This window comes from Hypanus sabinus, chromosome 13 (assembly GCF_030144855.1).
Source record: "Hypanus sabinus isolate sHypSab1 chromosome 13, sHypSab1.hap1, whole genome shotgun sequence".
NCBI lineage: Eukaryota > Metazoa > Chordata > Chondrichthyes > Myliobatiformes > Dasyatidae > Hypanus > Hypanus sabinus.
This window is the reverse complement of record NC_082718.1, coordinates 896,246-968,334: the sequence shown is the minus strand read 5'-3', so window position 1 is coordinate 968,334 and position 72,089 is coordinate 896,246. Positions and strand designations below refer to the sequence as shown.

The following is a 72,089-nucleotide window of genomic DNA, read 5'->3' as shown; positions in this document are numbered from 1 at the left end:
GTCAGACCCCACTTGGAGTACTGTGCTCAGTTCTGGTCACCTCACTAAAGGAAGGATGTGGAAACTATAGAAATGGTGCAGAGGATACTTAACAAGGATGTTGCCTGGATTGGGGACTGTGCCCTATGAGAATAGGTTGAGTGAACTTGGCCTTTTCTCCTTGGAGCGGCAGAGGATGAGAGGTGACCTGATAGAGGTGTATAAGATGATGAGAGGCATTGATCGTGTGGATAGCCAGAGGTTTTTTCCCCAGGGCTGAAATGGCTAACACGAGAGGGCAGTTTTAAGGTGCTTGGAAGTAGGTACAGAGGAGATGCCAGGGGTAAGTTTTTTTAATGCAGAGAGTGGTGAGTGCGTGGAATGAGCTGCTGGCGATGGTGGTGAAGGCGGATACGATAGGGTCTTCTAGGAGACTCCTGGATAGGCATGTGGCGCTTAGAAAAAGAGGGCTAGGGTAACATCAGTTTTCTAAGTTTCTAAGTTTCTGAGAGATTACCAGGATGCTACCTGGATTAGAGGGCATATGCTATGAGAAGAGGTTGGACAAACCTGGGTTGCTTTCTCTGGAGCAGCAGAGGCTGAGTGGAGGTCTCAAAGAAGTATATTACATTATGAGGAGTATTGATAAAGTATGTAGCTGATACCTTTTTGCCCAGGGTTGAAGTGTCTAATACAAGAGGGCATGCACTTAAGATGAAAGGAAGTAAAGTCAAAGGGGATATGCAGGGCTTCAGGCTGAGTCAGTTGTGAAGGCGGCAAATGCAATTCATTTCGAGAGGTATAGAATATAAGAGCAGAGATGTGATATTGAGGCTCTATAAGGTGCTCATGAGACCAGACTTGGAGTATTGTGTGCAGTTTTGGGCTCCTTATTTTAGAAAGAATATACTGACATTAGAGAGGGTTCAGAGAAGATTCACAAGAACGATTCCAGGAATAACAGGGTTATCGTATGAGGAACATTTGGCAGCTCTTGGGCTGTATTCCCTGGAGTTCAGGAGAATTAGGGGGATCTCATAGAAACATTCTAAATATTGAAAGGCCTGAACATATGAGATATGGCAAAGTTATTTCCCATGGTAGGGGATTCTAGGACAAGAGGGCATGACTTCAGGATTGAAGGATGTCCTTTTAGAACTGAGATGCAGAGAAGTTACTTTAGTCGGAGGGTGGTAAATCTGTGGAATTTGTTGCCACAAGTAACTGTTCAGACCAAATAATTGAGTATATTTAAGACAGAGATGGATAGGTTCTTGATTAGCCAGATTGCAAAAGGGTAAGGGGTGAAGGCAGGGGAGAGGGGATGACTGGAAGAATTGGATTAGCCTGTGATTGAATCACGGAGCAGACTCAATGGGCCGCTTGGCCTACTTCTGCTCCTATATCTTATGGTTTTATGGCTCATTTTGTTTTTATACAGAGTTGTGGGTGTTTGGAATTCAGTAGAGGCATTTACAATGGAGATATTCATGAAGGTTCTTAGATAGGCACATGAGTATTCAAGTTCAGAGTAAATTCATTATTAAAATACATGTTCTGCATGTCACCATATACAACTCTGAGTTTGAGTTTCTTGTGGGCACTCACAGTAACAAATCCAAAGTAATAATGGGTAAGTAAGTAATTGATATCAAAAACATGAGATGAAGAGTCCTTGAAAGCGAGAGCATAGGTTATGGGAACAGGTCAGTATTGGGGTGAGTGACCTTAGCCCCTCTGGTTCAAGAAACTGATGATTGAGGGGTAATCAATGGAGGAATATGGACATTGTGTAGGCAGAAGGTATGAGTTTAGTTAGGCATTTAATTACTAGTTTAATTAGTTAGGCACAAGAGGGTCTGTCCCTATGCAGTATTGTTCCATGCCCAAGTACTCAATCTCTGTACATGCTGCTGTTTCTCACTAAGGTACCCCAAATCCCCTAACCCAATTCCAAATCTGTGTGTGGACAACTTCAACCCTTATGTAGCCTTGCAACCTTACTACTAAATGAATATCCGCAATCTTTGTATCTCAAAGCATTCACTGTTAACCACCAACATGCAATCCTTACCAGTTATGTCCACACACCTTTACCTTTCCATATGCCAAGATCCTTGCACCTCCATTCCTTTGCCTCCCCACCCCATAAACACTAGTCACCTATGCTCATACAATTCCACACATGTTGTTCCTACATTTCCAATATTGTACACAACCCCCAAAGCTCTATACACTGTCTTATTCCAACTCAGCTGTAGTTTCTGGTTCCATGTTCACTCTCAATCATCCCAAGCACTGCCCTGCATCAAAGCAATCCATCAAGAATCCCCACCATTTCACGCTCCCTTTTCTCTTCTGCCATCAGGAAGGAGCCTCAGGATCCACATCACCAGGTGTAGGAAGTTATTATTCCTCAACCATCAGGCTCTTGAACCAGAGGGGACAACTTCATTCAATTTCACTCCTCCGTCACTGAAATGTTCCTACAACCTATGGACTCAATTTCAAAGGCCCCTCATCTCATGCTCTTGATATTTCTTGCTTATTTATTTAGTTAGTTAGTTATATTTTTCTTTTTGCATTTGCACTTTGGTTGTTTGTCAGTCTTGGGTGCATTTTTTCACTTGTTCTATTGTGCTTCTTTGTACTTACTGTGAATGCCCATGAGACAATGAATCTCAGGGGTGTATATGGCGACATATATGTATTTTGGTAAATTGAACTTTGATTTGTCAGCCTCCCTTCCAAAATGGTAAACACATTTTTATTCTATCAGCATTATTCCAGCCCACCAGGACATGACCCTTTTGAAAATTCTGTTCACTTGAACAAAAGTACAGAAACAAATGTCTTTTGTCTGAGCTAAGTCAATGAAATCCTCTTTTGATTTTACAGCTCTAATTGTTCACCAGGATGTAACCATTATTGTAAGTAGAGACCAGAGCTGTAGACCGCTGCTACTATTCCGACTAAACTGATTTCTCTCTGTAGTTTTCTTGTATTTGTGATGTTAGATTAATGGAAGTGATAATGTTTCCATTTGAACCTTAAGGTGAATTCTTATTTGCCTGCTCTTCAGTGCTTGACGGTGCAGTGCCTGAGAAACATTCTGCCTGCACCACTGGGGTAGAAATTGAAATACAGAGCAACACAGTACATGAAATGGGAAGCAAGAGAACTATATTTGAATTAGCAAAAAGTCAATCAGAAACCTATTAGGCTTTTTGGAATAACCTGGCAGGAAGGGATTGGGAGAGAGGTGAGAGAAAGATACTGCAGATATTTATATTGTAGCTGAGTTGCACTGAGATCTCAACACTAGAGGGAAAGAATCTGAAAATTAACTTTTTATCATCTTTTTATACATGTGAGAGATGGAGGTCTCTAACCTCTCATTAAAAGAAACCCTCATGCAAGACATAGCCACAATGATGAACTGCAGACTGAACATAACTGTGAATTAAGTAAAAGCCGCACATCAATCTTTGGTCCATTAAAAATGCTGAATATTAACACCATCAAATGGTCATGCCCACAATTGATATTTTAACACTTTGATCCTCTTCCTGGGCTAATTGGCAAGTTCACAACTTGTAAAGCAGTAAGTTAGATAGACCTGTGTTCAGTCAGTTATCTCAATTAGGAGGAATTCTATGGATTTCTTTACTATCCTAAAAACAAAGAGCATAAAGTCAACAAAGGTTCCTGCTCCCAGTTTAATGTCTCCAGTTTCATGTCTCTCGTAAATTGAGGACAGTTCTGGACTAATGTGATACCTCAATCCGTGGTATAATCGACTGTTACTTATTTTCCAGACTTGTACATAGAATCATAGAATCGCATGCATAGAAATGAGCCATTTTCCATACCAACCATAGTACCTCCTGAGGCATATCTTACTTTCCAATACAATAGGGCAGTTTCCCTCAAAGCCTTTCATTTCCGAGTACCTGCCCAAACACCTTTGCTGTTATTGTATCTGTCTCTACAATCTCCTCTGACAGCTTGTTCTGGATAACCACCATCCTCTATGTGAAAAGCTTAGCTATTATATCACCTTTAAATGTCTCCCGTCTCACTTTAAATCTGTCTCCCCTTTTTCCAGACACGACTGCACTGGGAAAATGAATCTATCTGATCTATACTCCTCATAATTTTGTGGATTACTGTAAGGTCATCCCTCAGCCTGTTACATTACAGTGAGAATAAAGCAAGTCTATCTTTTCTTTCCTTATAACTAAAGCCTTCCACTCCAGGCAACATTCTTTGAATCTCTCTGCAATCTTCCAATTACTGACACATCCTTCCCACAGCATGACAACAATAACTGGACACAATATTCCAATTGTAATCTAATCAATGTTTAGAGTGCCTTTGTTATGAATGCAAGCATATTCAAATCATAAATACAAAAGATTCTGCAGATGCTGAAGGAACTCAGCAAGTCAGGCCACATCTATGGGGGAATAAACAGTTGAAGTTTTAGGCCAAAACCTTCATCAAGACTGGAAAGGAAGAGGACAGAACCCAGAATGAGAAAGTGGGAACATGGAAAGGAGTAAGTTGGGAGGGAGCAGATATTGTCCTAAGTTAGAAAAATTGATGATATTATCATGCTACCCAGACAGAGTAGAAAAGGCTATGAACAGTCATGTCAGATTGGGAAGTCAAAATGAAATGGGTAGCAGTCAGAGATCCTGCCTCTTGTAATGAACAGAACATGTTCATTAAAGCAGTCTCTAATCAGTATTGGGTCTTAGGCATGTAGAGGAGGATTCCCCAGAATCATCGGATACAGTAGATGATTCCAAAATACTTGCAGGGTGAAGTGTTGCCGCATCTAGAAGGAATCTTTGGGGCCTTGAATGGCAGTGAGGGAGCTGGTGTAGCATTTGTCACTTGCAGAGATAAATGCTGAGAGGGAGATTAGTGGGGAGTGATGAGTGGACAAGGGAGTACAACTAATCAAATGCTTTCTTCACTATCCTATCCACCCATTTTGCAATTTTCAGCAAGTTTTTATATCGCTATACATCAACTCTCCTCTTGTCTGTAATTTACTTGACTATGTCCTACCAGAATTTGACTTCACTCTGGTGAGCACTTGAGCCTTATATAAATACAGTCAGGTTGGACTTCACTGGTTGTCAGGAGAATAAAAGAGAAAGCAGTACACAGCCCTTTGCATGCTAATCAACACACAAACAATTCTCACAATCATACCTCAGCTACGTCAAAACTAATCCCACATTGCAAACAATCACCAAAGTAATCCCCAAAATGCAGTGAAAATCCAATGATGTATCATCTTTTAACTTTCATCGTGCCAGGCTCTAGATTATATATTTTATGTTATTCCTACTATTACATCAATAGATTTGTAAATTGCTTTCAGATCTTCCAAACAATCCGATAGCAGATTTTGAGAGTTTATCTGTGTTTTGCAAATAAACCTATAGATTCAAAACAAACCTTGACAGCATCTTTCTTCATAGAAAGAGTACAGAGGAGATTTACTAGAGTGTTACCTGGGTTTCAGCACCTAAGTTACAGAGAAAGGTTGAACAAGTTAGGTCCTTACTCTTTGGGGCATAGAAAGTTGAGGGGGGACTTGATAGAGGTATTTAAAATTATGAGGGGGATGGATGGAGTTGACATTATAGACTTTTTCCATTGAGTGTAGGGGAGATTCAAACAAGAGGACATGAGTTGAGAGTTAAGCGGCAAAAGTTTAGGGGTAACATAAGAGGAAACTTCTTTACTCAGAGAGTGGTAGCTGTGTGGAACGAGCTTCCGGTAGAAGTGTTAAAGGCAGGTTCGATTTTGTCATTTAAAAAAAAATTGGGTAGGTATATGGACAGGAAAGGAATGGAGAGTTATGGGCTGAGTGCAGTTAGGTGGGGCTAGGTGAGAGTAAGCGTTCGGCATGGACTAGAAGGGCCAAAGTGGCCTTTTTCAGTGCTGTAATTGTTATATGGTTATATAGCATCTTAACTAAATAACAGGATGAGAAACCAACACATCCAGGATCTGGGAGCTGGCAATCCAGATCCTGCAAAGACTTGATGGCAAAGGAAGATGAATTGTTTTAATTCTGATACGGAAATGTTCCATTGGACATGAATTAAAAAAATGTGAACAAAACTCTATCCTATTGAAGAGTGGAGAGAGAAAACAAGGAATTAAATTGGCCATATAGCTTGAATTAAACAATGGTAAGTGTTAAAATCTGTAATTAAGGATGGGACAACAAGGCCTTAAAAAAAATCATATGATCCAAACAGGGACAAGGCTGTTTTATGAACGATTGTTACAATGGAATGGGCCTCTGTTGTGATGGAAAATAGCTGGTTCTTTGAGGCTCAACAGTAGAGGCCTGGACACACACAGTTTTAATAATAAGGAATTTATTTACAAGGGGAAGTCAGGTCAACACAAGCAACTACAATACACAGTAAGTGGTGTGGGGACAGGGTACGGTTACACAAACAAAGAACAAGGGAAAAGCACAACAGCAGCTATCCCCCTTGACCTTGGATAGCTGCGGCTCCCTTACCAGGACAAACGATAGACCTTCCCAAACATAAATCAATGCACTTACCTTCAATGAGGTGGTCTGTAAGAGAGACTGAGCCAGGCACAAGTCTCACCTTTTAAAGCATGGGGCTGGGCGAGATAATCCAATTAAGGTGACCAATAATTTAGGTGTGCATTGATTAGTTGGGAGGGATCAAATGTTGATTGGCATGTGGTGTGTCCTCCGACCAGCCAGGTGGCAGTGTGTCTATCACATGGCCGGTATCTCTGGATACAGCCTCATGGGATTAGGAGTAATAAATTCATTTCAATTGTGACTTAACTGAAAAAATAGAACTAAATGGGAAAGTGGACTATAAGGGATAATTCAAAGTCAAAGGCCTGTCCCGAGCCTTTGTGGCTCATCAGGCTGGTGCTTATGCTGGTTTCTGCGGCGTGAAGCGACTAAGAGTACAAGACTTCCCCCCCCCCCCACCCCACCCCAGATAGGATGCCAGATTGACCCCCCGCCAGTTTTTTTGCCGGAACCCATTTTTCAGCTGGGTAGACAGGAGCGTTGTGTGGTTAAGTGCCTTTGCTCAAGAGCACACGCTGTCTCGGCTGGGCTGGAACTCATGACCTTCAGGTTGCTGGTCAAATTCCCTAACCACTTGGCCACGTGCCACATAAGGGGTAATTGATACAATTACAAATTGATATAGACCAGTCAAGTGATTGAGCAAAAGTTGTAGTTTAATGTAGGGAAATGGAAAATAGCTAATTTTATGCCTTTAGTTAAGAAAAGCAATAGGGATAACTTAGGGATTTACAGGCCAGTGAGCCTTACATCAGTGATGGGAAGGATTTTGGAAGAGAATCTTAGAGATAGAGTTTCTTTAAATATGTCCAGGTAAGGACTGAATAGGGATAGCTTCATGGAATGAGTAGGCTAGTTCTAAACAGGATAAATTGACTGTATTCCTATGTTTTCCAGAGTTATAAAGAATTGGAGATGATTCCATTTAAAGAGGGAAAAAAAAGCTTGGCAGGATAGCTCCAGAGAAACTTATTTTCCTTTGCGAGAGATTCTCAGCAGAAGGGATCAAGCATTTTTGAGCAAGAGGAAGAAAGAATTTATAATTTAGAGAATTGTTACATCTGATTTTCTGTAGATGTCTATCAAATTAACATGGGGGATGGGCCATTAACATTTCGATTAATGTTCAGATAAAATCTTACTAAATAGTGGCACAGACTTGATTGATGCTGGATCAGACCATGTGTTCTATCTCATGTATTTCCACCTACATCTCAATCTTATCAAGGACGAGAATAGTTTAAGGCCGTCAGTGTTCTTCAAGTTTCTTGATGACGCATGAAGTTGATATTATGCACACTTCATTGTTTCCTTTGCAGAACTTTATCAGTAAGTGCAAAATGCTTAATGCTCCATCTCCAGGTTTTACACAAACATATTTCTTTCACTGGAAAATTGCCCTACTGAAGATGGTTACTGACTTGGCAGAATTACCAGTTTATCTGCCTTAAGTTGTTTAGCAATTAAATCAAGTCAAAAAATAACTTACATGTGAGCATAAAAGTCAAACTCTGGGTCAGAGCCTACACTGTATCCAAGCCTATCGAGACAAAGGGCAAAGTTCACATGTTCAAGGGGAAAATCTACAAAAACACAAGGGGATCCCACTACCAAGCACATCAAATGCTTCCCTCCCATTTCCCTCACATCTGCCCTCACCCTATCCGCCCACCATCCCACTCGGGATAAGGATTCCCCTGTCCTCACCTATCACCCCACCAGCCTCTAGGTCAAACGTATAATTGTCCGTAACTTCCGCCACCTCCAACGGGATCCCACATCTTTCCCTCCCCCCTTCTTTCTGCTTTCCACAGGGATCGCTCCCTATGCAACTCCCTTGTCCACTTGTCCCCCCCATCCCTTCCCACCAATCTCCATCCTGGCACTTATCCTTGTAAGTGGAACAAGTGCTACACCTGCCCTTACACTTCCTCCCTCACCAACATTCAGGGCCCCAGACAGTCCTTCCAAGTGAAGCGACACTTCACCTGTGAGTTGGCTGGTGTGGTATACTGTGTCCGGTGCTCCCGGTGTGGCCTTTTATATATTGGTGAGACCTGACACAGACTGGGAGACCGTTTCACTGAACACCTATGCTCGGTCTGCCAGAGAAAGCAGGATCTCCCAGTGGCCACACATTTTAATTCCACGTCCCATTCCCATTCTGATATGTCTATCCATGGCCTCCTCTACTTTCAAAATGAATCCAAACTCAGGTTGGAGGAACAACACCTTATATACTGGCTGGGTAGCCTCCAACCTGATGGTATGAACATTGACTTCTCTAATTCCGTTAATGCCCCTCCTCCCTTTCTTAACCCATCCCTGACATATTTAGTTGTTTGCCTGTTCTCCATCTCCCTCTGGTGCTTCCCCCCCTCCCCCTTTCTTTCTCCCAAGGCCTCCTGTCCCATGATCCTTTCCCTTCTCCAGCTCTGTATCACTTTCGCCAATCACCTTTCCAGCTCTTAGCTTCATCCCACCCCCTCCAGTCTTCTCCTATCATTTCGCATTCCCCCCTCCCCCCCCCCCCCAACTTTCAAATCTCTTACTATCTTTCCTTTCAGTTAGTCCTGATGAAGGGTCTCGGCCCAAGACGTCGTCAGTGCTTCTCCTTATAGATGCTGCCTGGCCTGCTGCGTTCCACCAGCATTTTGTGTGTGGTGTTTGAATTTCCAGCATCTGCAGATTTCCACATGTTTGCTCTTTAAATTCACTACTGTGAAGCCTCTGCCAGTGATGCCTACATTGAAGAAGTTTAAATCTTCTCTTTGACGGGAGTTCAGTGAAACCCTCTCTTGCTGCTCCCCTTCAGCCCTTCAACTTTTCAATCATATTTTGACCCAGACCTGCTATTACAGCCATATATCCTTCCTTGGAACGTGTCTCCACTGCCAAATGACTCCAGTTGGCTTCAGGATCCATTTTCGAGCTTCTCAATTTGGACCTTCTGAGGATCCCAGGTACTCACATTTAATTGACTCTGCCTCCCGTTGTTTCTCCCATCGAGCTCTGAGGGCGACACTCTCCGCCATGAGGAGGTACCTGGTGTCCCCTCACAATCCCTTCCACACCTCCGGGACACCTTTCTCTCCGTTTGCAATGGACCTGTCTGTTATTTCATCCTCCGTCAGATCCATGCGTGCAATCGCTGTTTCTTTGACTTTATCACGTCCTGCAAGGATCACAAGATCTTCCATCTGCAGAGCCCAGAGCATGGTCTTCGTATCGCGTCCCCGGGCCCAGCTGTCGATCTCGGCTGCCCCGGTAACCCAGGGCATATTGAAAACCCGGACTCCAGCACCATCACCGCGTGTTCCAATGGCCATGGATTGGCCCAGGCCGTCGATCTCGGCTGCCCCAGCAACCCAGGGCATATTGAAAACCCGGACTTCTGCACCATCAACGTGGGTTCCAAAGACCATGGACAGCTTCAAAGCGATTGCGCAACCCCGACTGCGACTCTAGCCTTGAACTCCAGGCCGGGTCTTCACATGCTACGATTGTGACTCCCGTCTCCCCCTCCCCCACCACCACTCTGCAATCCCCTCTCCCTCAGATCCCATCGTCAGCTCCTGGGCCTTCAGAGGCTCCATCTTCCTCTCACCCCAACTCTTCCCTCTCCACTGACACTACCAGCCTCTCTCCCCCCTCTGATCCCATCTCTCATCCGTGCCGGGTCTTTACCATTCCCTCCGACCTTCAATTCTCTGAGGCAGAGCGCACTGTCCTCTGCTCTGGCCTCAGCTTTGTCCCCCTTCTCCCACACCTCAGCAAGTTCTGCGTACGCCATGACACTGAACTCTTCTTCCGCTGGCTCTGTCTCCAAGTTTATTTCTTCAGCAAGGACTCTCCTACCCCCACCGATGACCCCTTCTCCTGTCTTCAACCCTCCTCCTCTTCATGGACACCCCATTCTGGTCTTCTGCCTGCTCTGGATCTCTTTATTGCTAATTGCCAATGAGACATCAACTGTCTCGACTTCAGTACATCCTGTTCCAATTCCAACCTCACTCCTTCCGAACGCTCTGCTCTCCGCTCCCTCCGCACCAATCCCAACCTCACTATAAAACCTGCTGATGAGGGGGGAGCTGTTGTTGTCTGGCGTACTGACCTCTACCTGGCTGAGGTACAGTGACAACTCTCTGATACCTCCTCTTACTTACCCCTTGATCATGACCCTGCTAAGGAGCACCAGGCCATTGTCTCCTATACCATCACCAACATCGGCTCTGGGGATCTCCCATCCACTGCCACCGACCTCATAGTTCCCACACCCCGCACTTCCTGTTTCTACCTCCTACCCAAGATCCACAAACCTGCCTGTCCAGATAGACCTATTGTCTCAGCTTGCTCTTGCCCACCGAACTCATTTCTGCATACCTTGACACTGTCTTATCCCCCCTTGTTCAATCTCTTCCCACCTATTTTCGCGATACTTCTCACGCTTTGAATTTTTTCAGTGATCTTTAGTTCCCTGGCACCCACCGCCTTATTTTCACCATGGACATCCAGTCCCTATATACCTCCATCCCCCACCTGGACGGTCTCAAAGCTCTTCGCTTCTTTTTGGATTCCAGACCTAACCAAATCTCCTCTACCACCATTCTCCTCCGTCTAGCAGAATTAGTTCTTACTCTCAATAATTTCTCCTTTGGCTCCTCCCACTTCCTCCAAACCAAGGATGTAGCCATGGCACCCATATGGGTCCCAGTTATGCCTGCCTCTTTGTTGGCTTTGTGGAACAGTCCATGTTCCAAGTCTATACGGGTATCTGTCCCCCTCTTTTCCTTCGCTACATCGATGACTTCATTGGTGCTGCTTCCTGCACACATGCTGAGCTCGTTGACTTCATTGACTTTGCCTCCAACTTTCACCCTGCCCTCAAATTTACCTGGTCCATTTCTGACACCTCCCTCCCCTTTCTTGATCTTTCTGTCTCCATCTCTGGAGAAGGCTTATCTACTGATATCTACTATAAGCCTACAGACTCTCACAGCTACCTGGACTATTCCTCTTCCCACCTTGTCTCTTGCAAAAATGCTATCCCCTTCTCACAATTCCTCCGTCTCCGCCACATCTGCTCTCAGGATGAGGCTTTTCATTCCAGGACTAAGGAGATGTCTTCCTTTTTAAACAAAGGGGCTTCCCTTCTTTCACCATCATCTCTGCTCTCAAAAGCTTCACTCCCATTTCCCTCACATCTGCCCTCACCCTATCCGCCCACCATCCCACTCGGGATAAGGATTCCCCTGTCCTCACCTATCACCCCACCAGCCTCTAGGTCCAACGTATAATTGTCCGTAACTTCCTCCACCTCCAACGGGATCCCACAACCAGGTACATCTTTCCCTCCCCCCTTCTTTCTGCTTTCCACAGGGATCGCTCCCTATGCGACTCCCTTGTCCACTTGTCCCCCCCATCCCTTCCCACCAATCTCCATCCTGGCACTTATCCTTGTAAGTGGAACAAGTGCTACACCTGCCCTTACACTTTCTCCCTCACCAACATTCAGGGCCCCAGACAGTCCTTCCAGGTGAAGCAACACTTCACCTGTGAGTCGGCTGGTGTGGTATACTGCGATCGGTGCTCCCAATGTGGCCTTTTATATATTGGTGAGACCCGACGCAGACTGGGAGACTGTTTCGCTGAACACCTACGCTCGGTCCGCCAGAGAAAGCAGGATCTCCCAGTGGCCACACATTTTAATTTCACGTCCCATTCCCATTCTGATATGTCTATCCATGGCCTCCTCTACTGACAAAATGAATCCAAACTCAGGTTGGAGGAACAACACCTTATATACCGGCTGGGTAGCCTCCAACCTGATGGCATGAACATTGACTTCTCTAATTCCGTTAATGCCCCTCCTCCCTTTCTTACCCCATCCCTGACATATTTAGTTGTTTGCCTGTTCTCCATCTCCCTCTGGTGCTTCCCCCCCCTCCCCCTTTCTTTCTCCCGAGGCCTCCCGTCCCATGATCCTTTCCCTTCTCCAGCTCTGTATCACTTTCGCCAATCACCTTTCCAGCTCTTAGCTTCATCCCATCCCCTCCGGTCTTCTCCTATCATTTCGCATTTCCCCCTCACCTCACTACTTTCAAATCTCTTACTATCTTTCCTTTCAGTTAGTCCTGACAAAGGGTCTCAGCCTGAAATGTCGACAGTGCTTCTCCTTATGGATGCTGCCTAGCCTGCTGCATTCCACCAGCATTTTGTGTGTGTTTTTTAAAACACAAGCATAGAAAGGTTTTGTTAATATGTATATAATCATCAATACATGCACAATGATACAAATCTCACTGACACAGCGACGTCTGTACTGTTCATCGAAACATCATGTTGATTGCTGATAATCAAATTTGGAATTTGTCTGAAGATTAACCCAGCAGTCATCTGAATGCTGATTAAACACAAAGTACACTGCAGATGCTGTGGTCAAGTCAACATGTACATCTCAACCCAAAACATTGACTGCTCATTTCAACGGATGCTGCCTGATCTGCTGAGTTCATCCAGCTTTTGTATGTGTTGAATGCTCTTTAACTCTCTGGTTGAGAGAAGTTTAGCACTCTGCCAGATTGGGCAGTAATGCCAAGACAGGGAGAAGATTCTCTTTTGCTTTCCCTCATCATACTCAGTAGAATTCCCACTGTATTTTTCCATTATAAACTCCCAAGGTGTGGATGGAACCAATGATGCTATCAACAATTCATAAAGAAAGTGTTTCCTGTCAATCCAGAATAATTTTCTCTGGTCAAGGCCTTTGCTGAATGCTAAAGTAGCAAGCTCTTGATTCATAAACAAAAGAAAATTTGAAGATGCTGGAAATCCAAGCAACTCACACAAAATGCTGGAGGAACAGCAGGCCAGGCAGCATCTATGGAAAGAGTGAACAGGAGTCTCCCGTTGGCAGTCAATGGAGTAGGACGTGTGTGGCACTGCTCCTAACTTTAATAACCTACTTCACACTGCTAGATCCATTTAAAGTTTGAAGATTTATTACTTATATTGAAGATTTTACGATTTAATTACGATGGCAGGGATTGAAAAAATAGCTGGAAAAACCGTTGCTGAAACCGACCCAACAGAACAATGTCCTTACTTCAGAAAGAATGCTCTCTTTAATGGAAGATATGAATACTAAGATTGATAGCCTGGTGAAGGCCAATGAAAAGTTTGAAAAAATTATTTCCATCATCCAGGAATCTTGCGACAATCTTGAAATCCAATTCGAGGTGCTCAAGAAGACTACTAACAGAATTCAAAGAGAAAAGGAGGCAATGAATCAAGTTATTAAAGACCAAGAATTAAAGATATCAGCTATGGAAAAGAAAATTAATGAGGCTACTTTGGAAATATCAGAAATTAAGAAGAAAACAGTTGATCTGAAAAGTAGAAGCTGCAAGATGGATTTACGCATACTGGGTTTGCCTGAAAATATGGAATCCGGTGAGCCATTAAAATATCTTACAGATAAGTTACATTCACTTTTTTTGAGATACTTAAAGTCCCTCCGATGATAGATGGAGCCCATGGTTCTCTCTGCCCAATGCCTTCACCTGAGATGAAACCTCGCCATGTGATACTATGCCTGCATTATTTTACAACTAAAGAAGTGATTCTCCGAGATGCAAGGAAGCGAAGGAAACTAATCTTTAATGGAGCATCATTTGTATAATTGAAGATTTTGCTCCAGAGGTTTATACTGAAAGAGTTAAATATCGGGAAGTGATGGCTGAACTTTATAAAAATAATTGTTTTCCTTCTTTGCGCTTCCCAGCTCGTCTGAGAATCTCTCCACCTAATGATTACCCCAAATGGATTGATTCTCCAGAAGAGGGCTGGAGATTCATAAAGGAGTTCAAATCCATCTTGCAAGTAATTTGGATGATTAACCCTTAGCTGGGAGTTGCTGAAATGGGGAAAACTTTAATGCTTAATATAGTTTTGGATTTCATATACATATATTTACTTACTTTTTTATTGACTTGTAAGTGGCTAGCACTAGCCATAACACATTAATTGGTTGGATTTATCCTATTTTGAATATATGGCTAACTTATTTTAAATTAATTTAAGATAGTTGATGTTAGTTAGGCTCTAACCTTTGTTACACATAATATCAAACTATTTGAAATTGTTCACTTGTTCATTTTTTTTTGTTTAGTCTTTAGTTAGTGGTGCTAATACATAACTGTCTGAGAAGAGCCTGCCAATCGGAGACAGAGGATAGGGGATAGTAGTTTAGCATGCTGTCCACCTATTGGATGGTTTTCGGGCTTGGGGGGGAGGGGTGGGGTTATTAGATTTCTGACTGGGCAATCCTGCGAGGTTTTTCTGTCAATCATGTTGCATTTTTTTTTATCTTTGATCAAGTTCATGCTTTGTTTTTCCTGGTAGATTTGATCTGTGTTTATGCAATAACTTACTTCAGAAAATCTTAAATTAAAGTTTAAATATGGATGTCAATACAATTAATATAATATCTTGGAATTTGAATGGTATGAACCAACCTATTAGGCAGAAAAAGATCTTTAAGAAATTAAAACACTTCAGGCTGATATTATTTTTTTGCAGGAGACCCATATTCATAGGGAAGATGAAAATTGTTTTTTTTTAATTTTGGAGAGGTTATTAATTTCATTCTTTATCAGTAACTAAAAATAAAGGGGTATCTATTTTTATTAAATCTAAAATCCCTTTCATACATTTTAATACTGTTACTGATTCAATTGGAAGATATTTAATTGTTACTGGTCTGTTATGTGGTCAAAAGTTGGCTCTAGTGTGTGTTTATGCACCTAATATAGATAGTCCTGAATTTTTCAAGAAACTATTTTCCGCTTTGCCAAATTTAAATGAAAACAAGTTGATTACGGGTGGCGACTTCAATTGTTGTTTAAATCCTTCAGCTGATAGGTCATCAACAAATCTGCTGCTTCCTAATAAGGCTGCAACTTGTATTAACTCTTTTTTTTATTGGAACACAGTTTGGTTGATATCTGGAGATTTATATATCCTAAAGATAGGGATTTTTCTTTCTTTTCGCATGTATATCATAACTACTCAAGAATTGATTACTTTTTGCTGGACACACAATTGGTGCCTTTTGTTGTCGATTGCATGTATGATGTCATCACGTTGTCAGACCATGCAACCATAAAATTAACATTTAGGTTTCCTGATAACATTTTAAATTCTTCTCAATGGAGATTTAATACATTATTACTGGAATTAGCTTTTGTAAGTTTTATTAAAAAATAAATTTCTTTATTTTTTGAATTAAATACAACTGAGGGAATGTCAAATTTGGTTATTTGGGATATGATGAAATCTTTTCTCAGGGAACAGATAATTTCATATTCTGTAGGTTAAAGAAGGAAAACCAAATCAGAACTTTTAGTGATTACCAACAAGATTAAAGAAATAGATATCATGTATTCAGTAACACCTAATGAAGATCTTTATAAGGGAAGGGTGGAACTTCAAACACAGCATGATTTGCTTTTGTCCTATCCCATTGAGCAGCAACTTCTCAAATCTAAAAGTCAATTTTACATACATGGGGATAAGTCAGGCAAATTGTTGGCTGGTCAATTAAAAGCAGATAAGCCTAGAAGACAGATTTTGAAAATATAAGAGCTGATAGAATTGAAACATCAGATGGTCAGGAAATTAATAAGGTATTTCTGGATTTCTACTCTAATCTTTATAAATATGGCTTTTCAAACAATACTACTGCTATGAATAGATTTTTGCAAAAGCTGAATAAACCTAAAATTTCTACTCAAGATATGAATACATTAGATGTGCCCATTAAACAAGAGGAAATAACAAGGGCTATATCCCCTCTTCAATCAGGTAAGGCTCCTGGACCAGATGGATATATGGTGGAATTTTTTAAGACTTTACTGAGGTACTGACACCACATTTATGTCAAGTTTTCACCGATTCTATATACTCTGAGACTCTCCTGAAAACTTATGAGGCATTAATTTCACTAATTCCTGAAAAAGGAAAAGATTTATTTGAATGTGCCTTTTATATAATCATAAAACAATTGCAGCATGGAAACAGGCCATCTCAGCCCTTCTAGTCTGTGCTGAATGCTTACTCTCACCTAGTCCCACCTACCTGCACTCAGCCCATAACTCTCCATTACTTTCCTGTCCATATACCTATCCAATTTTTTTAAATGACAAAATCGAACCTGCCTCTACCACTTCTACAGGAAGCTCGTTCCATACAGCTACCACTCTGAGTAAAGAAGTTCCCCCTTGTGTTATCCCTAAACTTTTGCCCCTTAACTCTCAACTCATGTCCTCTTGTTTAAATCTCCCCTACTCTCAATGGAAAAAGCCTATCCACATCAACTCTATCTATCCTCTTCATAATTTTAAATACCTCTATCAAGTCCCCCCTCAACCTTCTATGCTGCAAAGAATGAAGACCTAACTTGTTTTGAAACCCAGGCAACATTCTAGTAAATCTCCTCTGTACTCTCTCTATTTTGTTGACATCTTTCCTATAATTCAGTGACCAGAACTGTACACAATACTCCAAATTTGACCTCACCAATGCCTTGTACAATTTTAACATTACATCCCAACTCCTATACTCAATGCTCTGATTTATAAAGGCCAGCATACCAAAAGCTTTCTTCACCACCCTATCTACATGAGATTCCACCTTCAGGGAACTATGCACTATTATTCCTAGATTACTCTGTTCGACTGCATTCGTCAATGCCCTACCATTTACCATGTATGTCCTGTTTTGATTATTCCTACCAAAATGTAGCACCTCACACTTAACAGCATTAAACTCCATCTGCCATGGTTTAGCTCACACTTCTAACTGGCCTAAATCTCCCTGCAAGCTTTGAAAACCTATTTCATTATCCACAACGCCACCTACCTTAGTATCATCTGCATACTTACTAATCCAATTTACCACCCCATCATCCAGATCATTAATGTATATGACAAACAACACTGGACTCAGTACAGATCCCTGAGGCACACCACTAGTCACCGGCCTCCAACCTGACAAACAGTTATCCACCACTACTCTCTGACATCTCCCATCCAGCCACTGTTGAATCCATTTTACTACTTCAATATTAGTACCTAACGATTGAACCTTCCTAACTAACCTTCCATGCGGAACCTTGTCAAAGGCCTTATTGAAGTCCATATAGACAATGTCCACTGCTTTACCCTCGTCAACTTTCCTAGTAACCTCTTCAAAAAATTCAATAAGATTTGTCAAACATGACCTTCCACGCACAAATCCATGTTGACTATTCCTAATCAGACCCTGTTTATCCAGATAATTATATATACCATCTCTAAGAATACTTTCCATTAATTTACCCACCACTGACGTCAAACCTACAGGCCAATAATTGCTAGGTTTACTCTTAGAACCCTTTTTAAACAATGGAACCACATGAGCAATACGCCAATCCTCTGACACCATTCTCGTCTCTAATGACATTTGAAATACTTCGGTCAGTGCCCCTGCTATTTCTACACTAACTTCATAGGACACAGAACATAGAATAGTACAGCACATTATAGGCCCTTCGGCCCACAATGTCACCCATGGTTCCTTCACCCTACCATTCTTTATCTTCCACTCCAGGACAAATTTATCCCTAACGTCCTGCAAGAGATCCCTAAACATCGACCACATGTCCATAGTACATTTCCCTGCAAAAACATCATCCTAATTCACACCCGCCAGTTCTAGCCTTATCGCCTCATAATTTGTCCTTCCCCAATTAAAAATTTTCCTATCCTCTCTGATTCTATCCTTTCCCTGATAATGCTAAAGGTCAGCAAGCGGTGATGACTGTCCCCCCAGATGCTCACCCACTGACAGATCTGTGACCTGACCCAGTTCGTTACCTAAAACTAGATCTAGTATGGCATTCCCCCTAGTCGGCCTGTCAACATACTGTGACAGGAATCCGTCTTGGACACACTTAACAAACTCTGCCCCATCTAAACCTTGGAACTAATCAAGTGCCAATCAATATTAGGGAAGTTAAAGTCACCCATGATAACAACCCTGTTATTTTTGCACCTTTCCAAAATCTGCCTCCCAATCCGCTCCTCGGTATCTCTGCTGCTACCAGGGGGCCTATAGAATACCCCCAGTAGAGTAACTACTCCCTTCCTGTTCCTGACTTCCACCCATACTGACTCAAAAGAGGATCCTGCTACATTACCCACCCTTTCTGCAGATGTAATAGTATCCCTGACCAGTAATGCCACCCATCCTCCCCCTTTCCTCTCTCTCTATCTGTTTTAAAGCACTGAAATCCAGGAATATTGAGAATCTATTCCTGCCCTGGTGCTAGCCAAGTCTCCGTAATGGCCACTCCATCATAATTCCATGTATGTATCCAAGCTCTCAGTTCATCTCCTTTGTTCCTGCTTGCATTGAAGTACACACACTTTAGCCCTTCTACCTTACTACCTTTATACCCTTTATTCTGCTTCTCTTTCCTCAAAGCCTCTCTTTATGTTGGATCTGGCTTTACTCCATGCACTTCTTTCACTGATGTATCGCTCCGGGTCCCATCCCCCTTGCAATTTAGTTTAAACCCTACTAAACCATGCTAGCAAACCTACCAGCAAGGATATTGCTCCCCCTCGAGTTCAGGTGCAACCCATCCAATCTGTACAGGTCCCACCTTCCCCAGAAGAGATTTCAATGGTCCAAAAATCTAAAACCCTGCCCCCTGCACCAACTCCTCAGCCATGCATTCAACTGCCATCTCCTCCAATTCTTACCATCACTATCACGTAGTACTGGCAGCAATCCTGAGAACGCCACCCTTGAGGTCCTGTTCTTCAGCCTTCTGTCTAGTTCCCGAAACTCACACTTCAGGACCTCATCCTTCTTCCTGCCCATGTCATTGGTCCCAACATGTATCACGACTTCTGGTTGCTTTCCCTCTCGTACCAGGATATCATGCACCCGGTCAGAGACATCCCGGACCCTGGCACCCGGGAGGCAACAAACCATGCGGGTGTCCTTCTCACATCCACAAAATCTCCTGTCTGCTCCCCTGACTATTGAGTCTCCAATGACGATAGCTCTCCTCTTCTCCGTCCCATCCTTCTGCACCACAGGGTCAGACTCAGTGCCAGAGGCCCTGCCACCGTGGCTCACACCTGGTCGGTGGTCCTCACCAACAGCATCCAGGACGGTAAACCTATTATTCAGGGGAATGGCCTCAGGGGTGCTCTGCACTACCTGTCTACTCTCCTTTGCTTTCCCCCCTCGGACTGTCACCCAACGACCTGCTTCTGGCAGCCTAGGTGTGACCACTTCCCTGTAGCTCTCATCTATGACTGCCTCATTCTCCCTTATGAGTTGAAGGTCATCCAGCTACTGCTCCAGATTCCTCACACAGTCTTCCAGATTGCCCAGCCGCAAGCACTTCTGGCAGATGTGACTCTGCGGGAGAGAGGAGTTCCCCCAAGACTGCCACATCTCACAGGAGAGGCAGATCACCATCTCAAGAGGCATTGTAAAGACTAATTGGGAACAAGCTCGTCCTCTGCCTCTTCTTGTTGAAACCTCTCGAGTCAAAGCCTCAGATCTCCTCTCCTTCACTGGCCCACTCACTCACTGGCCACTTTCCACATGCCGCTCCGCTTTATTTATTTATTTGAGCTTTTTTACCCTCTATTTATTTGTTTGAGCTTTTCAAACTGCTTGGTCACCTGACCTTGATTGCCCAATCAGCTGCTTTCTGCTGAGTCTGAGCTATTCAAATCTTGATTGTCTAATCAACAGCTTTCTGCTGAGCTATTAAAATATTGATTGACTTGATTGCACAGTCCAATTGCCAAAACTGCCAGAATCTTGAGTCAAAGCCTCAAATCTCCACTCCTTCACTGGGCCACTCACTCACTTTCGACAAGGTCCTAGGGAATATCTTGTCAGGATCCAGAGATTTATCCACTTTTATATTCTTTAAAAGCGTCGGTACTGCCTCTTCTTTAATCATCATAGTTTCCTTAACTACCCTACTTGTTTCCCTTACCAATATCCTTCTCCTTAGTGAATACCAAAGAAAAAAAATTGTTCAAAATCTCCCCCATCTCTTTTGTATCCGCACATAGCTGTCCACTCTGATTCTCTGAGGGACCAATTTTATCCCTCACTATCCTTTTGCTATTAATATAACTGTAGAAACCCTTTGGATTTATTTTCACCTTAATTGCCAAAGCAACCTCATACCTTCTTTTAGCTTTTCTAATTTCTTTCTTAAGATTCTTTATACATTCATTATATTCCCCGAGCACCTCATTTACTCCATGGTGCCTATAATTATTGTAGATATCCCTCTTTTTCCAAACCAAATTTCCAATATCCCTTGAAAACCAATTTCTTTACTAAATGTGGATTATAAAATTCTTTCTAAAATTTTGGCTAATGGGATCGAGTACATTTTACCTAAAGTTATCTCTAACGATCAAACTGGATTTATTAAGAATAGATATTCACACTTTAATATTTGGAGACTATTGAACATTATTTATTCCTCTCCATCCAAAGAATCTGAATGTGTTGTTTCCCTTGAAGCCGAGAGAGCGTTTGATAGGGTGGAGTAGTTTTATTTATTTGAAATTTTAGAAAGATTTAATTTTGGTCCAGGTTTCATTTCCTGGATCAAATTTATCTATCAAGCTACTATGGCTGTGGTTATAATTAACAAACAAAAATCTCCCAATTTTAGAATACACAGAGGTACCCAGCAGGGCTGTCCTCTTAGTCCTTTGTTATTTAACTTGGCTCTAGAAGCTCTTGCTACTGCTCTTCAGAATTCCAATAGTATTCAGGGTATTAAGAGAGTGGATAAAATGCATAAGGTTTCGTTGTATGCAGATGATTTGTTAGTCTACATTTCAGATCCTAAGAAATTTATTCCTCCCATGTTATCCATATTATCTGAATTTAGTAGTTTTTCTGGATATAAGTTAAATTTATACAAAAGTGAGTTATTTCCCATTAATAGTTTGGATCAGTATGAGCAATTACCTTTTTGTATTGCTAAAAATCAATTTACTTATCTTGGTATTAAAGTTACTAAGAATTTTAAAGATCTGTATAAATATGATTTTCTCCCATTAACCAACAAAACACTTTCTAAATGGTCTCCTATGATGCTATCATTAATTGGTCAAATTAATGCTATTAAAATGAGAGTTCTACCAAAATTCTTATATATATTTCAAGCAGTTCTTTCATTTGTTCCTGAATGGTTTTCTGACAGAATAGACTCTAAAATTTTAACCTATATTTGGAACAATAAAATTCCTAGATTGAGTAAACCTTTATAGCAGAAATTAAAAAAGGATGGTGGCATGGCTTTGCCAAATCTTAGACTGTATAACTGGGTGATTAATATTTGATATATTACATTAGATTCATTATTCAGACATATATGTCTGTCCTTTATGGGTGGATTTGGAGAAAAACTCAGTGAAGGGGTATTCTTTACTGAAAGCTCCTCTTCCTTTTCTGCTCTCTAAGTTTGGTAGAGAAGACCTTAATCCTATTATTAAACACATATTAAGAATTTGGTTTCAATTTCTCAGATTTTTTGAATTAAATAATTTTGTCCTTTCTAGTAAAATTTATCATAACAATTTTTTAAACCATCAATTTTAGATCAGGCTTTTTAACTTAGAAACCCAAAGGAATAATAACTTTTTATGATTTGTTAATAGGGGATTGTTTAATGTCTTTTACTCAGCTAGCAGATAAATTTGATTTATCCAATGTACACTTTTTTAGATATTTACTAATTAGGAATTTTTATGTACTTTGCTTCCAAATTACCCCTCTGCTTATCCATCTAATATAATAGATACCCTCTTCCAGATTAAACCACTCCAAAAAGGATCAATTGCTACAATTTATAAATGGTTATTGAATTTACTAATGATATCTAATGATAAAATTAAAGCTGCCTGAGACTTGGAATTTCGAGAGTTACTTTTAGATAATCAATTGAGTAAAATTTTTCATCTGGTAAATACTTCATCTATTTGTGCCCATCATTCCTTGATACAGTTCAGGGTAGTGCATTGGGCACATATGTCAAAGGATAAATTAGCCCATATTTTCCCAATATTAATTCTATTTGTGATAGATGTAATACTCAGGTGGTCACTTTAACTCACATGTTTTGGTTTTGAATAAAGTTGGAGAATTTTTGGAAAGATGTTTTTAAAACCTTATCAAAAGTGCTGGATCTGGATTTACAACCAAACTTATTTACAGCTATTTTTGGGATTATTCCATTGGAAGCAGGATATATTCCTGCTTCTGCTCAGCGGATGATAGCCTTTTCAACCTTATTGGCTAGGAAAGCCATTTTACTTAAATGGAAGGACCCTAACCCTCCCTCCGCCTTTTCTTGGCTTTCCTCTATCATGTCCTGTTTAAGTCTCGAGAAAATAAGAAGTTGGACATTGGATGCATCCTTTAAATTTGAAGAAATCTGGTGACCTTTTATTCAATATTTTCATATGATCTGATTTTTGTACTGATTCTGTTCCAGCTATTTTTTTCAGAACCTTGGATTTGATCAGAGCGTCTCTTTTCTCTTGCTTTTTATCTCAGGATGGACTGCCCAGTCCTTTTTTTCTGTTTAGAATAGTGTTTTTTTTTTCTTTTTTCTTTTATATAAAGATTTCTAATAGTCCTTCCTTTCTTCATAATTTTTTAAGAGGAACATTATACATCCTATATCAAATTTATACTTTGTAGATTAACACTATGTGTGAGTTTGATATTGTTTATTTTACCTTCTGAATGTACTGCTATTGACATACATACCAGAGATATTCTCCTCCTGTTTGTATACACACTTTTTAAAAAAAAATCTATAAAAAGATTGAAAAAAGAAAAGAAAGAAAGAATGAACAGTTGACATTTTGGGCTGAGACCATTCATCAGAAAAAAAGATGAAAAGTCAGTAAGAAGATAGAAGGGAGGCGAAGAAGAAATATAAAATAATAGGTGATAGATGAAACCAGAAGAGGGGAGAGGTGAAGTCAAAGGCTGGGAAGTTGATTGATGAAAGAGATAGAGAAGGGGAAATCTGATGGGAGGGGACAAAAAGCCAGAGAAGGAAGGGGAAGCTGATGGGCAGGTAAGGTGATAAGATGAGAGAGGGAAATAGAAATGAGAAATGGTGAAGTGGGGGGCATTACTGGCAGTTCAAGAAATTAATGTTAATGCCATCAGGTTGGAGGCTATCCAGATGGAATGTAAGATGTTGCTCCCTCAACCTGAGTGTGGCCTCATCACGGCGGTAGAAGAGCCATGGACTGACATGTCGGAATGGGAATGAGAACTGGAAGTGGAATATTTTTTTTTTCTCTTACTACACCCAGTGTAGTAAATGGCCATTGTGCATTCTTCATCCCAGATATTGGAGTCCTAGGAGACCCAGAGTCACACAGGGAATGACATCTGCATGAAGTGCATCCAGCTACAGCTCCTTGAAGACCGTGTTAGGTATTTGGAGCAGCAGCAGGATGACCTCTGGCTTGTACCAGAAAGTGAGGAGATAATTGATCAAAGTTACAGGCAAGTAATCTCCCCCTAAGTTGCAGGAGGTGAACAGTTGGGTAACTGTCAGGAGAAATGGAAATGGAAATAGGCTATTTGTGCAGAGTACACCTGTTGCCATTCCCCTCAATAATATGTATACTGTTTTAGAGACTGTTTTGGGGTTATCGTCCCAGGGGTATGCTACAGAGACCAGGATACTGGCACTGAGCATGGGTCCTTGGTGCAGAAGTGAAAGAGGGAGAAGGGGGAGCAGTAGAGATAGGGGACTCAGTAGTCAGAGGAACAAACAGGAGATTCTGTGGATATGAACAGGACACCCGGCTAGTACGGTTCCTCCCAGGTGCCAGGATCAAGGACATTTTGATTACGTCCACAGCATTATAGAAGGGGAGAGAGTGCAGCCAGATGTCTTGCTATACATTGATACCAATAACATCAGAAGGAAAAGCCAAGAGATACTGAAGAGAGAATTTAGAGAGTTAGGCAGAAAGCTGAGAAGCAGGACCTCCAGAGTAGTAATTTCTGGATTGCTTCCTGTGCCATACACCAGTGAGGGTAGAAAAAAGATGATTTGGCAGATAAATATGTGGCTGAGAAGCTGGTGCAGTGAGCAGGGCTTCAGGTTCTTGGATCATTGGGATCTCTTCTGGTGGATGATCTTGTTGCACTATTACAGCTTGTCAGGTACGATGTTGTAGACATCACTGAATCGTGGCTGAAGGATGTTTGTAGTTGGGAGCTGAATGTCCAAGGGTACATTTTCAATCAGAGGGAATAGGAAAGCAGGCAGAGGAGGTGGCATGTCTCTGCTGATAAAGAATGGCATCAAATTAGTAAAAAGATGTAACATTAGATACAAAAATGTTGAATCATTGTGGTTTGAGTTAAGAATCTGCAAGGGTAAAATAACTGCAAGCCTCCCAACAGTGGCTGGGATGTGGACCACAGATTACACCAGGAAATCCAAAAGGTGTGTTAAAAGGACAATGTTATGATAGTCATGGAAAATTTTAACATGCAGATCGATTGGGAAAATCAGGTAGGAAATGCATCTCAAGAGAGTGAACTTGTTGAATGCCAACGAGATGGCTTTTTAGAGCAGTTCATCATTGAGCCTATTCAGTTTATACTGGATTGTGTGTTATGTAATGAACTAGAGGTGATTAAAGAGCTTAAGGAAAAGGAACCCTTAGGAGACAGTGATCGCGATATAATTGAGTTCAGCTTGAAATTTGATACGGAGTCTGATAAAGTCTGATGTAGCAGTATTTCAGTGGAGTAAAGGAAATTACAGTGGTATGGCCAAAGTAACTTGGAAGGAGATGTTGGCAGGGATGACAACAGAGCAATAATGGTGTGAATTTCTGGGAAAAATGAGGAACGTGCAGAATAGATGTATTTCAGAAATGAAGAAATATTCCAATGGCAAAATAGTACAATGGTGGCTGACAACTGAAATCAAAGCTAATACAAAAACAAATGAGAGGCATACAACAAAGCGATAATTAACAGGAAGATAGAGGATTGGGAAGCTTTTTCAAATCTACAGAAAACAACTAAAAGAATTATTAGGAGGGAAAACATGAAATATAAAAGAAAGCTAGCAACCAATATCAAGGTGGACAGCAAAAGCTTTTTCCAATACATAAAAACATAAAAGAGAGATGGGGGTGGATATAGGACCACTAGAAAATGAGGCCAGAGAAATAATAACAAGAGACAAGGAGATGGCAGGTGAACTAAATGAGTATTTTGCATCAGTCTTCACTGTGGAAGACACTAGCAGGATGTCAGATATTGATGTGTGAGGGGAAAGGAGTGAGTGCAGTTACTATTACAAGGGAGAAGGTGCTCAAAAAGCTGAAAAACCTAAGGGTACATAAGTTATCTGGACCAGATGAACTGCACCCTATGGTTCGGAAAGAGGCAGCTGTAAAGATTGTGGAGGAATTAAATATGATCTTTCAGAAATCATTGGATTATGACACGGTGCCAGAGGACTGGAAAATTGTAAATGTCACTCCCCTCTTTAAGAAAGGAGGAAGGCAGCAGAAAGAAAATTATAGACTAGTTAGCCTGACCTCAGGGGTTTTGAAAATTAAGGATGAAGTTATGCAGTACTTGGTAACATAGGACAAGATAGAACAAAGTTAGCATGGTTTCCTTAAGGGAAAACCTTGCCTGATGAACCTGTTGGAATTCTTTGAGGAGATTACAAGTAGGATAAATAAAGGGAATGCAGTGAATGTTGTATATTTGGACTTTCAGAAGGCCTTTGACAAGGTGCCATACCTGAGGATGGTCACCAATTAAGAACCCATGCTATTACAGGAAAGTAACTGGCATGGTTAGAGCATTGGCTGATTGGTAGGAGACAGTGAGTGAGAATAAATGGATCATCTTCTGGTTGACTGCCAATAACTAGTGGTGCTCCGCAGGGATTGGTGTTAGGTCTGCTTCTTTTATGGTGTATATCAATGATTTAGATGATGGAATAGATGACTTTGTTGCCAAATTTGCAGATGATACAAAGATTGCTGGAGGGGCAGGGAGTGTTGAGGAAATAGGTAGGCTGCAGGACTTAAATAGATGAGGAGAATGAAAGAAAGTGGCAAATTAAATATAATGTTGGAAAATGCATGGTCATGCACATAGATAGAAGAAATAAATGTGCCAACTATTTTCTATACGGGGAGAAAATCCAAACATCTGAGATTGAAATGCAATTGGGAGTCCTTGTGCAGAACACCCTAAAGGTTAACTTGCAGGTGGAGTCACTGGTGAGGAAGGAAAATGCAATGTTAGCATTAATTTCAAGAGAACTGGAATAAAAGAGCAGGGATGTGATGCTGAGGTTTTATTAGGCACTGGTGAGGCCTCACCTTGAGTATTGTGAACAGCTTTGGACCCCTCAGCCATGAAAAGATATACTGGCATTGGACAGGGTTCAGAGAAGGTTCACAAAGATGATTCTGGGAATGAAAAGATTATCATATGAAGAACATTTGATGGCTCTGGGTCTGTACTCGCTGTATTTTAGAAGGCTGAGGGGGATCATGAATGTTAAAAGACCTAGGCAGAGTAGATCTGGAAAGGATGTTTCCCATGATGGGGCAGTCTAGGACAAAATGACACAACCTCAGGGTAAAGAGGCATCCAGTTGAAAAAGCAATGTGGAGAAATTTCTTTAGCCAAAGGGTGGTGAATTTGAGGAATTTGTTACCACTGGCAGCTGTAGAGACCAGGTAATTGAGTGTATTTAAGGCAGAGATTGATAGGTTCTTAATTGGACATGGCGTCAAAGTTTACTGAGAGGTGGCTGGGGTTTGTGGCTCAGAAGGAGAAAAGGATCAGCCATGATTAAATAGCGGATCAGACTCGATAGGCCCAATGGCCTATCCTGTTTGGGGCTCTGAATGGTAGAGAGGAAGGAGGTGTAAGGGCAGGTATAGCACTTGTTCCATTTGCAAGGATAAGTGCCAGGAAAGGGATACTCTGAAGGTGGTCTTAAGAGGGAAAATTATAGTGATATCTTCATATAAGAAAAAAATAAGGAATAAAACATTAGACAAATTACAAAATAGGCTGAAGGAACTAGAGAAAAAACACAAATTGAATTTGGCACAGGATACGTTAGGGGAAATTAAAAGAATTAGGGATGAAATAAATAATTTGGCTATGCAAGAAATCAGGAAAAACTTAATGTGTCTGAAAGAGACATTATGAAAGTGGATCGAAATCTATGAAAATACTGGCATGGAAACTGAAAAAAAAAGATATCAGAAAATACAATTCATAGAATTAGGGACCCAAGAACGAAAATGACAAAAAATAAGCTAAGTGAAATTCAAGAAGCTTTTGAAGTGTTTTACAAAACTCTATATTCCAAAGTTCCAGGGGGAAGCATAACCCAAATTGACACCTTCTTGAATTCTCTAGAGTTACCCACTTTAAGCGAAGAACTAAATAGAACGATGACTGCTGATATAACTGGTTGAATTAAAAGCTGCAATTAATAGGCTTAAATTAAGCAAGTCACCAGGATCAGACGGGTATACCGCAGAGTGGTACAAAGAATTTAAAAATGAGTTAATTCCTGTTTTACTCCCCACACTGAACTGGGCTCTAAAAAAGGCACAAATGCCACCCAGCTGGAAGGAAGCAATAATCTCAGCTACACCGAAAGAAGGCAAGGATAAAATGGAATGCGGGTCATTTAGACCAATATCTGTTCTTAATATAGATTATAGGTTATTTACCTCCATCATGGCCAAATGATTAGAGGAGTTTCTACCCATACTGATACGTAATGATCAGACAGGTTTTATACGACAATGCCAGACACAAGACAATATACGAAGGACACTCCACATTATGGATCATATACAAAAAAATTAAATCGAAGCAATAGTGATAAGCGTGAATGCTGAAAAAGCATTTGATTCGGTTAATTGGAATTTTCTTTACAGAGTTTTAAATAGATTTGGTTTCCAAGACACAATTATTAAAACTATACAGACATTATATGACAATCCTACTGTTAGGATTAAAATCGATGGATATTTATCAAATTGTCTTACCCTAGAAAGGGGCACAAGACAGGGTTGTGCATGGTCACCACTATTCTTCACATTATATCTGGAAACATTAGCTCAACACATCAGACAAAATGAAGGTATCAGGGGAATTACTATTAAAGGGACAGAGCATAAATTGGCTTGTTATGCGGATGACATCTTGATCTATCTAGGGCAACCAACATACTCTTTGCCTAAATTCATGCAATCCTTTGAACAATATGGTAAATTATCAGGATACAAGATCAACATAGATAAAACCCAATTACTTTCATATTACTATAGCCCACCAAGAGAAATTGAAAGTCGATACCCCTGGGCATGGCACACAGAGTCTTTCAAATATTTGGGCATCGTTATACCAAAAGATTCGGCAAAATTATCAGAATGTAATTATCAGTCTTTATATTAAAAAATTAAAGAAGATGTGGCAAGATGGAACCTAATTCCTTTTCTCAGTCTCAGTTCAAGGATTGAGTCTATTAAAATGAATATACTGCCCAGACTGTTATATCTCTTTCAGACCCACCAATAGAGATTAATCAAAATCAATTAAATGAATGGAACAAGATGCTATCAAGGTATATTTGGCAGGGTAAAAGGCCTAGAGTTAGCCTCAAAACTTTGCAGTTAGCAAAGGAAAAGGGGGGATGGGGCCTACCTTCACTTAGAGATTATTATTTTGCAGCACAGTTGAGAGCTGTGATATGTTGGTGCAACCCATCATATGACGCTCAATGCAAAAACATTGAGTAGCTGGTAGTTCCCTTCCCCATACAAGCAATTTTGGCTGCTAACAACCTGCAAAGGTACATTAATATTATTGATAACCCATGGGTGAAATTGACTCTGAAAATATGGAAAACTACTATAAAAGAATATAATCTAGAGGGAGATATTGCAATTCTTAAATGGTGTGGATATGACTCTGATTTTACACCAAATAAATTGGATGCTAGATTTAAGGACTGGACAGCTAAAGGAATAACAGTTCTTTGCAACATAATGAAAGAAGGAACACTACTCAGTTTTGAAATGCTTAAAGAGAAACACTTATTAGAAAAACAAGATTTTTATCGGTATTTACAGATGTGACAATATGTTAATAAGATGCTTAAAAATGTAACTAAGGCAAATACATGCTTGGTAGAGCTCTTTAGAAAAGCATATAATTCAGATAATGGTAGTAGAATCATTTCAAGCATGTATAAGGGGTTGTCAAATCTTAAAACACATTCTACTTCATACATTAAAACAAAATGGGAGAAGGAAGGAGGGATAATTATATCTGAGGAAGAATGGACAACAATATGGAGGTATCAATGGAAGTGTACCAGTTCACAGAAATAGAGGGAGTTCAGATGGAAAAACATGTACCCTCTCAGAAATCCCATTATGATAGTAACCTCCCTGTTTGCTGGAGAAATTGTGGAAATCAAAATGCAAATCATATTTTTTGGGACTGCCCTGTTATCAAAAACTATTGGAGGGGGATACACCATGCACTACAAGACATCTTTAATTGTGAAATACCCTTAGAGAGTAAGACCATATATTTTGGATATATACCTCAAGAATGGTTGAAAAGAGATAAATATTTAATGAATATACTGTTGGTTTCTGGTAAAAAGACTCTTACTAGGAAATGGTTAGCACAAGAGAGCCCAACTTTAAATACATGGATGGAAATTACAATGGACATTTACAAAATGGAGAAGATAACAGCATCTGTTAATCATAAGTTGGAACAATTTGATTCATACTGGGGAAAATGGCTTAACTACATAATGCTTCATAGGCCTGATTTTATTCTCACAGATCAATGAATCTGTTGTAAAAAAAAAGATCACTCCCTACTTGCACATAGTTCTTTCCTTTTGCTTGTTTTTTCTTTCCACTCTTTTCTATGAGTGTATACCTCAGATAAATACTTTGTGGAGATTTGTGATATATATGATTATATGATATACATGTACAATGTCTGAAATACATCTTATGGAAATGTTTGTTTGATGATGAACTTCAATAAAAAAAATAAATTACAAAAAAAAATCTCACTGAAGAGAGCTTCTGACTTTCCTCAAGTTTCAATGCAGTATCATTTGCTTCCTTTTCTGCTCAAGATACACACCCTATCGGGGTAAAATGTGTGCGTTCCAGACTTCATATCTCGTTTCACCCAATTTGTTTCTCTCAGGTGTTATCTTTAGCAGTATGTTTGGCACTTGTGCTCAGTCCACAGAGAAGACCTGAGCTTCCAGTTGTCTCCCATTTTTATTCTCCATCCATTTACAAATCTGACCTGCCTGTGGGGTCCTACACTGTTACGATGAGACTCGAAGAACAGCACCTTGTCCTTTCCCTGGACATTTCAGATTTAATAACAAATTAAACAATTTCTTGTAATCTGCCCTGTTTGGTTCAGAATTTGCTTGTTCTGCTCCAGGTCATTGATTTTTAATGTTGGCTCAAGCTTTCTCCCTTCATTAGCATGGCCTGACCTCATGGGCATTTGCTGCAGCTTTGCATTTCATAGTTATGACATTCCTTTGTCTAAATTAATCTTTCCCCTCACTAACCTCATTAAGCTATCAACAGGTAACTTCATTAATAGTTATCACCATGTAAAATCACCACATCAATTACTTTCTATGCCTCCCATCATATCCAACCCACTGCAACTTTAAACTAACTTGTTTTTTTCCCGTTCCACGTTCTGCCTTGGTTCTTTGACTTAAATCATTAACTGCTTATTTCCACGGATCCTGTCTGAACTGCTCATGTTTCCTGCATTTTTTTTTTACTAATTTTCACCATCTGCAACTTTGAACATCACAAATTAGATGAGAAATATGGATTTGGAACTTCTTGGATGAAGAGAACATGCAATTGTAGCAACTTGCACTATTTTCTAGGCTGATTATCAACAGGGGCTTACTGGAGAACAAGTTGCTCACAATAACATTGAATTACTGTTCCGTGAATGCTTTCTTAAAACAAGGAATAGAATTGAGAGTGCAATAGTTTTTATAAATAAATTTTATATCAAGTTGACTTGTGGCAATCATAAATAAGTAAAACCATCTCTATCAAACGAAAGTGTAAACAGAAACTGCTTTGAATTGATTCTTTTGGACCCTCTTAGCAATCCTAGTACAGATAGAGATTGAGAGTTGCACCTTCCATCTGAACCTCACCCAGAGAAACCGGAGGAACAGTGCGTAGACTATTTAATTATTTATTTACACTACAGCACAGAACAGTATGCAGAGACTATTTAACTATTTATTTGGTTGTATTCATTTAGTTATACAGCACAGACAAGGCCCATCCGGCCCTTTGAGCCACATTGCCAGTAATCCCTGACTTAACCCCAGCCTACTCACAGGACAATTTACAATGACCAACTAACCTACTAACCAGTACAACTTTGGACTGTGGGAGGAAACTGGAGCACCAAAGGAAACCCATGCATTTCACAAGCAGGACATACAAAATCCTTACAGAGGATAAGACCATAAGACAAAGGAGCAGAATTAGGCCATTCAGTCCATCAAGTCTGTTCCACCATTTCATCATGACTGATCCATTTCCTTTTCAAACCCATTCGACTGCCTTCTCCCCGTAACCTTTCATGCCCTGACTAATCAAGAATCTATCAAACTCCAGCTTAAATACACCCAATGACCTGGCCTCCACAGCTGCCTGTGGCAACAAATTCCGCAAATTCACCACCTCTGGCTAAAGAAATTTCTTCTCATCTCCATTATAAATGGATGTCCCTTCATTCTGAAGCAGTCCCATCTGGTCTTAGACTCTCCCATCATGGGAAAAGTTTTGTCCATATCCACTCTATCTAGGCCTTTCAACGTAAGACCATAAGAAATGGAAGCAGGAGTAGGCCATCTGGCCCGTCAAGCCTGCTCTGCCATTCAATAAGATCATGGCTGATCTGGCCATGGACTAATCTCCACCGACCTGCCTATTCTCCATAACCCTTAATTTCCTTTCTATGTGAAAAAACTATCCAATCTTGTGTTAAATATATTTATTGAGGTAGCCTCCGCTGCTTCATTAGGCTGAGAATTCTACAGATTCACCACTCTCTGAGAAAAGCAGTTCCTCATCTCCGTCCTAAATCTACTCCCCCGAATTTTGAGGCTATGTCCCCTTGTTCCAGTCTCACTTATCATTAGAAGCAACTTTCCTGCCTCTGTCTTATCTATCCCTTTCATAATTTTATATGTTTCTATAAGATCTTCTCTCATTCTTCTAAATTCCAGTGAGTACATTTAACATCAGAGTAATGTATACAATAACACCCTGAAATTCTTTTTCTTCGCAAACATCCACAAAAACAGGAGTGCCCCAACAAACGAATGACAATTAAATGTTAGAACCCCAAAGCCCCCCCAAGCTACCCCCCATGCATAAGCAGCAGCAAAGCAACAACCCCCTCCAACCCCACCAGCAAAAAGGCATCTGCACCCTTCATTGAGCACTCAAGCATGCAGCAAAGCATTAATAAAGACACAGACTTGCAGTACCCCAAAGGCTACTAGTTCACCTAGTATTTGACATACCACAGGCTCTCTTTCTCTCCCTAATAAGAGAGAGGTGTCCCCATTTCACAGCGAGAGGGGAAACATAACAACTCGTCAACTTATGGTGTTAAAATTCTGTTCTGCGCTTTTTCCGAGCTCTGTGCCTAAAGAACTCGGGTCTCTGGACACGTAGCTGGCAGCTGGCTCGTTGTTTTTGATCTCTGTCTCCCACAACGCACCAGGCAGCGGCACCAACCTCGAGTCTGCCTGCCTGCCTCTGGAGCCACGAAAATCTGGCACCCTGAAGGTGCACTAGTCTTCTAGGGTGCATCATTGACATTATCAAAAACCAGCCAGTCATGAGACCCTGAGAGCCAGACCACAAAGAACCAAAGTCAACATGTAACTCCAGGTCAGGGTCTTCAAAAGAACTCTGAAAAAGAAATAAAAGAGATATTAAAGATAAAAATAGAGCTGTTTCCAAAGATACAAGCAAAGGAGTTGCTGTTAGGCGCCATCGTCCTAAGCTCTGTCCTATCTAACCCACTCATCTCTGGAATCAACCTGGTGAACCTCCTCTGCACCGTCTCCAAAGTCAGTATGTTGCTGTTGGTCAGTCATCAAGTCAAATCTGACTCTTCATGACCTCATGGATTCCTACACACCAAGCCTTCTTGTTGGAAACTGCCTCTCTAAGATCTCCCAATATTATTCACGTTGTCTGAACACCTCTCTAAGATCCCCCAACATTATTCACTTTGTCTGAGCAATATTATCCATCCATCGTAGCCTTTGTTGTTCTCTCCTTCTTTTATTTCTGTTTTACCTAACATGAGAGTCTTCTCTAAGGAATCCTGTCTTCTCATGACGTGGCCAAAATATTTGAGCTTTTGTCTCATGATCAAGCCTCCTAGTGAGCAGTTTGGCCGTATTTCTTCAAGTATTGACTTGTTTGATCTTCTTGCTGTCCAACGAACTCTTAACAATTTTCTCCAGCATCCAAGTTCAAAGGCATCAATTCTTTTGTATTCAGTCTTACTAATAGTCCAGCTCTCACAGCCATACATCACAACTGGAAATACCATAGACTTGACTATACAGATCTTCATAGACAATGTTATGTCTCCACTCTTTAATATTTTATCTGAATTTACCATTAGTTCACTCCCCAGAAATAAGTACCATTTAATTTCATGGTTGCAGTTACCATATGTAGAGATCTTTGAACTAAGGAAGACAAAATCCGTCACTGCTTCCACTTCCTTTCCATCTATTACCACGGAGTTAATAGGGCTGGTTGACATAATCTTGGTTTTCTTAATATTGAGCATCAAGCCAGCTTTTGCATTTTCTTCTTTCACTTTGTTTAGAAATTCCCTCAGATTCTTCTCACTTTCAGCCATTAAATTATCATCTGCATATTTAATATTTCATCCGGCAATTTTGATTCCAACATTTGACTCCTCTAGACCAGCATTCCTCATGATGTGTTCAGCAGATAGATTAATTAAGTAGGGTTACAGTATGCTGTCTTGTCATACTCCTTTTCCAATCTTGAAACAGTTTGTTTTTCCCTGTTCAGTTCTAACTGTTGCTTCTTGATCTTCATACAAGTTTCTAAGGCAGATCAGGTGTCCAGATATCCCCATTTCTTTAAGGATTTGCTATAGTTTATTATGGTCCACACTGTTGGAGGCTTTAGAGGAGTCAATAAAACATAGATAAGTATTTTTCTGGAATTCCCTCGATTTCTCCATTATCCAGCGAAGGTCAGCAATTTGTAAGAAAAAGCCAGTATATCCTTCCTCAAGTAAGGAAACCAGAACTGCACACAGTTCATCAGATGCAGTCTCACCAGTACCCTGTACGGCTATAGCATAACCTCCCTGCTCTTAAAATTCAATCTCTCTAGCAATGAAGGCTAACATTTCAATTGCCATCTTGATAACCTGCTGCACCTGCAAACCAAACCTTTGTGATTCATGCACAAGCACTCCCAAGTCCCTTTGCATAGCAGCATGCTGTAATTTTTCACTATTTAAATAATAATCTGTTCTTTCCTTTTTTCCTTCCAAAGTGGATGACCTCGCATTTACCAATATTGTACTCCATCTGCCAGACCCTTTTCCACTCACTTAACCTACCTACCTATATCTCTCTGCAGACTCTCTGTATCTTCTGCACAATCTGCTTTTCCACTCAATTTAGTATTATCGGCAAACTTAGATACACTACACTCGGTCCCCTCTTCCAGATTGTTAATGTATAATGTCAACACCACCAACCCTGCAGTGCACTGCTCACCACTGATTGTCAGCTAGAGTAACACCCATGTATCCCAACTCTCTGCTATTAGTTAACCAATCATCTATCCATGCCAATACATCACTCCTAACTCTATGCATCCTTAGCTTATGGATGAGTCTTTTATGTGGCACCTTATCAAACTCCTTCTGGAAATCCAAGTAAATACTGTCCATCTGTTCCCCTCTATCCACAGTGCTCTTTATATCCTCAAAGAACTACAGTAACCTTGTCAAACAGGATCTGCCTTTGCTGAATCCATGGTGCGTTTGTGTGATGGATCCATTTCTTTCCAGATGCCTTCCTCCCTATTTCTTCTTTAATGACAGCTTCAAGCATTTTCCCAACTACAGACGTTAAACTAACTGGCCTATAGTTACCTGCCTTTTGCCTACATCATTTTTTGAACAGTGGCATGACATTTGTCGTCTTCCAATCCACCTACTCAGAGTCCAGAAAATTTTGACAAATCATCACCAAAGTCTCTACTACTGCCATTTCTTTCAGATACCCTAGGATGCATTCCATCAGGACCAGGGGACTTAACTATCTTCAGGCCCACAAGTTTGCTCAGCACTATCTCTTTAGTGATAGCCATTGCATCGAGGTCCTCACCTCACATCGCCTCTTTGACACGTTAGACATGTCCTTCACTATGAAGACCAACACAAAATAGTCATTCAAAGCTTCTGCCATTTCCTCATTACTTATTATCAATTCCCCCTTCTTGTCTTCCAAGGGACCTACTTTCACTTCAGCCACCCTTTTTCACTTTATATAATTATAAAAATATTAATTTCCATTTTAATATTTAATGCGCATTTATTTTCATAATCTAGCTTCACTTTCTTTATGTCTTGCTTAGTGGTTCTTTGTTGCCTTTTAAAGTTTCCCTGATCTTCCAGTTTCCTACTACTCTTGGCGACTTTGTATGCACAAGCTTTTAGTTTGATGCCTTCTTTTATTTATGTAACATTCAAAAGGTTTCAATGAAATTCCCCCATCCTTCTCCTAAATTCCAGCGAGTACAGGTTCAAAACCATCAATCGCTCCTCATACAACAAGTCTTTCGTTTCCAGAATCAAAGTCTTGAACTTGCTCTGAATCCTCTCTGATGTCAGCAGATCCTTTCTTAAATAAAGGCACAAAACTGCTCAAAATACTCCAAGTGAGGCCTCACTTTTGCCTTCTAAAGTATTACAAGTATTACATCCTTGCTTTTATATTCCAGTCCTCTCGAAATGAATGCTAACATTACATTTGCCTACCTCACTACTAACTTAACCCGCAAAATAGCCTACAGGGAATCCTACATTTTTGAATTTTCTCCCCACTTGTGAAACAGTCTACACTTTCATTCCTTCTACCAATGTGTATGACCATACACTCCCCAACACTGTGGTCCATCTGCCACTTCTTTGCCAATTCTCCTAATCTGTCCTTCTGCAGCCTCCCCACTTCCTCAGCACTACCTGCCTCTGACCTATCTTTGTATTGTCGCAAACTTGGCCACAGAGCTATCAATTCCATCAACCAAAACTGACATACAACGTATAGAGAAGAGGTCCCAACACCAACCCTTGCAGAAAACCCCTAATCACTGGCAGCAATCACAAAAAACTCCCTTTATTTCCACTCTTTGCCTCCTGCCAATCAGCCAATGCTCTATCCACGTTAGTATCTTTTCTGTAATACTATGGGCTCTTATCTTGTTAAGCAGCACCTTGTAGGTCCTGCTGAGAAAGCAATGCAACTGCAGCAGGATTTAAGGCAAACTGGAAGAATGGGCAAAAAAGTTAGCAGATGTAACACAGCGATGGGAAATGTATGATAATGCATTTTGGTGAAAGGAACAATAGTGCAGACTATTATCTAAATTGGGAGAAAATTCAAATATCAGAGGTGCAAAAGGACTCAGGAGTCCTTGTGCAAGACTCCCAGAAGGTTAATTCACAGGTTGAGCCTGTGGTAAAGAAGGCAAATGCAATGTTGGCATTTATTTCAAGGTCAAAAGAATATAGAAACAAGGAGATAATAATGAAGCTTTATAAGACACTAGTCAGGCCGCTCTTGCGAGTATTGTCAACAGTTTTGCGCCCCTTATCTCAGAAAGGAGGTATTGTTATTGGAGAAAGTCCAGAGGAGGTTCACAAGGATGATTCTGGGAATAAAAGGGTTAACATATGAGAAGAATTTGGCAGCTTTGGGCCTGTACTCACTAGAAATTTGAAGAATGCATGGGGATCTCATTGGAACTTACTGAAGGTTGAAAAAGCTAGATAAAGCGCATGTGAAGAGGATGTTTCCTCTGGTGGGGGTATCCAGAAATAGAGGGCACTGCTTCAAAATTGAGGGGTGACCCTTTAGAATGGAGGTAAGGAGTTATTTTTTTAGCCAGAGAGAGGCGAATCTGTGGAATGCTCTGCCACACACTGTGGTGGAGGCCAAGTCCATGGGTATATTTAAAGCCGAAATTGATACATTCCTGATTAGTTGGGGAATCAAGGATATAGCAAGAGGGTAGGTGGATGGGGTTGAATAGGATCCAGGATTAGCCATGATGAAATGGCAGAGTGGACTCAATGGGCCGAATTGCTTAATTCTGCTCCTATGTCTTATGTTCAGTACCTTATCAACAGCCTTCTGAAAATCCAAGTATGCTACAATCATCGATTGACCTTTGTCTATCCTGTGCTACTTCAATAGAATTCCAATCAGGCAAGGTTTTCCTTTAATGATGCTGGGATTGAACCCAGAACCCCAATGCCCAGTGCTGTAACTGCATCATGCTAACCACTATGCTACTGTGGTGCCACAAACTGATCCAGTGCAGCCAGTCTAAATAAATTCTACACTTACTAGATAACCTTCACACTTATATTTCCTGACAAAGAACACTGAATTAACACTTTATTTTCTTTGCCACTTCATAGTACAAGGCACCAAGACCAATTGTAAGACAGCTGACCTTAGTCTCCACAGAGCGAAACTGTGATAGTGGCGATGATTTCTAATGTTACAGCACATGGAATATATCCACATTCAATACAAGAACTGCGAACTCTTCTCTTATCTAAATGTACCTGCCTTTCTGACCTGCATCAAATGCAGGATTCACTGCATATATGGCTATGAATTTTCTATGTGGAATGGGCAAAAGCAATTGTATAAAGTATTAAAAATCCATTAAAAAAAATCACACAATAAAGAGCAGTGTAGAATCAGTTTTTGCACACACAGCCATGCTTGCTATAATAACACACAATCAGGGCACAAAGATTGTAACACGGAGTTGAGTGATGCTCAACCTCATCTGTTAGTGTGAAAAAATACAGAAAGGTTACTGTAAATAAATTTCAAAACAACACATTGTAATTATTACATATGAACCCACTTCTTATTCATCATTTGATTAGTGGGGAAAATTCTAGTTCTTTTTCCATATACTTCATTTTTCAAATGCGTGAAGAGATGAACAAATGGGAAGAGGAGTCAGGGAAACAGATGTTCCTCCAAAATATGAAATCCAATGAAGTGATAGTCTTGAACTTCAGCCAAGTTGAGTTCCTTACTCAGTCTATAAGATTGAGGGAGACCAAATGTTATCCTGCACAGAACACAGAACTTGTCCATGTCTCCTCCCCTCTACAAATTTCATTATGGCGATTCAGACTGGTCCTCCTTCGGCTGGTCATCCCTGGCCTCCTTGTCTGCTTCAAGATCAAAATTCTGTTGAAAAAATGAACAAGAGAGCATAAGATTAGTTATAGAGAACATGCTAAGCACACATTCATTCTCCTCCTCTGAGCTGCCCAAGTCGCAGAACCACAACCCTCTGGCACATGATCTCATTGTCCTTCATTAGTCTAAATTGGTCTCATAGCAAGTGAACTAATCCCAATACCAGGTTCCCTAGAACTTTCTTTCAAACCTCAAGCAATCCTGCTGTCTTACTATGGTCATAATTCCAATCTAGACTAATTTTACTAGTCTACTCTCTCACCATAGCCTGGAATCTGTCCCAAATTCTTTCTACCAAGCAACATTTTAAAGCAATAACAATGGGTAAATGGAGGTATAAATTTCAAAAAGGGTGATGCATAGCTGGAATGGAAACTTGGAGATGGTAGTGCTTAAAGTGCTTGCCTTTCCAGATGACGACAGCTATAGGTTGGAAGGTTTAGTCATAAAAGCCTTTTTAAGTTACTACAGTGCATTAGTATATAACAGAAGAATCTGTTGTCCGCAGCCACACTATGGCGATGGTGAGGAAGTGAAGTTAAAGATGGCAAAATGGCTACTTGTCCTAGTTAGACAATATCCTCCTTCATTTGCCTAAATTTTCACTTACACCAAATACACTTGTTCACATTATAAGTCCTACCAGTTTCTAACAATATAACATATAACAATTACAGCACGGAAACAGGCCATCTTGGCCCTTCTAATCCGTGCCGAACACTTACTCTCACATCGACATAACCATCGACATAAATTCCTCATCAGAAGATCTGGCTATTTGACCTTTTGACACTTCCCTTTTTTCAAACCATATCAACCTGATAAAACAGTGACTGTACAGAAATGAAAAAAATAAAGAAAAAATATAGGTCTTTCAATGCCTTGAACAATTGCTCTCAATTTAATTGATATCTATGGAAGGATGTTCCAGCCTTTTTCCATGTGCTTGAAGTTCATTGGTAACATGGTTCATGGCCCAAACAATGAATAAATAACATCTCTGGAAAGGATGGAGAGAGGCAAGCAACAAGCCCGTGGCACAGTGTGTTAAAAACCTGTAAAATGTTTTTTTATATTTTTCTGTTTTTATTTCATATTTTAAGAATCTGTGGTATTTATTTATTCATGTAGAGATACAGCACAGAGCAGGCTCAACAAGCCATACTACCCAGCAGCCCACCTATTTAACCTTAGCCTAATCACAAGACAATTTACAGTGATCAATTAACCTACTAACTGGTAAGTCTTTGGACTATCAGAGGAAACCAGAGCACCCAGAGGAAACCCACACAATCACAGGGAGCAGAAAACTCATTACAGATGGAACTCCAATCACTGAATGCTTTGAGCTGTAATAGCAACATGCTAACCACTACACTACTGTATTCATTCACAAGTTTAAGCACCCACCTAGGCCCAAGATAGAGGTCTTAGATATTGCAGCACACAAATCTTAATGATCCTGCACCTGTCAAATGAAAATAATCATCTACGGACCTTGATTCAGTGACTGATATTTTGGGAGTGTGTGTGGAATACACATTACCCATGCACATGTACATTATAAACATGTGTTCACATAAACAGTGGATTAAGTTAATGCCATCGTTAACTGGGGCAGCCGCTTATGTGGGACAACTCTTAAAGAGTAGACACAAATCAAGAAAATAACCAGGATTCCTTTGTTTATTTGGGACACTATACCAGTTTCTAACTAGCATCAGTTGCATGTATATCATGTGGGTGTTGGACATTACATCCTTCGAGCATTGTTCATGACTGAAATCATACTGCATTTTGAGAGGGAGAAACCTAACTCACATGTATCAGTATTGCAATGGAATAAAGGGAATTACAGAGGCATGAGAGAGGAGCTTTCCCAGGTGGATTGAAGGAGGATACTGATGGTATGACAGCAGAGCAGAGATGAGTGAAGTTTCCAGAAATAGTTCACAAGGCAAATGGCAAGGGGTAGGCAAATGTGGCTGAGCAAAGGAAGTTAAGGACTGCATAAAAGCCAAGGAAAGGGTTGCTAAATTAAGTGGAAACTTGGATAATAGAGCTTTTAAAATCTAAAAAAGGCAACAAAAAAAGCTATAAAAAGGGAAAGAATGAAAAATAGCAGACTAGCCAATAATATAAACTAGGATACCAAAAGATTTTTCAGTTATATAAAGAATAAAAGGCAGGTGAGAGTTAATATTGGACCTCTGAGAAATGATGCTGCTGAGGTAATAATAGGGAAAAAAGAAATGGCAGATGAACTTACTGGGTACTTTGCATCTGCCTTCACTGCAGAAGACACTAGTAGTGTGCCAGAGAGCAGAGAGTAAATGGCATTCCTATTACAAAGGAAAAAGTGCTTTGCAAGCTGAAAGATCTCAAGGTGGTAAGTCACCTGGACCAGATGGACTACATCCTCGAGTTCCAAGAGAGATTGCTGAAGAGATAATGGATGCATTGGTTTTGATCTTTCAAGAATCACTTAATTCTGGCATGGTCCCGGAGGACTGGAAGATTGCAAATATCACTCCACTCTTTAAGAAGGGAGGAAGACAAAAGAAAGGAAATTATAGGCCAGTTAACCTGATGATACAATAAATCGAAGTCAGCATGTCTGTAAAGTGAAATCTTGCATGATAAATCTGTAGAGTTCTTTGAGGGAGCAACAAGCAGGATGGACAAAAGACAGGCAGTGGATGCCATTTACTTGGATTTTCAGAAGGCATTTGATAAGGTGCCACCCATGAGTGCTTAACAAAATAAAATGCTATGGCATTAAAAGAAATACTGGCATGGACAGCAGAATGGCTGACAGGCAAGAGGCAGCAATCGGGAAAAGGGGCCTTTTCTGATTGGCTGCTGGTGACTAGTGGTGTTCCTCAGGTGTCAGTATTGGGACTGCTACTTTTCACATCGTTTGTTAATGATTTAGATAATGGAATTGATAGCTTTGTAAGCAGCAGGTGGAATACAGTGTTGGGAAATGTATGATAATGCATTTTAGGAAAAGGAACAACAGTGCAGACCATTATCTAAATGGGGAGAAGGTTCAAACATCAGAGGTGCAGGGGGACTTAGCAGTCCTCGTGCATGACTCCTAGAAGGTTAACTTACAGGTTGAGTCTATGGTAAAGAAGGCAAATTCAATGTTAGGATTTATTTCAAGTGGGAATAGAATATAAAAGCAAGGAGATAATGCTGAGCCTTTTTAAGACACTAGTCAGGCCGCACTTGGGGTATTGTCAACAGTTTTGCGCCCCATATCTCAGAAAGGATGTGTTGTCATTGGAGAGTCCAGAGGAGGTTCGTGAGGATGATTCTGGGAATGAAGGGGTTAACATATGAGGAGCATTTGGCAGCATCAGGCCTGTACTCACTGGAGTTTAGAAGAATGCGGGGGGGGGGGGGGGGGGAGGGGGTATCTTGTTGAAACCTACCGAATGTTGAAAGGACTAGATAGGATGAATGTAGAGAAGATGTTTCCTATGGTGGGGGTATCCAGAACAAAAGGGCACAGACTCAGAATTGAAGGGTGACCCTTTAGAACAGAGGTAAGGAGGAATTTGTTTTTAGCCAGAGAGCAGTAAATCTGTAGAGTGTTCTGCCACAGACTGCAGTGGAGGCAAAGTCAGAGGTTGATTGTTTCCTGATTAGTCAGGGCATCAAAGGATATTCAGAGAAGGCAGGTGTATGGAGTTGAGTGGGATCTGGGATCAGCCATAACGGAATGGCCTAATTCTGCACCTATGTCTTACTGTCTTATGGAGCGAACAATTTTTAAATAGCATTGCTTCTGTGTGTGTGTGTTCAAAAAGCAGTCCCAACATATTGATGTAGTTATAAAGAAGGCAAGACAGTGGCTATACTTTATTAGGAGCTTGAAAAGATTTGGCATGTCAACAAATACACTCAAAAACTTCTATAGTTGTACTGTGGAGAGCATTCTGACAGGCTGCATCACTATCTGATATGGAGGGGCTACTGCCCAGGACCAAAAGAAGCCACAGAAGGTTGTAAATCTAGTCAGCTCCATCTTGGACACTAGCCTACTAAGTACCCAGGACATCTTTAGGGAGCAGTGTCTCAGAAAGGCAGCATCCATTATTAAAGACATCCAGCACCCAGGGCATACCCTTTTCACACTTTTACCATCAGGTAGGAGATACAGAAGCCTGAAGGCACACACTCAGCAATTCAGGAACAGCTTCTTCCCCGCTGCCATCCAATTCCTAAATGGACACTGAAGCTTTGGACACTACCTCACATTTTTAAATATACAGTATTTCTGTTTTTGCATATTTTTAACAATTTATTCAATATACATAATTGATTTACTTGTTTATTTATTATGTTTTATTTTATTTATTACTTTTTCTCTCTCTGTTAGATTATGTATTGCATTGAACTGCTGCTACTAAGTTAACAAATTTCACACCACATGCCAGTGATAATAAACCTGATTCTGATTCTCATCACTGATAGTTATCAAGTAATAAGCAGTATGACAATTCAGAACTGTTTTTCTGACTGTAGTTTTAAACAGTTAGGCTCAGAGATGCCAGAAAAAGCCAGCAGTAAAAATGAAATAATTTCACTTCAGCAAGTTAGGAACTATGAAGAATTTGAAGGTATTAACAATTACCTTGAATATTACAAAGAAAATAAAAATTGGCAAATGCAATTGTCAAAAGTGTTGCTTGAAGGCAGTCCATTATCTGCACTAGGTGATTTTGTTCATTTACAATCAAATGTACATAGCACTATACACTGGATGAATTCCACAAACACAAGAGATTCTGCAGTTGCATTCCAGAGCAACACACATAAAATGCTAGAAGAACTCAGCAGGTCAGTCAGCATCTAATAAACAGTCAATATTTCAGGCCGAGACCCTTCAACAGGACTGAATGAATTCCGCCATCAATAACAATTAGGAACAAGTACGCAGTTTTATAGAACTGTAATAGTTTTGCTAGTGTTCTAATTTTATTTCATTTAAATGCATACATAACTTGTTACCCAGATAAATGGTAGCTTGTCTTCTTTATACCTTTATTTCCATGAAACTTCTGCTAATTGGAACAGCCTCTTAATTGAGCCAAAATGTATCATTTCTGATGTGTCCCAATTACCGGGAATTCACTGCATATAAACCTGGATCACTCTTGGTTGAAATGCTATTCTGTGGACAATGACCTATCAAAGAGTTTCCATTGTCCTTCAAGAGAAAGTGGAATGCAGAGGCACATATGGTTTGTGGTTCAGCATTAATCGAGTTTCTTTTCATGGCAGCGCCCAATGCAGTGAAATACTGACCACAGGTCTGGCCATTTCATTCTAACACATCATTGCCATCTTCTGGCTCAGGCCTAGTACTGCAATCGATAGTTCAGGTTCTATCTCATAACAATTAACTATAAATGGCAATTGATCAGTACCTTCAGCTGGATTGCAGGTAATCCTCAAAAAGCTTATGATAGCAGATGGATATTCACTTATGAGATGCATCGTGGGGACTGAGACAAAGGAAATGCTGTCAAAAGGCAGAGGAACAAAATGCGATCTCACCTATGGCAACCAAATCAGCAGACTGGAGCCACAATACCAAAACAACTTCAAAAGGTCCTCATACCAAGAATAGTTGAAGTTCTTAACTGAAGAGCATCCTAAAAGGACTTCAATGATCAAATTCGTTAAGTGAATAATGAATGCAACCTGTGAGAGTGAACATGTGGAGTAAAGAGACTGCAACATAGCAAACTCAGGAAAGGCACACAAACATATGCTCGCACACATTTGAAAGGACCATATAGAGGCAGGCAGATATGGAGTTGGGTGAGCAACAAATACCGATAGGATAGCAAGGGATCTAAGGCAGGCATCTTGTGTGGTGGGAGAACATGGTGGTTGGGAAGATGGAGGGACTGAGTGAAGCAGGAAACCAGGATACTTATTGGAAATAAATCCACAGAGCAGGAAAAGTCAGCTCGAGTTTATTGTTTGGGTTTCCTCTCAGTGCAAAGTCAGTCCAATAAGCAACAGAAGATCTCATGACGTGTTGCAGGTGATTCATAGGAGTAGTTTAATCTCATACTCCGATATCTATCCTGTGCCTCATTGAGCTCACAATGCATTCGCTCAGCAAATTCAGTTAGTAAATTGGAATGTTCTTCCATTAAACATTGAAAGGGGTGGGGGGGGGGGTGAATGATACAGGAGAGCCTGAAGAGCAGCTCCAGTTGCCTTCAGGTGAGGAAGGGTAGGTAAAATAGGATACAGCAGAGGTGGATGGATGTAGAGGTATGGTTGAGCAGTATTGAAAGCTAATCAGTGACCTGGATAGGGGATTAGCATTTATGGAGTAGTGTATTATTGGAGGTTGTTGGAGGAGTGGGCACAGTCCAGGTAAAAATGCAAGGGATCCGTAACACGAGTACAGGTGTAGGAGGAAGACTGAGATAAGAGACCTGGAATATCTCAGTTAAGTTTGCCCTTTTAACTGACCGCAGGAGATTTCCGGGATCATTTTGGTAGCATTACACATTCCATCTCAGGCCAGCGTCAATCAGACTTTAGATGATCTAAGCAATGGGATTAACATGCACAAAACAGTGCACTCTAACGCCTTCATCATCATTTTGGGGGATTTTAACCAGGCTAGTCTGAAAAAAAAATCACTAAGCAAATACCATCAACAGATCACTTGCAATACTATAGGAAACATCACACTGGACCATTGTTACGCCACCATCAAGAATGCCTACTGAGCTATTCCACGATCTCACTTCAGGAAGTCTGATCACCTGGCTGTACTTCTACTCCCTGAGTATAGGCAGAGACTGAAAACTGCAACACCAGTAGTGAGGACCAAGAAGGTATGTTTAAGGTATCCCAAGTGAATCTGCAGATGCTGGAAATAAATAAAAAACCCAAAATGCTGGCAAAACTCAGCAGGCCAGACAGCATCTATGGGAAGAGGTAATAACGATGTTTCGGGCCAAAACCCTTCATCAGGAGTGAAGTAACATAGGATGGTCGACGGGGGGGATAAGAAGTGGGGGGAGGAATAAAGTAGAGAGCTGGGAAGTGATAGGCTGGAGGGAAATGGGCTGGGGGAAGGTGGAGAATTATGGGAAATAAAAGAGAAAGAAAGGTAGGGCTGGGGGGAGAGATTATAGTGAGGGGGGAAAAAGAGAGAGAAAGAGAACCAGACTAAAATAATAGATAGGGATGGGGGTAAGGGTGGGGGGCAGGGGTATCAATGGAGGTCAGTGAGTTGGATGTTCGTGCTGGCAGGAAGGAGGCTACCTAGGCGGGAGATAAGGTATTGCTCCATCAACCTGCGTGTGGCCTCATCTTGACAGTAGAGGAGGCCATGGACAGACATGTCGGAGTGGGAGTGGTCGTGGTCAGTGGAATTGAAGTGTGTGGCCACAGGGAGATCCCGCCACTGCTGGAGGACCGAGCGCCAGCGTTCAGCGAAATGGTCTCCTAGTTTGCAGCGGGTCTCCCCAATGTATAAATGGCCACATCCGGAGCACCGGATACAGTATATCACCCCAGGTATGTTTTTTGCATGATTTTTGGTCTATTCAATATACCTATATTGTGATTGATTATTATTATTATATATTTCTTTTCTTCTTCTTCCATCTTATGTATTGCATTGAACTGCTGCTGCTAAGTTATAAAATTTCCTGACACATATCGGTGATAATAAACTTGATTCTAATTCTAGCAGGCCAGTAGCGGGAGGGCTTCAGGAAATGGTCATTGGGGTTGGCAATGGTACAGACAAAGGATCTGCAGGATTAAAGGTATAAAGGATTGTCACTAAGATAGGCAGGGTACAGGAGGATGCTGAGCATATCAGAGAGGGGTACAGAAGTCTGTAGGGTGGACAAAATGAAGAATTTTACCCTGAGAAAAAATGCAGCACGAAGGTTAGTAAAATGAGAGGGGGTTAGGAGAAGGACTGGTAAGATGAGGAGGGATTCAGGAGGATAGTCAGTAGTGTAGGGATGGATAGTAAAACAATGTGATACTTCTTAAAGATGCACCTGCATCCTGGATCCTTGCCTGCAAGGGGGAAAAGATGCATCCAGGGAATTTGGCAGAATGCCTCATCACCCTGACTAATCCTCAATGCTGAAAGAACTGCCACGATTACACTGATAATGTCAGCCTTACCCCACCCAGTTCAGCAAATAAAAGCTTACCTCCAGCTCCCGCATGACTTCATCCATAAAATCACTACTGTTTTCTTTATATGACACTGCCAATTTTATTGTGTCACGAAATAGCTGCAGAAGGAATGCAAAAGAGAGGAGGTGATTTTCAAGACTTTGACTTCAACACCTTTCACAGGGTCTCTTAAAGTATGACAATATTGTAACATTGCAGAAACTATGACAGCCATTTTGCACGTATCACAATTCCACAGACAAGAGAGAATGCAAATGCAAGGTAATCTATAGATGCTGGAAATTCAAGCAACACACACAAAATGCTAGTGGCACACAGCAGGCCAGACAGCATCTATATCTTTTCTTTCAGTTAGTCCTGACAAAGGATCTCGGCCCGAAACACCAACTGTACTTCTTCCTATAGATGCTGCCTGGCCTGCTGCGTTCCACCAGTATTTTGTGCATGTGACAAGAGAGAATGATTTGATTGCTTCTCCAAATATGACTTCTATGCACATCTGAGCAGACAGGCTGAGCCTTAAGTTGACATTTTATCCATAACAGTAAATTCCCTCAGTAATATCTTCAATTTCAACTGTGATTCTGTGGTAGCACTCTTAGCTCTTCGGTCATTAAATTTTTGCTTTAATCACTCCAACCCAGATATTTGAGCATATTAAACATTGACGGACTCATTTTTTCTGTCCAGTCAAGGAGTGAAATGGGGCAGAATATTCTTTCCTAGCTAGTCTATGCTGGTATTTACTTAGCATACAAATGATTCCACATGGGTTTCCCCCACTCAAATTAAGTCCTTCCATCCTACCTCCACATCCTTATGATCCCTGTTGCAAAATGCATTTTTTGACTAAATGGGTCATCCTGACTCAAACTCATTGTTATAAATTTAAAACATACAGTAGTCTACTGTGCTGCTATTTTATGAAGGTAAAGATACTGTAATCTAATAATTACAAAATAATAATTAATAGAAAAATTATTTTGCTTATCTCGGGCCATCTCTCACCATCATTACTAGCCCTGGCAACAACCCCTGGCAGACCCCCCTCTAATGTGCATTGAGAGGCTACTGCACTAATTATCCATTTCCATCACTAGAAATAGCATCACATGTTAATAAGGCCATAGCAAATCAAATGTGGCATTTAGCTCATTTCTGTTGGAAAAGAATTGAGAAATTTTGGTGCTATGACAAACCAACATAAACTTGGTTGGATCACACTGGAAATACTGTGCAAAGATTTAACCTTCATTTTAGAAAATGGAAAAAGTACTGGAAAGGTTGTGCACTAGAAATGTGAGGAAAGACTGATTTAAGTAGGGCTCTTTTCTCTGGAACAGTGATGCTGGGATACTAAGTTTGACCGGAGTGTGAGAATAGCCCCAAAGAACCTAATGCCTGTGTCAGCTTTTATTTCTTAGGTTTGTAAACATACAGCAAATAAAAATTTCCTTTTGTTGAAACCTAGTGTAACTAATAAATCAGAAAGGAATTAAGAGTAGCCTCTTTTCCACATGTTTATACAATGAGTCCCATGTTCTAATTTTTCTCAGTGTAATGCATTACTTACTCACTTTTGCCTCTTTTTTTTTTTTTGCTTTTCTGAACTTGTGCCCTTTAATTACTGCAAACTTACAACCAGCAAGTCTATACTGATTCTATAACTATGTGCCACTGCTCGTAATATGCCACGCCACCTCTTGTCTTTCAGCTGTAAATACTGGGATACCAACATTCCTTTAAATAAAATTTTCCAAGGCTTTGCACCTACCTTTACTACATTGGTCCCATCAGCTGCTGACACGAAGTAAAAAGGTAACCCATGCTTCTTGGCAAAGTTAAAGCTTTTCTGTGTGATTTTCATATCAGCTGGAAGACAGGAAATAGTGTGGTGTTCATTCCGATGCACACTGGCATCACTATGTGTATAAGATACCCTGCAAATCCTCCACCCCTGTTCAAAAATAATCAGTGACACAGAACCCAAAACCTGATTCTGAAATTCGAACATTATTACTCCCCATCTAATGCCTACAATCCACTGCTGTTGGTAGAATTTCAGGTGGCGTTGAGGAGGATTACAGGGGCAAGACAGATCAGCTAGTTGAGTGGTCTCACAACAGCAACTTTGTAATCACTGTCAGCAAGAGTAAGGAACTGATTGTGGACTTCAGGGAGGGGAAGTAAGGAGAACTTGTTAAGGGAGAGAAATGGGTGCAGTTAGTATTACAAGAGAGAAGGTGCTTAAAAAGCTAAAAGACACAAAGGTACACAAGTCACCTGGACCAGATGAACAGCACCCTAGGGTTCTGAAAGAAGTGGTATTAGAAATGATCTTTTAAAAATCAGTGGACTCTGTCATGGACTGGAAAATTGCAAATGTCACTCCACTTTTTAAAGGAGGAAGGCAGCAGAAAGGAAATTAAGACCAGTTAGCCTGACCTCAGTGGTTGAGAAGATGTTAGAGTCTATTGTTAAGGATGAGGTGATGTAGTACTTGGTGATACAGGACAAGATAGTTTCCTTCAGGGAAAATCCCGCCTGATGAAACTGTTGGAATTCTTTGAGATAACAAGTAGGATAACAAGTGGGTGCAGTGGATGTTGTACATTTGAACTTTCAGAAGGACTTTGACAAAGTGCCACACATGAGGCTACTTACCAAGTTAAGAGCCTATGGTATTACAGGAAAATTAGGAGGCTAGAGCATTGGCTGATTGGTAGGAGGCAGCGAGGGGTAATAAAAGGATCCTTTTCTAGTCGGCTGCCAGTGACTAGTGATGTTCTGCAGGGGTCAGTGTTGGGACCACTTCTTTTTATGCTGTATATAAATGATTTAGATGATGGAATAGATAGCTTTGTTGCCAAGTTTGCAGACGGATAGGAAGATTGGTGGAGGGGCAAGTAGTGTTGAGGAAGCAGGTAGGATGCAGAAGGACTTAACAGATGAGGAGAATGGGCAAGAAGGTGGCAAATTATATACAATGTTGTAAAATGCATGGTCATGCACTTTGGTCATAGAAATAAATGTGCAATTTTCTAAATGGGGAAAAAATCCAAAAATGAGATGCAAAGGGATTTTGGAGTCCTTGTGCAGAACACCTCAAAGGTTAACTTGCAGGTTGAGTCGGTGGTGAGGAAGGCAAATGCCATGTTAGCATTCATTTCAAGAGGTCAATAATACAAGAGCAAGGATGTAATGCTGAGTCCTTATAAGACACTGGTGAGGCCTCACCTTGAGTATTGTGAACAGTTTTGGGCTCCTCACCTTAGAAAAGATGTGCAGGCATTGGAGAGGGTCCAGAGGAGGTTCATAAGGATGATTCCAGGAGTGAAAGGGTTATCATGCGAGGAATGTTTGATGGCTCTGGGTCTGTACTTGCTAGAATTCAGAAGGATGAAGGGGCATCTCATTGAAACCTTTCGATTGTTGAAAGCCCTTGACAGAGTAGATGTAGAAAGGATGTGTCCCATGGCAGGAGAGTCTAGGACAAGTGGGCACAGCCTCAAGATAGAGGGGCACCCTTTCTAAACAGAGATGCAGAGAAATTTCTTTAGCAAGAGGGCAGTGAATTTGTGGAATTCGTTGCCATGTACAGCTGTGGAGACCAGGTTGTTGGGTGTATTTGAGGCAGAGATTGATAGATTCTTGATTGGACATGGCATTAAAGGTTATGGGGAAAAACCAGGAACTGGGGTTGAGGAGGAGAAAAAAACAATCAACCATGATTGAATGACAGAGCAGACTCAACAGGCCAGATGGCCTAATTCTGCTCCTATGTCTAATGGTTTTATGGTCTTATTAAAGGATCAGCAAAAAGAAAGGGTGAGCAACTTCAAGTTCCTGGCCGTCAATATCTCTGAGCATCTATCCAGCCCAAAACATTGATACAATCACAAAAAATGCATGCCAGTGGCTCTACTTCATTAGGAATTTGATATGTCATCAGAGTTTTACAAATTTCAATAGGTGTACAATAGAGAGCATTCTGACTGGTCGCATCACAGCCTGGTATAGCGCCTCCAAGCACATTATTGCAAGAAGCTGCAGAGGGTTACAGACATAGCCAGCTCCATCACAATTACTGCTGTTGGCAAACAACGTATTTCATGTCATATGTCAGTGATAATAAATTTGATTCTCTCCATTTGTTTTCACTTGTCTACCGTCAGACCTTGTTCTTCTGCTCCCAGTCCACTGCTCCATTTACTTCACAAGTCCTCAGCTCAACAGTGCCAGTGAATAGGGAAATAGGGAAACTAGAGGACAGAAGCTTGGGTCTGTCTACCAAAATATGTTCTAATTGGAGAATAATAAAGGAAAAATAAAAACACATTTCTTCAAATTAACAAAGACAAACAAAAAGGCAAATGAGCAATGGGATGAGCCCTGCCAAAGCATTACGGCCCAAAACGTCGACTGTAATTTTCCATAGATGCTGCCTGGCCTGCTGAGTTCCTCCAGCATTTTGTGCACGTTGAAAGGTATAAGTAAATTTAGGATTCTCAGGAAATTCTTCAAGGAAACAGTAACATTTCCCTTTAACTTAGAGAAGTAAAATAAATTCCAGGTATTATTTAAGCAACAGTGGCTTACAGTGATGTTCTGAACTGTGGTAACTCTCCCAAAGGACAGGTGCACTGAATGACTTTCCTCAACCGCATCCAGTCTGATGTCCTTTGCTGATCAGCTAATAGTTCAGCTGGAAAGTACAGGTCTAAAGGAACTAGTTTCAGATCTCAGTGCGATTGATAGATAATCTTTGAACTCACCATCTATTTTGTTAGCGACAATCACGCAGGGGATTTCAGGCCGAGATTCCCTCAACTCAGTGTACCAGTTACTCAAATTTTTGTAAGTTATCTTCCTCTGCACATCAAACACCTAATCTCAAAATGATAAAATAAATTAGTTTTCTTTTCTAGCCATTGGCAACCATATCATTAAGCTTGTTTTTTTACACATTCACCGATCAGAGTCACAGAGTTAGTATATAGCATGGGTAAGATATGTGGTAAAGCTCCCTCTAGATTATGCAGCTAAATACTCCCAAGGCAGATACTGTGGTTACTAGAAACAGAGTACAGCTGGCATTTTGGCACTGGATATAGGTATTTAGAGATCTAGATAGGAAAATGGCCTGTGAAATGATGAACTGAAGCTTTGGGCCTACTCCGGTGGCTCTGGGGATTCAAGGTCTAAAGACTCAATTTGGTTCAGAACGCTGTTGCGTGCTTCTATTGTTTGATTGAGTTGTTTTGTTTTTTTCTCTTTATCTGTGCATTGGATCTTGGTCTTCCTTATTCTTAATTTTTCTTTTTTAATTGGGTTCTTTTGGGTTTCTTACCTTCTAGCTGCCTGTAAGCAGACAAATCTCAAAGTTGTATAAATCTACATACTATAATAATAAACACACACAAACTGTCGGTGGAATGCAGCAAGCCAGGAAGCATCTATAGGAAGAAGTACAGTCGACGTTTTGGGCCGAGACCCTTGGTCAGGACTAACTCAAAGAAGAGACAGTAAGAGATTTGAAAGTGGGAGGGGGAGGAGGAAATCCAAAATGATAGGAGAAGACAGGAGGGGGAGGGATGAAGCCAAGAGCTGGAAAGCTGATTGGCAAAAGGGATACAGAGCTGGAGAAGGGAGAGTATCATGGGACAGGATGCCTAGAGAGAATGAAAGGGGGAGGGTAGCACCAGAAGGAGATGGAGAGCAGGCAAGGTGTGAGAGGGACAGAGAGAGAAAAAAAGAGAAAAGAAAAAAGGGGAAAAATAATAGATAAATAAATAGATTTCTCTCTTCTCCTATCATTTCGGATCTCCCCCTCCCCCTCCCACTTTCAAATCTCTTATTATCTCTTCTTTCAGTTAGTCCTGACGAAGGGTCTCAGCCCGAAACATCGACTGTACTTCTTCCTATAGATGCTGCCTGGCTTGCTGCGTTCCACCAACACTGTGTGTGTTGCTTGAATTTCCAGCATGTGCAGATTTCCTCATGTTTGCGCTTTGATAATAAACGTTCTTTGAATCTTTGGAACTGATCCCAGTTCCTATATGATAGATGATGTCAATTATTCCTCCTGATGAGAAACCTTGTGACAATGGCAGAGGGAAAAGACAATAGTTGAAAGTCAGGTAAGCTCTCCTTGAGGCAAAGGCAAGTTGAATGTAATTGCACTAACAAATTTGAACCACGCAAACTTCCATGATAGGCTCACTGTTTGAAACAGGCAGAGTATGTGATAATCTATGATGTCTTTAATGATCAACTACCCGTGAACAAATGTTTATATCAAGCAAACAGACCTTACTTGTTGCCTGTGGTTTTGACAGTAATATTGAGATAGATTTACCTGCATTAAATACTGTAAGAAAACATCGTTTACTGAAATAACCTTTGACACTAAAGTAGAATCTGTAAAGACCCACCATGATACAGGCATGTGCTTTATGGTAATAGGATGGATGCATACTCTGAAAACGTTCTTGTCCTGCTGTGTCCCAGAAATCTGTAAAATAAAACATCTGTACTATCAACCATTGCATTTAAAGTGTATTTTAAAATTTTATTTAAAAAATACACTACACCAGTACCTTTCACTAGCCCTAAACTTTATCTGTCCTGCTGATCATCATAACTATTTTTCCACAAGTGTCTCAATCTGTTCAATGAACAAAGATCAGAAAAAAACATTCATCCCCTCAATCCTCTTCTGACGACAGGTGTGAATCAATGGGGTATTCTCATCAGAAATTATGATAAAGTTATTGTGTTCAAGCTTAACTCTTGAGATTCAAGAACATAGCTGTCATTTTTGTGATTCCTTCAGTTCTATTCATTGTCAGAAATGCTATCTTCTCAGATGAGTCATTGAACTTAAGATACATCTGTCCTCTGAGATGAAGAGAGAAGAACTAACTGAAGTGGAACAGGAAATTTTCAAATCCCTTCTTTATTTGATCTAATTTGTATCCATCCGTGTAGTTTGTGTTACTTTTTTTGACAATATTCCTTCTTGGTGACCTGAGCTATTTCATTATATTTAAAGTCAATATAAAAATGCAGATTACTGGCCAGTGTTGATTTCTTCTGGCTTCCCAGCCAACATTTATTCCTCTATTTTTTTATCATTAAAAGTAACTATATTTTCAGTTATATCATTGCTGATCAAGACCTGTTTTCTATACAAGATTCTATGTTACTGAAGTATCTATTGAACAAAAATGTACATTTGGCTGTAAAACAAATAGTAACTTCAGAATAGGTGAATGGTGCAAAATAAATTTTATTCCGCCATTTAATTAGATCTTGGTTAAGTTTTGCCACAATTCCATTGATCAACTTGGACATACTTTCTCATCCCAATCAAATCTTTCAAACTTACAATATGAAGTTTCAGTTCAGCCACAGCACCCAGAGCCTTTTGAAAGAGGATGTTGCAGATTTTCATTATCCTTTGCATGGAAGACTAATTTGTGATTTCATTCCAGAATTGGCAAAGTCTGACTACCACATCGAAGAAAAACATGGTCATTTGTGAACTTGACAGATCAATCTAATTCATGGCAATTTTAGTGGCGGAGTTTTTTGTAATGTTGTTTGGAATTCACCCTTTATTTCTTGGCATAAAAAGCATGATTTTTCCAGGCTCTCAGCACATGTGACAATAATATGCAAATACCAATTACCCATTTTTTTTGGCTCATCATGAACATTAGAAATAAATAAAGGAAGTTAATATTTACCCACGATAACAGTCTTGTCATTGACTTTGGTAGTGTATTTATACAGTGTCAATGCGTAAGTGGACAGCTGCTGAGGACGACTAGAATCCAAGTTAAGGTGTATAAGATACAGAAAAGGATCCTGGCAATTAAATGATACATTTGTCCCATTCAGTAGCTCCACTATATGACAATCTGCCCTCAGTTATTTTGGGTTCAAAATAACCTAGAAGGTTAATTTCATATTTGGAACAAAAAGCAAAAAGCAAAGTAGAAAATATTGGAAATGTAGAGCAATTCAAGCAGCAGTGCATGGTCATGCTGCTGAAATTTCTGCAGATGCTTCCCAATCAGTTGAGTGTTCCTGGCATTTCCAAATTTCATGCTGTGTTCATTTGACCAAGAACCATAAGACCATAAGATATTGGAGCAGAAGACGCCATTTGGCCCATTGAGTCTGTTCTGCCATTCAATCATGGGCTGATCCAATTCTTCCAGTCATCCCCACTCCCCTGCCTTCACCGAATGCCCTTCAATGCCCTGGCTAATCAAGAACTTATCTATCTCTGCCTTAAACATACCCAAAGACTTGGCCTCCACAGCCACTCATGGCAACAAATTCCACAGATTTACCACCCTCTGACTAAAGTAACTTCTCTGCATCTCAGTTCTAAATGATGTCCTTCAATCCTGAAGACATGCCTTCCTGTCCTAGAATCCTTTACCATTGGAAATAACTTTGCCATATCTAATCTGTTCAGGCCTTTTAACATTCGGAATGTTTCCAGGAGACCCCCCCTCATTCTCCTGAACCCCAGGGAATATAGCCCAACTGTACACAATACCCCAAGTGTGGTCTCATGAGTGCCTTATAGAGCTTCAACATCACATCCCTGCTCTATACCTTTAAAAATGAATGCCAACATTGCATGCACCTTTTTCACAACTGACTCAACCTGGAAGTTAACCTTTAGAAATACAGAAAAACTGCAGCTCAATACATGCTCTTTGGCCCACAAAGCTGTACCAAACGTGTCCTTACCTAGTTACCCATAGCCATCTATTTTTCTGAGCTCCATATACCTGTCCAGGACTCTCTTAAAAGATCCTATCGTATCCACCTCCACCACCATCACTGGCAGCCCATTCCACGCACTCACCACTCTCTGCGTAAAAAACCTAACCCTGATATCTCCTCTGTACTAACTTCCAAGCACCTTAAAACTGTGCCCTCTCATGCTAGCCATTTCAGCCCTGGGAAAAAGCCTCTGACTATACACATGATCAACGCCTCTCATAATCTTATACACCTCTATCATGTCACCTCTCCTCCCCTGTCGCTCCAAGGAGAAAAGACTGAGTTCACTCAACCTATTCTCATGAGGCATGCTCCTCAATCCAGTAAATTTCCTCTGCACCCTTTCTATGGTTTGACATCCTTCCTCTAGTGAGGCAACCAGAATTGATCACAGTACTCCAAATTTGGTCTGACCAGGGTCCTATATAGCTGCAACATTACCTCTCAGCTCCTAAACTCAATCCCACGATCGATGCAGGCCAATGCACCCTATGCTTTCTTATCCAGAGTCAACCTGCGCAGCAGCCTTGAGTTTCCAATGGACTCAGGCCCCAAGATCCCTCTGATCCTCCATAGTACCAGGAGTCTTTCCATTAATACTACATTCTGTCATCATATTTGACCTACCAAAATGAACCACCCCACACTTATCTGGATTGAACTGAATCTGCCACTTCTCAGCCTAATTTTGCATCTTATCAATGTCCCGCTGTAACCTGTGGAACCTGTGGGCTGACAGCCCTCCACACTATCCCCAACACCTCCAATTTTTGTGTCATCAGCAAATTTACTAGCCCATCCCTCCACTTCCTCATCCAGGTCATTTTATAAAAATCATTAAGAATAGGGGTGACTGACCTCCATGCAGAATATGACCCATCTACAACCACTCTTTGCCTTCTGTGGGCAAGCCAGTCCTGGATCCACAAAGCAATTTCCCCTTGGATCCCATGCCTCCTTACTTTCTCAATAAGCCTTGCATGGGGTACCTTGTCAAATGCCTTGCTGAAATCCATATACACTACATCTATTGCTCTACCATCATCAATGTGTTTAGTCACACCCTCAGAAAATTCAATCAGGCTCATAACACATGACCTGCCTTTACAAAGCCATGCTGATGACTCCTAATCATATTATGCCTCTCCAAATATTCATAAATCCTGCCTCTCAGGATCTTACCAACCACTGAACTAAGACTCAATTGTCTATAATTTCCTGGGCTATCTCTACTCCCTTTCTTGAAGAATGGAACAACATCGACAACTCTCCAATCCTCCGGAACCTCTCCCGTCCTCATTGATGATGCAAAGATCATCGCCAGAGTCTCAGCAATCTTCTCCCTCGCCTCCCACAATATCCTGGGATACATCTCGTCCGATCCAGGTGACTTATCCAACTTGATGCTTTCCAAAAGCTCTTGCACATCCTCTGTAATATCTACATGCTCAAGCTTTTCAGTCTGCTGTAAGTCATCCTTACAATCGCCAAGATCCTTTTTCATAGTGAATACTGAAGCAAGGTACTTATTAAGTACCTCTGCTATTTCCTCCGGTTCCATACACACTTTTTCATTGTCACACTTGATTTGTCCTATTCTCTTGTACCTTATCCTCTTGCTCTTCACATACTTGTAGAATGCCTTGGGGTTTTCCTTAATCCTGTCCACCAAGGCATTCTAATTTCTTTCTTGAGCTAGCCTCATAATCTTATAGCTCTCTATCACTACCTAGCTTTTTGAACCTTTCATAAGTTCTTCTCTTCTTCCTGACTATATTTACAACAGCCTTTGTACACCATGGTTCTTGTACCCTACCATCCTTTCCGTCTCATTGGAACGTACCTATGCAGAACTCCACGCAAATATCCCCTGAACATTTGCCACATTTCTTCTGTTCATTTCCCTGAGAATGTTTCCAATTTATGCAATTTAGGGTATCTGGCACAAGGACTCTCAAGTCCCTTTGCACCTCTGCATTTTGAATTCTCTCCCCATCTGAATAATAGTCTGCCCATTTATTTCTTCCACCAAAGTGCATAGCCATACACTTTCTAACATTGCATTTAATTTGCCAATTTTTTGCCCATTTCCCTAAACTATTTTAAGTTTCTCTGCAGGTTCTCCATTTCCTCAACACTACCTGCTCTTATATCTATCTTTGTATCATTGGTTAATTTAGCCATAAATCCATTAATACCGTAGTCCAAATCATTGACATACATCGTAAAAAGCAGCAGTCCCAACACCGACTCCTGTGGAACTCCACTGGTAAGTGGCATCCAGCCAGAATAGGATCCCTTATTCCTGTTCTCTGTTTTCTGAGGAATAGAAGGCAGATTGAGAACCTTCTATTAGAGCAAGAAGGCTGAGGGTGAATGTCTGATTTTTCGGAGCAAAGGGAATTTTTTACTACTTGAGGAAAAGAAAGGCGAGACTGCACAGGCGCGTGCCATCAGCCAGTGTGCCACCAGCACACGAAAGGTTTAAAAAGATCACCATATCCAGGAAGCAGCAGAGTGACAAGGCTTTGGCACAACGGGCTTAGGCAGTAATGAGACGATCCGAGGTAGGTTTAACTTTGTTAATTGCGGAAAGGAGATAGTATGTGTGTGAGGTCAGTTTTCTGTGCTCAGTGTCAGATGTGAGGGTCCTGGAGTCTCCCAGCCTCCCGGACAGCCATATCTACAGTAGGTGTGTTGAGCTGCAGCTCTTAAGGGACCAAGTTAGGGAAATGGAGATGTGGCTTAATGATCTCCGCCTGGTCAGGGAGAGCCAGGAGGTGATAGAGAGGAGTTACAGGCAGGTGGTCACACTGGGGCCATGGGAGACAGACAGGTGGGTCACAGTCAGGAGGGGGAAGGGGAAGAGTCAGGTACTAGACAGTACCCCTGTGACTGTACCCCTTGACAATAAGTACTCCTGTTTGAGTACTGTTGGGGGGAGGGGGGGAACAGCTTACCTGGAGGAAGCGGCAGTGGCCGTGCCTCTGGCACAGAGTCTGGCCCTGTGGCTCAGAAGGGTAGGGAAAGGAAGAAGAAGGCAGTAGTGAAAGGAGATTCTATAGTTAGGGGATCAGACAGGCGATTCTATGGACACAGGAAGTAAACTCGGATTGTAGTTTGCCTCCCAGGTGTCAGGGTCCGGGATGTTTCAGATCAAGTCCAAGTCAAGTCAAGTCACTTTTATTGTCATTTCAACCATAAATGCTGGTGCAGTACAAAGTAAAAATGAGACAATGTTTTTAAGAACCATGGTGTTACATGACAGTACAAAAACTAGACTGAACTACGTAAAAAACAACACAGGGAAAAAAAACACACAACAACGACACTAGACTACAGACCTACCCAGGACTGCGTAAAGTGCACAAAACAGTGCAGGCGTTACAATAAATAATAAACAGGACAATAGGGCAAAATATCAGTCCAGGCTCTGGGTATTGAGGAGTCTGATAGGTTTGGGGGAAGAAACTGTTACATAGTCTGGTCGTGAGAGCTCGAATGCTTCAGAGCCTTTTCCCAGACGGCAGAAGGGAGAAGAGATTGTATGAGGAGTGCATGGGGTCTTTCATAATGCTATTTGCTTTGCAGATGCAGTGTGTATTGTAAATGTCCGTGATGGCAGGAAGAAAGACCCCAATGGTCTTCTCAGCTGACCTCACTATCCGCTGCAGGATCTCATGATCCGAGATGGTGCAATTTCTGAACCAGGCAGTGATGCAGCTGCTCAGGATGCTCTCAATACCACCCTTGTAGAATGTGATGAAGATGGGGGGTGGGAGATGGACTTTCCTCAGCCTTCGCAGAAAGTAGAGACGCTGCTGGGCTTTCTTTGCTATGGAGCTGGTGTTGAGGGACCAGGTGAGATTCTCCGCCAGGTGAACACCAAGAAATTTGGTGCTCTTAACGATCTCTACTGAGGAGCCATCGATGTTCAGCGGGGAGTAGTCACTCCGTGCCCTCCTGCAGTGGGAGGGAGAACAGCCAGAGGTTGTGGTACATAGTGGTATCAAATGACATAGGTAGGAAAAGGGAAGAGGTCCTGAAAAAAAAGACTACAGGGAGTTAGGAAGCAAGTTGAGAAGCAGGACCGCAAAGGTAGTAATCTCAGGATTACTGCCTATGCCACACGACAGTGAGAAGAGGAATAGAATGAGGTGGAGGTTAAATGCGTGGCTGAGGGATTGGAGCAGGGGGCAGGGATTCAGACTTCTGAAACATTGAGACCTCTTTTGGGGCAGGTGTGACCTGCACAAAAAGGACAGGTTGCACTTGAATCCCAGGGGGACCAATATCCTGGCGGGGAGGTTTGCTAAGGGTACTGGGGAAGAATTTAAACTGGAATTGTTGGGTGGTGGGAATCGAACTGAAGAGACTGGGGAAGAGGAGGTTAGCTCACAAATAGAGAAAGCTTGTAAACAGTGTGAGAGGGAGGATAGGCAGGTGATAGAGAAGGAACACGCTCAGATCAAAGGTTTGAGATGTGTCTATTTTAATGCAAGGAGTGTTGTGAACAAAGTGGATGAGCTTAGAGCATGGATCAGTACTTGGAGACATGATGTGGTGGCCATTACAGAGACCTGGATGGCTCAGGGACAGGAATGGTTACTTCAAGTGGCGGGTTATAGATGTTTCAGAAAGGACAGGGAGGGAGGGAAAAGAGGTGGAGGCGTGGCACTGTCAATCAGAGATAGAGTCATGGCTGCAGAAAAGGATGCCATAGAGGGATTGTCTACGGAGTCTCTGTGGGTGGAAGTTAGGAACAGGAAGGAGTCAATAACTTTACTGGGTGTTTTTTTATAGGTCGCCCAATAGTAACAGGGATATTGAGGAGCAGATAGGGAAACAGATCCTGGAAAGGTGTAATAATAACAGAGTTGTCCTGATGAGAGATTTTAATTTCCCAACTATCAATCGGCATCTCCCTAGAGCAAGGGATTTAGATGGGGTGGAGTTTGTTAGGTGTGTTCAGGAAGGTTTCTTGACACAATACGTAAGTAAGACTACAAGAGGAGAGGCTGTACTTGATCTGGTATTGGAAAATGAACCTGGTCAGGTGTCAGAACTCTCAGTGGGAGAGCATTTTGGAGATTCTGATCGTAATTCTATCTCATTTACAATAGCAATGGAGAGAGATAGAAATAAACAAGTTAGAAAAGTGTTTAATTGGAGTAAGAGAAATTATGAAGCTATCAGGCAGGAAATTGGAGGCTCAAATTGGAAACAGATGTTCTCAGGAAAAAGTACGGAAGAAATGTGGCAAATATTCAGGGGATATTTGAGTAAAGTTCTATATAGGTATGTTCCAATGAGACAGGGAATTTATGGCAGGGTACAGGAACCGTAGTGTACAAAGGCTATAAATAAATCTAGTCAAGAAGAGAAAAGCTTACAAAAGGTTCAGAGAGCTAGATAATGTTAGAGATCTAGAATATTATAAGGCTACGAGGAAGCAGCTTGAGAAGGAAATTAGGAGAGCCAGAAGGGGCCATGAGAAGACCTTGGTGGGCAGAATTAAGGAAAACCCCAAGGCATTTTACAAGTATGTGAAGAGCAAGAGGATAAGACATGAAAGAATAGGACCTATCAAATGTGACAGTGGGGAAGTGTGTATGGAACGAGAGGAAATAGTTAAGGTACTTAATGAATACTTTACTCAGTATTCACTATGGAAAAGGATTTTAGTGATTGTAGTCATGATTTGCAGCAGACTGAAAAGCTTAAGCATGTAGATATTAAGAAAGAGGATGTGCTAGAGCTTTTGGAAAGCATCAAGTTGGATAAATCGCCGAAACTGGACAAGACGTACCCCAGGTTACTGTGGGAGGCGACAGAGGAAATTTCTGAGCCTCTGGCGATGAACTTTGCATCATCAATGGGGACGGGAGAGGTTCTGGAGGGTTGTGGATGTTATTCTTTTATTCAAAAAAGGGAGTAGAGATAGCCCAGGAAATTATAGACCAGTGAATCTTAGCTCAGTGGTTGGTAAGTTGTTGGAGAAGATCCTGAGAGGCAGGATCTACGTACATTTGGAGAGGCATAATATGTTTAGGAATAGGTAGCATGGCTTTGTAAAAGGCAGGTCATGCCTTACGAGCCTGACTGAATTTTCTGAGGATGTGACTAAACACATTGATCTTGGTAGAGCAGTAGATGTAGTGTATGTAGATTTCAGCAAGGCATTTGACAAGGTAGCCCATGCAAAGCTTATTGAGAAAATAAAGAGGCATGGGATCCAAGTGGAAATTATCAAATAAGGTCATATTCTGTATGGGGGTCGATCACCAGTGGAGTGCCTCGGGGATCTGTTCTGGGACCCTTACTCTTTGTGATTTTTATAAATGACCTGGATGAGGAAGTGGAGGGATGGATTAGTAAGTTTGCTGATGACACAAAGGTTGGAGGTGTTGTGGATAGTGTGGAGGGCTGTCAGAGGTTACAGCGGGACATTGACAGGATGCAAAACTGGGCTGACAACTGGCAGATGGAGTTCAACCCAAATAAGTATGAAGTGGTTCATTTTGGTAGGTCAAATATGATGGCAGAATATAGTATTGATGGTAAGACTCTTGGCAGTGTGGAAGATCAGAGGGATCTTGGGGTCCAAGTCCATAGGACGCTCAAAGCAGCTGCACAGGTTGGCTCAGTGGTTAAGAAGACGTATGTTGTATTGGCCCTCATCAATCGTGGAATTGAATTTAGAAGCTGAGAGGCAATTTTGCAGCTATATAGGAACCCAGTCAGACCCTACTTGGAGTACCATGCTCAGTTCTGGTCGCCTCACTATAGGAAAGATGTGGAAGCCATTGAAAGGGTACAGCGGAGATTTACAAGGATGTTGCCTGGATTGGGGAGCATGCCTTATGAGAACAGGTTGAGTGAACTCGACCTTTTCTCCTTGGAGCAAAGAAAGATGAGAGGTGACCTGATAGAGGTGTATAAAATGATGAGCGGCATTGATCGTGTGGATAGTCAAAGGCTTTTTCCCCAGGGCTGAGATGGTTGCCACAAGAGGACATAGGTTTAAGGTGCTGGGGAGTAGGCACAGAGGAGATGTCAGGGGTAAGTTTTTTTACTCAGCAGGAAGTGCATGGAATGGGCTGCCGGCAACTGTGGTGGAGGCGGATACGATAGGGTCTTTTAAGAGACTTTTGGATAGGTACATGGAGCTTAATAAAATAGAGGGCTATAGGTAAGCCTAGCATTTTCTAAGGCAGGGACATGTTCGGCACAACTTTGTGGGCCGAAGAACCTGTATTGTGCTGTAGGTTTTCTATGTTCGCCAGTGCTCCACCCATGCTAGCAATGTCCCCGTAATTCCATGGGCTCCTAGCTTGCTAAGCAGCCTTATTGGTGGCACCTTGTCAAAGGCCTTGTTATAATCCAAGTACACCACATCCACTGCATCTCCTTTGTCTACCCTGCTTGTAATTTCCTCAAAGAATTGCAGTAGGTTTGTCATGCAGGATTTTCCTTTCAGGAAACTATGCTGGCTTTGGCCTATCTTGTCATGTGCCTCCAGGTACTACGTAATTTAATCCCTAACAATCGATTCCAACAACTTTCCAACCACTGATGTCAGGCTAACAGGCCTATAGTTTCCTTTCTGCTGCCTCTCACCCTTCTTAAATAGTGGAGTAACATTTGTAATTTTCCAGTCATCCGGTACAATGCCAGGATCTATCGATTCTTGAAAGATCATCGTTAATGCCTCCGCAATCTCTCCAGCTACTTCCTTCAGAACCAAGGATGCATTACATCAGGTCCAGGAGATTTATCCACCCTCAGACCATTAAGCTACCTGAGCACCTTCTCAGTCATAATTTTCACTGCACATACTTCACTTCCCTGACATTCTTGATTGTCCAGTATACTGCAGACCCTATGAAGAATGATGCAAAATACGCATTCAGTTCCATATATGCAACCAGAATACATTACTTCTGGCATAATACATATGCCCGAATTCACGATACATATTTATAAATAGCTATATTTATCCAAGTTTTCATAATTAGACAACTGTCATATAGCTAATCAACAAGCATTTGATCAACAGTCTTTGGATAGGTTACATTAACAGCTAAACTTCCCCACGGATCGTGAGTACATTACACTGGACTCTTGGGTGTCATCATTTTCCAAATATTGTGTTTAATTTTTGGAATAGGAACAGCATCATCCATTTCTAATTTTCAGAAGGTGGTGAAGGACCACCTTATTGAGTAGTAGCTTTGACACAATTTGGTAGCTTTTTAGGGAACTTGCAGATTGTAACTCAGCCACTTCACTGCAGAATTGATATCACTAATGTGCCTAGAAGTAAGGAAATTTTCCCTTTCTAAATGGACACTAGTAACAAAATTTGGACTTTTCACATATTCAATAAATTAAGTCTCTGAAGTAGTACTCCTTTTACTTCTAATTATTTCTTAAACTAATGAATAAGGAGCAGGCATGAGCAATAATTTCTCTACCTCCAGTGACCACTCCCATCTTCCCTTTTTATCCCCCTTATCCTATCTGTCACAGTATCCTTTCTCTTATCCCCTGCCCTATTCATCACTTGCACATTCCTCCCTCTGGTTCCCTGCTCACCTTCCCTTTATTCTATATTTGACTGATCTCTCCTATCAGATTCCATCTTCTTTCACCCCTTTTATCACCTATCACCTCCCAGCTTCTTGCACCATTCCCCCTTCCCCACTGCCATCGTCCTCCCCTCACCCACATTTACCTATTACCTGCCAACTCTTTTACACCTCCACCCTTTTACCTTGGTTATCTCCCCTCCTGTTTTTTCCAGTCCTGAAGAAGGGTCTTAACCTGAAATGTCGGCTGTCTATTGCCCTCCGTAGATGCTGCATGGCCACTGATTTCTTTCAGTATTTTGTGTGTTACTCTCTGACTGCCATTGTGGCATTTAAACACATATTCACTGGAAGCAAATCAAGTAATTTATACACTATCACCTGTACATTATGTGAGTTAAATAGTATAGTGATTTTTTATGGTCTTGTGTATTTTTCATGTATAAGGATGATAAGAGGCATTGATCGTGTGGATAGACATTGGCTTTTTCCCCAAGGCTGAAATGGCTGACATGAGAGGACACAGTTTTAAGGTGCTTGGAAGTAGGTACAGAGGGTATGTCAGGGGTAAGTTTTTTTTTTTACGCAGAGAGTAGTGAGTGCATGGACTGGGCTCTCACGACCTGACTATGTAACAGTTTCTTCCCCCAAGCTATCAGACTCCTCAATACCCAGAGCCTGGACTGACACCCTGCCCTATCATCCTGTTTATTATTTATTGTAATGCCTGCACTGTTTTGTGCACTTTATGCAGTCCTGGGTAGGTCTGTATTCTAGCCTAGTTGTTGTGTGTTTTTTTTTCCCGTGTTGTTTTTTACATAGTTCAGTCTAGTTTTTGTACTGTGTCATGTAACACCATGTTCCTGAAAAACATTGTCTCATTTTTACTATGTACGGTACCAGCGGTTATGGTCGAAATGACAATAAAAGTGACTTGACTTGACTTGACTTGGGTGACTGTGGTGGAGGCGGATACAATAGGGTCTTTTAAGAGACTCCCGGACAGGTACATGGAGCTTAAAAAATAGAGGGCTATGGGTAACCCTAGGTAATTTCTAAAGTACGTGTTCGGCACAGTATTGTGGGCCGAAGGGCCTGTATTGTGTTGTAGGTTTTCAATGTTTTCTATGTTTCTATGTCTCAGTACTTGCCTTTGTGTGTAAGTATCAAGCTTTGATCATTTGGTGATAAGATAAAGAACTTTCTTGAGAATTCGCTGAGTGGTTTAATTCCTTGATTAATAAATGTTGATAGACATTAAGTAAATACACAGGTATGAAGTATATTAAACTATTGTGGGCATAATATACTTCAGAAAAAATGTGTGCAACTTAAGTAGAAGTCACCACAGCACCGTTTATCACTAAAGTAGCAGTTTCTACAGACAAACATTTTCTGCATGAATCAGCACTTGACAACGAGGGTACTAATCATAGGGCATTCCTCCTTCAAGATATAGTGAGAAGGAACACACAAATGACAAAAGAGGAATCAAATCAGAGCTAATAAACTCAGCGGATTAGAATTTGATTCCTGTATTTGGCCAATAATATTTTATTCACATGTAGATCTCGCAAAGGATACTATCCATCCATCAGGAATCTCTCCACCAACCTGTGAACATATATCATCGAAAGAAATTAGTGCATGCCTCAAGGAACTGAATGTCCACTCCATATTTCACTGTATTATCAATGCCCTCCTGTGGAAACATTGCTGATATTGAAGATCTGACTCAGCTGTTGAAGCTCTAAAGATATTGAGAGCTGGAGAGTGAAAATCTATGCAGAATACGGAGACAAGAAATTTGCTTTAAGTGTCAAAAATCTATTAATATGGACAATTCTTCACCGATCCAGCTCCCACAGGAATTGATCAACTTATTCTCCTGGGTTCTATCAGACTCCTGTAATATACAAACTTAAGGCCTGAGTATTTAATTCATCAATTTCTGCAGTGTTGTGAAATTGGATTTGCTGGATAAGCTGAATTGAATGTTGGAGGGAGAGCAGTCTGGAAAACAAAGTAAGTGGGAAAGAAATTAAAATGTCTATAGTTTTTTTTTGAAAACTTCCTCCTTGTTGTTGGTATTGAATGGGAGGATGGAACAAGAGAGCAAGTCATTGATAATAAACCTGATTCTGATCCCAATCTGTTCAATTTGAACTGATGGGAAATTGGCTTTTAAAATTGAATGCACCAATCTACCATTGCCTCCTTGAACTTCAGAAGTGGATGAGGTACTTGACAGTACTCTCAGCTTTATCTTTGACTGTCAGTCCCTTCCAAGTTCACATTCTATTTTTGCTGTTATCCCAGAACATCCATTTCCTTGCTCCCTTACATCACGAGCTGCTGTGCAGCTTGTGCATGAGTTAAGATGTAAATCACCAAATTTAGCTTCCCTGCATTAATGCTGTATCTCACACGATTGCTCACCACTCCAGGATCATCCAGGATATTACAATGCCAAGCGCGCTTTCTTGTTTTATCCTCCCATTCAATACCAACACCAAGGATGACGTTTTCAAAAAAAAAAACTAACTCTAGATGTTTTAATTTCTTTCCCACTTTCTTCGTAGTCCCTCCAACATCCAATTCAGCTTATTCATCAAATCCAATTTCACAATACTGCTCCTTACTAAAGGGTCAGAGGGGGAGCAGAAATTGGTGAATTAAATACTCAGACCTTCAGTTTGTAGACTATCTATGCAAAATATAATGTGCTGTTCTTCTAGATAGCATTGGCCTCACTCTATCAGTGGAGGAGGCTGAGGGCAGGCAGAGTGGTATGGGAATTGGAAGGAGAGGAGAACTAAAATGGCTTGCAATTAGCAGTTCCCAGTAGCTAATGCAAATAGTGCACAATTTGAATTCAATCCTGACTCTCCAATGTTATCTGTGTGGAGTTTGTTGGTTCTCCCTGTGACCATGTCAATTTCTTCCCACATCCCAAAAATTCTGGGAGAAGCCAGAGAGTGGTAGTAGATGGTTGCCTCCCTGACTGAAGGCCTGTGACTAGTAGGGTGCCACAGGGATCGATGCTGGATCTGTTGATATTTGTCATCTATATCAATGAACTGGATGATAATGTGGTGAACTGGATCAGAAGATTTACAGATGACACCAAGATAGGGGTGTAGTGGACGACAAGGAAGACTATCAGAGCTTACATTGAAAATTTACGAGGATGTCACTGAGACTGGCTCTGGACCAGCTGGAAAAATTGGGCTGAAAAATAGCATACCGATTTTAATGCAACAAGTCCAAGGTATTGCACTTCGGTAGGACCAAACAGGGTAGGACTTACACAGTGAATGGTAGGGTATTGAAGAGCGCCGTACAACAAAGGGATCTAGAAATAAAGGTCCATGATTCACTGAAAGTGGCGGCACAGATAGACAGAGTAGTAAAGAAAGCTTTTGGCACATTGGCCTTTATAAATCAATGTACATGGGAGATGGGATGTTGTGCTAAAATTGTATGATGGTGAGGCCTAATTTGGAGTATTATGCACAGCTTAGATCTACAAGAAAGATATAATTAAGGCTGAAAGAGTACAGAGAAAATCTAAAAGATGACACTGAGATTGGAGGACCTGAGTCATAAGGAAAGATTGAATAGGTTAGGACTTTATTTCTTGTGGAAGATTGAGGGAAGATTTAATAGAGGTACATAAAATTACGAAGGGTACAGATAAGATAAATGCAAGCAGGCTTTTTCTATTGATGTTGGGTGAGACTACCGGCTGGTGGCGGTAGTGGCATCAGTTCTGGACTTCGGAGTGAAGGCTCCCGAGTTTGAATCCAGCTGGCTCCCTTGCACGCTTTCCATCCGTGCTGGGTTGAGCGTCAAGCTAGCAACTCAGCCTCATAAAAACAAGAAAGCCTGCTAAAAACAAAACGCCATCACAATAGCGTTCCTACGACTCCACTCAGAGTTAAGGGCTTTCTTCTTCTGGGTGAGACTACAACCAGCGGTCATGGGTTAAGGGTGAAAGGTGAAAAGTTAAAGGGAAACATGAGGATAAACTTCTTCAAAGGGCCGTAAAAGTATGGAATGAACTGCTAGCGCAGTGCCAGCTCGATTTCAACGTTTAAGAGAAGGTACAAGGATGGTAGGAGTATGTTGGACTGAGGTCCGGGTGCAGGTAGATGTGAGTAGGCGGTTTAAATGGCTTGGTACAGACGAGATGGCTCAGAGGGCCTGTTTGTGTTGTAATTTTCTGTGACTCTATTAGTAAGTTGGTTGGTTAGTTGGCCAGATGCAGCATGCTCTGGGAGAGGATGGGGAAATGTCAAGGACTTCCCCTTCTGATCACAATCCAGCAAGGTCAACTGAAGGGCCAAATGTGTATATGGCTGAGAGCAGATTAAACTTGACTTGATGCACTGCGTAAATGAAAAAGCCATCCTTTCTGGGCCCAAATATTTGACAGGGATGTTAAAGGCAGCGTGATCTCTGCCCCAGCAAAGAGCTGCCCTTTCAAATAGGGAAGGGTAAAATAGAGTTGGACTCTTTTACAGTGATGAGCTCTAGATTGTTGATGCCCATTACCCAATCCCTGTGGCCAGTTACGCTTTTACTTACTTGGATTTACCCACAGCACTGTCTCCTAAACAGATGATTTTGATGTGTTCATCCCCATCATACTTGTCCTGGTTCAGTTCAGGTAGGGCACTGTTCTCTGCAGCCATGTTGTCCAAGTAATGACACGGGCTTGAGTGTTTCGTCTTCACTTTCTCCAGCTGATTCGTTCACTGACTGTTGTCTCAATGTTTGACTTCCACCCCTGCAGACTTTACAAAGTTCAGTACATCTGTACTATCCCTAGCTTATCTTAATAATCTGTACACAACCGTTGCCAAATCTTCCACTCTCTTATCATACTTTTATGTTACAGCTCTTTTTCTGAAATCACAAATCAAATGTCTTCATTCTGAATCTTACAGAAACTTATCAACAGCATATTCTAAAATCAGATGCTGCACTTTATTACTGAATTCAAAATCCAAATTCACAATATTAGGCTCAACAAATTGAACATATCAAGCATGTATCAACAAATAAAGTAAACCTTACCCAATCCTTGACTGTTTCTGTTCTTCTCTACGTTCTGCCTCAGTTTCCTTATACCTGTCTCTTTAGCAGACTTTTATTTTTGTTCCATGATCCAGACCATTCCCGTTCTTTTTCATGTGAGAGCCACAATTCTAATGGCCTGACTCTCACCGTTATTTCCTAGGGATTTCAGCATTGATTATTTTTCCTTTCAGTCCCTGTGCAAACTTATTCTGCCTAATTTTTTTAATCAATTTTCTCTTCTGACACCCCCTTCTTTATGTTTGTCTATATTATTTAAGATACACTCAAGAGCTCACACATTTTGTCTGAGATTTTGTGGCTGTTCCCACTGTCAATATCTTCACCTTCTCTACCACATAAACTTTCTGATAGCCCTTATGTTGCTATTCTATGTACCCCAAAATCTCAGCTCTTCAGTTATCTCAATCTTTTGAATCTACTTTTAACAATTTCCTGATCCTGTTCTTTATCTCAGAATGTTTTCTTGTAATCAGTGTTATTTTTATATGCCTATCTATTACTATGTTTCTTCTATATATGTATGTCACTGAAGTTGCTGTTAGTGTTCTACTTGTCTGGCAGGTTCCATCGATGTACCTCTCAACTTTTCTTCATAACCCTCTCTCAATCTACATCAATTGTTAGAACTGTTTATTTCTCCACCTCACTCACTCCCAAAATAAGCCAACCTTGTTGGTCCTGAATAGTTTTCAATCCTCCTCAGTACCAGTGGTACAATACATTCAAACACAACTCACCAGGTAAACCACACTAGATTCTGTCTTTCCCTTAGATAATTACTTTTCTTTTCCTTCCATATCCATTTCAAGTCTAAACCCTGTACTTTCCTTTCTAAATTAACCACCTTGTGTCTCTCCCTCCTTCTCGCTACTTTAGTGCTATCGCTATCTCCCTTCTTCTGTCTTCCAAACCCTCATTAAGCCTATTTATCTCCCTCTATCCTGTGCCCTCCCTAAATCTCTTTCTATATGTATCTTCAGTATCTCTCTCTTTCTTTTATTTCAATCTATTTTCTTCCCCTGCATTAAAATGCTGCTATTTCACCTATCAACTGTGATTCTACCCCACGCTATATTTACTACTCTTCCCTCCTTAATCTTTGTGCTTTCCTATCTCAACTCTCACTCTTTGTAGTTTACTTATGGACTTTCTTTTTCCTTTCTCTTCTCTTTCTTCTTGTATTTATATTTCCCTCACTTTCCTTTCCCGGTTACCTGCTTTATCCCTCTCTTTTTTTCTGCTCCTACATTATCGCTCTTTCTCCTTCCTTCTCCCCTTCTTTTCTCTCTCTCTCTCTCTCTCCTGTTCCCAGCTTTCCGGCAGCTATGCAACAGACGCCAGGCAGGGCCTCTATCGAAGCTGTCTAAGCGTCGCCTGTATATGCCTGCATATTGGGACCAACACCAACCTAGGAATCAAACAACTGATCAAACAAATATTATTTACAAGAGAAAAAAATTAGAAGAAATGATTAAACATTCACACTCCACGGACCCACCCGAGCTGTTCATACAGCGCCTGCCGTGGGCGGCCGTGTGCTCCAATCAGGGCGGCGGGAGGCTGGTAATTTAAAATGTAAGTCCTGCCCAGTGCGTGTCAGACAAGAATCGGTTGCTCTTATTAAATCTCTGACCATTTTTAATATATGTTTCATCTTGATCTCACAGGAATAGATTTCATTAAGAAAGAACGAACTTGCAGCTTCTACACAAGGCCGCCATGCCTCCCGGAAATAAAGATTAATCTCTTGGTTATCGTTGCAAGATACACAGGCGGAAAATAACAGAATCATTAAAATATAATGAGATTTTTTCATTTTCTTTGAATATTTTTATTAGACATAAAAAGATACAGCTAAAGGAAAATGGTGTGTGTATGTGTAGAGGGAGAAGGTAAAATCTTCAGATCAATACTCAATTACAATTAACAACACTCTAGAATCAGAATCTGGGTTAATATCACTGACATATGTCGTGAAATCCCTAACTGCGGCAGCAGTACA

At 41.0% G+C, this 72,089-nt stretch overlaps 1 protein-coding gene across 3 annotated transcripts; it reads right to left on the bottom strand.

The window, feature by feature from the left end:
* Positions 1-38,842: 38,842 nt before the first annotated feature.
* On the bottom strand, positions 38,843-71,418 carry rabl2 (RAB, member of RAS oncogene family-like 2). Of its 3 annotated transcripts, XM_059986978.1 has the most exons (10): positions 70,825-71,411; positions 70,064-70,222; positions 69,572-69,780; positions 66,566-66,595; positions 55,334-55,413; positions 54,017-54,096; positions 52,358-52,469; positions 49,357-49,454; positions 47,597-47,680; positions 38,843-39,362 (listed from the first exon to the last, which is right to left on the bottom strand). In XM_059986978.1, exons 3-10 carry the CDS (start codon positions 69,676-69,678, stop codon positions 39,291-39,293), a joined length of 663 nt encoding a protein of 220 aa, XP_059842961.1. In that variant the 5' UTR covers positions 69,679-69,780; positions 70,064-70,222; positions 70,825-71,411; the 3' UTR covers positions 38,843-39,290. The 3 variants fall into 3 exon arrangements, with proteins under 3 accessions (XP_059842961.1, XP_059842960.1, XP_059842962.1); XM_059986977.1 differs by having other exon boundaries at positions 69,572-69,773; positions 70,064-71,411; XM_059986979.1 differs by lacking the exons at positions 55,334-55,413; positions 66,566-66,595 and adding an exon at positions 58,612-58,709 and having other exon boundaries at positions 70,064-71,418.
* Positions 71,419-72,089: the final 671 nt, after the last annotated feature.

What these genes read in the sequence shown, in the direction of transcription:
- rabl2 (XM_059986977.1), bottom strand. Translation starts at nt 69,678, where the DNA reads ATGGCTGCAGAGAACAGTGCCCTACCTGAACTGAACCAGGACAAGTAT. An exon ending in TGTCGCTAACAAAATAGATG is followed by an intron (nt 49,455 to 52,357) that starts GTGAGTTCAAAG and finishes CCTGTCTTCCAG; the next exon opens with CTGATATGAAAATCACACAG. An exon ending in AAGTCATGCGGGAGCTGGAG is followed by an intron (nt 39,363 to 47,596) that starts GTAAGCTTTTAT and finishes TTTTTTCAACAG; the next exon opens with AATTTTGATCTTGAAGCAGA.